This window comes from Phyllobates terribilis, unplaced genomic scaffold, assembly GCF_046119375.1.
Source record: "Phyllobates terribilis strain yellow unplaced genomic scaffold, ASM4611937v1 Scaffold_12__6_contigs__length_324123572, whole genome shotgun sequence".
Lineage (NCBI taxonomy): Eukaryota > Metazoa > Chordata > Amphibia > Anura > Dendrobatidae > Phyllobates > Phyllobates terribilis.
The window spans coordinates 11,302,610-11,363,557 of NW_027362772.1; the positions used below are offsets into that span (position 1 = coordinate 11,302,610).

The 60,948-nt window shown below is 43.6% G+C and overlaps 1 pseudogene; it reads left to right on the forward strand.

Annotated features, from left to right (window-relative positions):
- The first annotated feature begins 31,511 nt into the window (after positions 1-31,511).
- LOC141172908 (uncharacterized) lies at positions 31,512-60,743 on the forward strand (annotated as a pseudogene).
- Positions 60,744-60,948: the final 205 nt, after the last annotated feature.

Genomic DNA, 60,948 nt, shown 5'->3' on the forward strand with positions numbered 1-60,948 from the left:
CTGCAGAACAAAAAGTGGAAGAACATTAAGCATAAGACTAAAAATCAGAGCAAAAGATAATATCTAAATTATAAGCAGAAGACAACTAAGCAGTGTATGGGGGTGAGTCCGTTCCTCCTCGTGGTGCCCCTGGAAAAGACCTGCTGCTGCAGGCCAAACTGAACGCAGACAAATCCTGTTGTAAATCTTTTGTGACGGGCAGAACGAAAGGTGTAATGTCCAACCTTTTATAGATAACAACTACAGGAATGCCTGTCACAAATAAGAATATGATGAAGAAGAAGAAGATGAAGAAGATGAAGAAGTAGAATATGAAGAATGTAAAAAAAAAGAATAATACGAAGAAGGTGAAGAAGAAGAAGATGAAGAAGGTGAAGAAGAAGTGGATGAAAAAGATGCTGAGGATTATGAAGGAGAAAGTGTGGGAGAAGTAAAAAAGAAGGTGAAGAGCATGGAAGTAGTGAAACATAAATATCTGACAAAATATAAAAAAACTTAACATAGTCAATATTTCCGTAACTCAGAACGTCTTAAAAAAAATATTAATTCCTGCTATTCCATTTGATTGGGCTAAACCTCTATGCCTTTATTGTCTCCCCCACCTCCCCCAATACATTCTACATTATTCTTAGTTGTTTTCCTTCATGTAGAATTAACCTACAAGGAAAGAAAGGGTTTATTTTCATTCCGATATTTCTGTCCCATTGACTTGCATTGGTTTCCGGTATCGGAATCGGTGATATCCGATACTTTTTCGGTATCGGTCCGATCCAATCCGATCTGATATTTCCCGATATCGGAAGGTATCGCTCAACACTAGTCGTGTTTGATCATGTGCATTGCAGGATATCCTATAAGACGCTTCCCAATTCACAATTGTATATGCACAGAATATAGGCAGCAGTCTGAATGTTTGCTTGGAACAGCCGGTTACCGGACTTGTGACCTTTTAGATATTTTTTCACTGAAGAGTGTTTTTATGAAGATTGAATTTGACAGGGCTCATAGATCTTTGGGTCCCAAGTCTGCTGATACAAAGAGGCCTAGAGATGTCATATGCCGGATACACAGATATAAAGTGAAAGAGAACATTTTGCTAAAGCCCGTACATTGGAGCCTATTATCTTTAATGAACATGTTATTCAGATTATGCATGACCTGTCCTGGTGCACACTTCAGAAGAGACGTGCCTGGAAACGCTTGCTCGACATGCCGAGACAACATAAAATCCTGTGTTCCTGAGGCTTTCCTTTTAGACTTCAAGTGAGACAATCTGGAACTATATGTGTTTTGCGAAGTCTGGAAGACTTATCAACCTTCACTAATGGACTGGGAATTCCTTTGGTCCAGGTGCTCCCATCATTGTGGCCAGGCCTCCTTGGAATAAGTGACGCACCTCGCCCCCAGAGAAGAAAGGCTCACAACCCTGGCATGAAAAATGGAGGAAAGAGGAGCGTCACCTCCAGACTGAATGGCTTCACTACTTTCACTCATTGTTCTCTTTGCTACTGATTGATGTAAAGGCTTTCCTGATTGCTAAACAAGTTGATATATGCACACATGCATAGATATTGTTACATGCAGTTTGGGCATTCAAGTTTGGGTAAATAGCATAAGCTTCTCATAAAAGTAAATGTTTTAAAGCATTAGGGTCTGCAGACCAATCCTAGGGGGGAGCTAACCTCCATAGAAAGCACGTTTCCATTAAGGGCATCTGCATCCCGCTGGACGGGTGTGGAATTTTCTTCTTTTTTCTCTAATAGTCCTCCTCATTGAGGACCCTTCTTGTGGTTGAGGAAGGTTCCCAATTGATTTCTCCTTCTTCTTTCTTGTGTTTTCTCTTTCTTTTCCTATCTTTTCCTGAAAGAAAGGAACTACTATCACTTAGACAGAGTAACTGCCTTTCTTTTACGTTTTATTCCTTTTTTATTAATCCTATCTTAGTCCTATCCCTTGGTCCTCAAAATGAGCACAGTCAAATTGTGTTCACTAAATGCTAGAGGTCTTAATGTCCCTCAGAAACGTTCTCAGATTCTGTACTCCATGCACCAACAGAGGGTTCATATCCTCACGCTACAAGAGACCCATCTCAAATCTGATCAAGTTCCTAAGATGAAACAACTGGTTTCATAGTACAAACCCTGAAACAAAATCTAAAGGGGTTTCCATTGCAGTCCACAAGTCATTAGCATAAACTTTACTTGACACACTTATTGACACGCAACGCAGATACCTACTGTATTTCTCAAGATAAAAATTGTAGATTTAATATACACAATTATTAATTGGTATTTGCCTAACAAGGGTCAGATTATTGCAGGCCGCGCATTTTTAACCGCATTGTCTAATTTCTCAGAAAGTACAGTGATTGCAGGGGGAAGACTTCAACTTTACCATGAACCCAAAAGTAGATACCTCTTCGGGTAAGGGAACAGTCTCGGTGAGACAGCTTCGATCTCTCAAAAGGGCCCTTCACGCTCTCCGACTGACCGATGTATGACGGATAATGAACCCTCAGGGTAAGGATTATACATATTTTTCGCATATACATAACTCACATAGTCGCATAGTCCTCTTTCTTTTGAGCCATCATGCTTTGTCTTGGCAACCCGAGACCACAATCGGAGATATTTTGTGGTCCGACTATCCTCCGGTTTTTCTGACAATATCTCTTCCATCCCTAGCCCAACGCTCCTGGATTTGGAGATTAAATGATAACCTTATTAAAGATATTCTGTGTGAATCAGAGTTAAGGGAGTCTATCGACTCTTTCATTCAGATTCACGCTTCTGATCAAACCTCAATCTCTTTACAGTGGGAGACTTTGAAGTGTGTCATGAGAGGGATCCTGGTAAAGCATGGCTCAAGGCTAAAGGAAGAGAGGGCTCGGAAAATAGGAGAATCATTAAATCAAATTCACTCCCTTGAAATTTTCCATAAACAAAACCTCTCTGTCTCCACTCTTGTTGATTTGACAAAGAAAAGAGACGAATGAAAAAAAAATTCTAGATAAAAAATATTTGCAATCCATGGAAAAATCAAAACGTTTCTTCTACGATTTTTCAGATAAATGCGGGAGACCATTGGCCAAAATGCTCCACCCTACATTTATCCCAAATGTTAAGGGGAAAGAGAGCAGGGATGAACATAATCCCCCAAAAATTGTAGATCTTTTTCGGTCTTACTATGATAACTTCTATAATATTAAGAATCAATTTGCAGACATGTCCCTCTTAGACCGATCCAATAAGATTAAATAATATATCCAGGAAACACCTCTACCCAAGTTGAGCAATTCAATGGTGGAAGCTTTGGAAGAGGTGATATCCATAGATGAAATTGACTCTGCGATACGGGCCTCCCCATCAGGTAAATGTCCGGGCCCAGATGGCTTTACGTCGGCATTTTACAAACAGTTTAGAGACAACTCTCTCCAATAATGGCTAAAACATTTAATATAATTGATGGAAACATTGGATTTGTCCCCCAATCTGTAGAGGCACACATCAGTGTACTTCCCAAACCAGGAAAAGACCCTTCAATAATTGCTAATTTTAGACCAATCTCTTTATTAAATATAGAGATTAAACTATTTTCAAAAATACTGCTGACAGGTTAGCCCCTTCACTCCCCTCTATAGTCAACAATGATCAGGTAGGCTTCATCAAAGGACGAGAGGCTAGGGACAATACCATTAAGACGCTACTCATTATCTCCAAAGCAAGAAGTGGCTCCACTCCATTAGGTCTTCTATCTATAGATGCAGAGAAAGCTTTCGATAGAGTCTACTGGAGATTTATGGAAGAAGCCTTGAAATAGATAGGCTTTGGCTCTTGTTACCTACCGAAAATAATGGCCTTGCATAAAAGAGTAAGAGTAAACCATTCTCTTTCTGCCCCATTTGCAATTAACAATGGAACCAGACAAGGGAGCCCCCTGTCTCCATTGCTATATGTGGTGGTAATGAAGCATCTGGCCAATGCCCTCAGAAGCAATAGTAATATTCATGGATACAAAGTGGGAGCTACATCTTATAAAGCAGCCCTGTATGCAGACGATTTGCTTCTTTACATATCCCAACCTCAAATATCATTTCCTAAAAGAATTTGATAGGTTTGGAGCAGTTAGCAATTTTAAAGTCAATTACTCTAAAACCGAGGCCTTGAATATATCTCTTCCACAGACTGAAATCTCACAAGTTATGACTAAATTTCTATTTAAATGGCTGAAAAAATCATTGAAATATTTAGGGGTTCATATTCCTTCGGGCCCTAATAAATTATTTGAGCTCAATCATCAAGCTTTATTGCACAGAACAAATGGAGATCTATTGAAATATGGCAAAATTAAGATATCTTGGTTTGGAAGAATGAATGTTATCTAAATGGATATATTACCTCGTTTTTTATATATTTTTCAAACAGTTCCGATCTCTCCACCTCTGAGCTTCTTTCAGAAACTAAGATCAGCTTTAATCATATTCATTTGGGGTAAGATCAAACCCCGTATAAACACACGGGTTCTCTCTCGTCACAAATCATTAGGTGGAGCGGGCCTTCCGAATTTCTATAGGTACTTTCAGGCTTCTGCCATGATGAGGATTTTAGATTGCCATTTCTATGCAGTCTCTGAACAATGGGTCAGTTCCTTCAGGAAAGTGGTCTGACTCATGCTATCTCTGTTATATATGAGGGATTGGGCAGGGAAAGGAGAAACTGGCATTTCAGTGAGCATAGGAGAGGGATTTGGGGGTTCGTTTATCCCCTCGTGAGTGGGCAAAAGGTTTCCTCTTCACACATAAGCTTTCTAATGCAGGGACTGCACAAGAAAAGAACTATAAAACACTCACACGATGGTATCACTACCCATCTAAACTACATGCAATGTTCCTTACAGTTTCGGAAACATGTTGGAGATGTGAAAGTGAAGTGGGTTCTATGATTCATATATGATGGAAGTGTTCTAAAATTAAACCATTTTGGGAGAAGGTATTTGACAATTACCAACGTATCACAGGAAGCAGAGTATTGGGGTCTCCTCAAATAGCCCTTCTGTCAATCCCCCGGAATCAGGAATGTATTAAGTACTATAGAAACTGCTGAGAAATAATCATCTCAAATTCTGTGTTTCCAGGATTATTCTTGTGGGAATTGGCTGCGATATCCCCTGTGCAAAATATATCTAGTATTAATGGGGAATCTCTACATACCTCCACCTGCAGAGCCGCCAACATATACAAGTGCTTCTCACTAAATTAAAATATCACTAAAAAGTTAATTTATTTCAGTTCTTCAATACAAAAAGTGAAACTCCTATACTATATAGAGTCATTACACACAGAGTGATCTATTTCACATGTTTATTTCTGTTAATGTTGATGATAATGGCTTACAGCCAATGAAAACACAAAAGTCATTATCTCAGTAAATTAGAATACTTAACAAAAACACCTGCAAAGGCTTCCGATGCATTTAAAAAGGTCCCTTAGTCTGTTTCAGTAGGCTCCACAATCATGGGGAATACTGCTGACTTGATAGATGTCCAGAAGGCAGTCACTGACACACTCCACAAGGAGGGTAAGCCACAAAAGGTCATTGCTAACGAAGCTGGCTGTTCACAGAGTTCTGTATCCAAGCATCTTAATGGAAAGTTGAGTGGAAGGAAAAAGTGTGGTAGAAAAAGGTGCACAAGCAACCGGGATAACCACAGCCTTGAAAGGATTGTTAAGTGTTGTTAAATTAAGACCATTCAAAAATTTTGGAGAAATTCACAAGGAGTGGACTGCTGCTGGAGTCATTACTTCAAGAGCCACCACACACAGACGTATCCAGGACATGGGCTACAAGTGTCGCATTCCTTGTGTCAAGCCACTCATGACCGATAGACAACGCCAGAAGCGTCTTACCTGGGCCAAGGAGAAGAAGATCTGGACTGTTGCTCAGTGGTCCAAGGTGTTGTTTTCAGAGGAAAGTAAATTTTGCATCTCATTTGGAAATCAAGGTCCCAGAGTCTGGAGGAAGAGTGGAGAGGCCACAATCCAAGCTGCTGGAGGTCTAGTGTGAAGTCTCCACAGTCTGTGATGGTTTGGGGAGCCATGTCATCTGCTGGTGTAGGTCCACTGTGTTCTATCAAGACCAAAGTCAGTGCAGCCGTCTACCAGGACGTTTTACAGCACTTCATGCTTCCCTCTGCCGACAAGCTTTATGGAGATGGAAATGTCATTCTCCAGCAGGACTTGGCCCCTGTCCACACGGCCAAAAGTACCAATACCTGGTTTACACACAACAGTATCACTGTGCTTGATTGGCAGCAAACTCGCCTGACCTTAACCCCATAGAGAATCTATTATAGAGAATCTATTGGGTATTGTCAAGCGGAAGATGAGAGACCCCAGACCCAACAATGCAGACGAGCTGAAGTCGTCTATCAAAGCCACCTGGGCTTCCATAACCCCTCAGCAGGGCCACAGGCTGATCGCCTCCATGCCACATTGCCGCATTGATGCAGTAATTGATGCACAAGGAGCCCGACCAAGTATTGAGGGCATTTACTGAACAGACATTTCAGTAGGCCAACATTTCGGATTGTAAAAACATTTTTCAAGCTGTTGTTATAAAGTATTCTAATTTACTGAGATAATGACTTTTGTGTTTTCATTGGCTGTAAGCCATAATCATCAACATTAACAGAAATAAACACTTAGAATAGATCACTCTGCGTGTAATGACTCTATATAATAGATCACTCTGTGTGTAATGACTCTATATAATAGATCCCTCTGTGTGTAATGACTCTATATAATAGATCACTCTGTATGTAATGACTCTATATAATAGATCACTCTGTGTGTAATGACTCTATATAATAGATCCCTCTGCGTGTAATGACTCTATATAATAGATCCCTCTGCATGTAATGACTCTATATAATAGATCACTCTGTGTGTAATGACTCTATATAATAGATCCCTCTGCATGTAATGACTCTATATAATAGATCACTCTGTATGTAATGACTCTATATAATAGATCACTCTGTGTGTAATGACTCTATATAATAGATCCCTCTGCATGTAATGACTCTATGTAATAGATCACTCTGTGTGTAATGACTCTATATAATAGATCCCTCTGCGTGTAATGACTCCATATAATAGATCACTCTGTATGTAATGACTCTATATAATAGATCACTCTGTGTGTAATGACTCTATATAATAGATCCCTCTGCATGTAATGACTCTATATAATAGATCACTCTGTGTGTAATGACTCTATATAATAGATCCCTCTGCATGTAATGACTCTATATAATAGATCACTCTGTATGTAATGACTCTATATAATAGATCACTCTGTGTGTAATGACTCTATATAATAGATCCCTCTGCATGTAATGACTCTATATAATAGATCACTCTGTGTGTAATGACTCTATATAATAGATCACTCTGTGTGTAATGACTCTATATAATAGATCCCTCTGCATGTAATGACTCTATATAATAGATCCCTCTGCATGTAATGACTCTATATAATAGATCACTCTGTATGTAATGACTCTATATAATAGATCACTCTGTGTGTAATGACTCTATATAATAGATCCCTCTGCATGTAATGACTCTATATAATAGATCACTCTGTGTGTAATGACTCTATATAATAGATCCCTCTGTGTGTAATGACTCTATATAATAGATCACTCTGTATGTAATGACTCTATATAATAGATCACTCTGTGTGTAATGACTCTATATAATAGATCCCTCTGCGTGTAATGACTCTATATAATAGATCCCTCTGCATGTAATGACTCTATATAATAGATCACTCTGTGTGTAATGACTCTATATAATAGATCCCTCTGCATGTAATGACTCTATATAATAGATCACTCTGTATGTAATGACTCTATATAATAGATCACTCTGTATGTAATGACTCTATATAATAGATCACTCTGTGTGTAATGACTCTATATAATAGATCCCTCTGCGTGTAATGACTCTATATAATAGATCCCTCTGCATGTAATGACTCTATATAATAGATCACTCTGTGTGTAATGACTCTATATAATAGATCCCTCTGCATGTAATGACTCTATATAATAGATCACTCTGTATGTAATGACTCTATATAATAGATCACTCTGTGTGTAATGACTCTATATAATAGATCCCTCTGCATGTAATGACTCTATATAATAGATCACTCTGTGTGTAATGACTCTATATAATAGATCCCTCTGCATGTAATGACTCTATATAATAGATCCCTCTGCATGTAATGACTCTATATAATAGATCACTCTGTATGTAATGACTCTATATAATAGATCACTCTGTGTGTAATGACTCTATATAATAGATCCCTCTGCATGTAATGACTCTATATAATAGATCACTCTGTGTGTAATGACTCTATATAATAGATCCCTCTGCATGTAATGACTCTATATAATAGATCCCTCTGCATGTAATGACTCTATATAATAGATCACTCTGTATGTAATGACTCTATATAATAGATCACTCTGTGTGTAATGACTCTATATAATAGATCCCTCTGCATGTAATGACTCTATATAATAGATCACTCTGTGTGTAATGACTCTATATAATAGATCCCTCTGTGTCTAATGACTCTATATAATAGATCACTCTGTATGTAATGACTCTATATAATAGATCACTCTATGTGTAATGACTCTATATAATAGATCCCTCTGCGTGTAATGACTCTATATAATAGATCCCTCTGCATGTAATGACTCTATATAATAGATCACTCTGTGTGTAATGACTCTATATAATAGATCCCTCTGCATGTAATGACTCTATATAATAGATCACTCTGTATGTAATGACTCTATATAATAGATCCCTCTGCATGTAATGACTCTATATAATAGATCACTCTGTGTGTAATGACTCTATATAATAGATCCCTCTGCATGTAATGACTCTATATAATAGATCACTCTGTATGTAATGACTCTATATAATAGATCACTCTGTGTGTAATGACTCTATATAATAGATCCCTCTGCGTGTAATGACTCTATATAATAGATCCCTCTGCATGTAATGACTCTATATAATAGATCACTCTGTGTGTAATGACTCTATATAATAGATCCCTCTGCATGTAATGACTCTATATAATAGATCACTCTGTATGTAATGACTCTATATAATAGATCACTCTGTGTGTAATGACTCTATATAATAGATCCCTCTGCATGTAATGACTCTATATAATAGATCACTCTGTGTGTAATGACTCTATATAATAGATCCCTCTGCATGTAATGACTCTATATAATAGATCACTCTGTATGTAATGACTCTATATAATAGATCACTCTGTGTGTAATGATTCTATATAATAGATCCCTCTGCATGTAATGACTCTATATAATAGATCACTCTGTGTGTAATGACTCTATATAATAGATCCCTCTGCATGTAATGACTCTATATAATAGATCACTCTGTGTGTAATGACTCTATATAATAGATCCCTCTGCATGTAATGACTCTATATAATAGATCACTCTGTATGTAATGACTCTATATAATAGATCACTCTGCGTGTAATGACTCTATATAATAGATCCCTCTGCATGTAATGACTCTATATAATAGATCACTCTGTGTGTAATGACTCTATATAATAGATCCCTCTGCATGTAATGACTCTATATAATAGATCCCTCTGCGTGTAATGACTCTATATAATAGATCCCTCTGCATGTAATGACTCTATATAATAGATCACTCTGTGTGTAATGACTCTATTTAATAGATCACTCTGTGTGTAATGTCTCTATATAATAGATCCCTCTGTGTGTAATGACTCTATATAATAGATCCCTCTGTGTGTAATGACTCTATATAATAGATCCCTCTGTGTGTAATGACTCTATATAATAGATCCCTCTGTATGTAATGACTCTATATAATAGATCCCTCTGCATGTAATGACTCTATATAATAGATCGCTTTGCGTGTAATGACTCTATATAATAGATCCCTCTGCGTGTAATGACTCTATATAATAGATCCCTCTGCATGTAATGACTCTATATAATAGATTCCTCTGTGTGTAATGACTCTATATAATAGATCCCTCTGTGTGTAATGACTCTGTATAATAGATCTCTCTGTGTGTAATGACTCTATATAATAGATCCCTCTGTATGTAATGACTCTATATAATAGATCCCTCTGTATGTAATGACTCTATATAATAGATCCCTCTGTATGTAATGACTCTATATAATAGATCCCTCTGTATGTAATGACTCTATATATGAGTTTCACTTTTTGTATTGAAGAACTGACAAAGTAACTTTTTGATGATATTCTAATTTAGTGAGATGCACCTGTATATGGCTGTTGTGAGCGCACAGGACTTGTGATGAGGTCACAGGAGAGGAGGAGTCAGGGGTCACATGATCAGGGCCTCAGTGGATGCAGGATTCTGCTGTGCTGGTATGTGGTGGCGGCTCTGCAGGTGGAGGTATGTGGAGACCCCATTACTGGGTGCAGGGGGCATTAACCCCTTCAGCACGGAGACTTTTGGGGTCTTGTGTTGCCCCTTTATAAGAATCATAAGGTTTCTGTTCTGTTTCCTGTAATAGATACATACGACCCAACTATGGAGACAGGAAGGGAGGAGACGTCTTGTTCTCATTAGTGATGAGGGCGCGTGGATTGTTAACCCTTCGGTGAACGCGCTCTGGTGCTCGGCATCTATGTTGGTGCCGCCGCGGCTCATGTGTCATGGCGGTTGGGCTGCTGTGACACATGCAGGGATTGCCTAACAAACAGGCTGTTCATCAGACATGGTGCCATTAACAGACGCCTTCACCAAGGGTATTGAATAAAGGGCTCTAATGGGGTGAATAATAGGACCCACAAACCCAAACCTATTTAACAGCGAGAAGACGAACGACCAATTGACTGGGTCAAACGCTTTCTCAGCATCAATTAAGTGACATTTTATTGAATGAAATAAGTATTTGATCACCGATCAACCTGCAAGAATTCTGTCTCTCACAGACCTGTTAGTCTTTCTTTATGAAGCCTCCCTACTCTGCACTCATTACCTGTATTAATTGCACCTTGTTAGATGTATAAAAGACACCTGTCCACACACTCAATCAATCACATTCTAACCTCTCCACCATGGGCAAGTCCAAAGAGCTGTGTAAGGACACCAGGGACAAAATTGTAAACCTGCACAAGGCTGGGATGGTGTCACGGGTGTGTCAGATGTGACAGACCTCTGCCGGGGGAGCGGTCTGGAGATGAACCAGTCCTGGGGGAGGTAGCCGAACCCATGCAGTTAGGGGGTGCCTTTACATCATACATTTCCCCGGAGATTCGCAAGAAAAAAGGCGTATTTTTTTTTCTGGGAAAAAGGACCATTTTATTAGGACCTGTCCTTCAATTCCTAAACAAAAGGACAACTCACAGCAGAGAGGATCCTCTTATAACATAACCTTCACTTATACTTATAAAACTTTATATCCTATATATCTATTACTGAATCAACATAACCCCTATTAACCTCAGGACACAAAAAGACTCATTACAGATATTTACAGGATACGGTCCCCGGATGAATATATCCAGTCCTGACTGTTAAATAACATTAATCATAATCTAAAGTGCTATTGTGCAATATAGAAAGAAAATGTGTGGCTCTCACCCATTTTATATCTAGGCACCATCCGGGATTTTCTGTCTGTTGATCTTTTTCTGAGGACTTATGCTACCCTGTCATGCCCCTGGGTTTAGCTCCCGCCCCGACATGGGCAGTACCCAAGTGTACCTTCTAACATATCCCAAGAAAATTCAATGAGGCTCACAATAGTGAGTGTTCATTACAGTTGTGCAGAGTGCTACCACCACTATTTTTCCAAAAAATGTATGGGGAGATAATCCCACACACTCACTTCCTGTATGTAAATAGGTTTACTTTCCCTCCTTTCCAGGGAGTCCTATGTCACTTCCCAGGCGGGGCTTATATCTGTCTTATATTTTTGTTGCTATAATTCCAGGGTTTATCTCTATCAAACCCATTCCTTTTTCAAATACATTATCCCATAATAGTGCTCTCATCAGACTCATTCCATTTTGACCACCTTATATGTATTCCCACTCTTTCAAAACATGTCATTTCCTGCAGCGCGGAGTCTCACAATCACATGACACGGCTGGGTCTCACCTGATCGCATCATTTCCACCGCCCGACAAGCCGTGACCATGTGACACCGCCGACCGCATCATTTCCCGACGCCCGGCAGGTCACAGTCACGTGACATACCCAATCACATAATTTCTGCTGCCCGGCATGCCGCGATCACGCAATGCAGCCCCATTTTTACAGCCGCCTACACTCAGCCATATGTTACAACATGTGGCCGTGGACAACACAACGCTTCCAGTCACGTGGCACCCGAAACGCCTCAGTCACACGGCCGACCACATATGGTCACATGTCCCCATATATACCGTATTATTTCTGATGATTACCACTGCCATAGTGACCATCAATCCAAATCGCACATGATGCTCCTTCCTACTTGGGGTATGCTGGCAGCTTTAAATACAAACTTCATCAGACATAATTTAAATATACATATTTCATTCTGAAGGCACTCTTTAAGCAACCTGTTGCCCACAATGTCATATATTATATATCTATCCATAAATTTCCCTTCTTCCTAAGGGTATATAATCCTTAAAGATATAAATATCACCTTCTTTTGAAGGCACTCAAGATTTTAAAGGCTCAAAAATCTGATTTTGACAGGCTTATGTAATTGGACGCTTCACGTAAGCATGATCAAACGGGGGGGAAGGGAGGGGGAGGATTTTGTAAGGTGGGGATCAGGAGATACTCCTTTCAGATAAAACAACTATAGCTAAGTTGCTCATTGAGCCACTTAGGGGTCATGGTGTTCAACCGGAAAATCCATCTTGCTTATTTTTGCTGTAGGATTCTGTCCTTGCCCCCCCCCCTACTATTCATTTTCATGCAACCAATTCCCGTAAATGATATTACTTTCGAATCCCCCCGTGCACAAAATTTACATGTTTAGCAATGGGCGTGTCATTATTGTCTGCAATATCATTTAGATGCTCTCCTATTCTTCTTCTCATTTCTCGTATGGTCTTCCCTATTTACTCCTTTTTGCAAACACATGTTGCTTTATATATCACAAATTTTGTTCTGCAATTAATAAAACTTCTAATATCAAAGGACAGTCCTGTAACGTTACTCATAAAGGTTTTTGTAGTCTTAACATTCGGACAGGCCACACATCCGCTGCAATTGTAGCAGCCATTCGGTGTCCCTGGTAACCAAGACTTGTCCTTTTTAGATTGCACAAAATGACTTTTGACAACCCTGTCTCCAATCGTTTTGTTTCTGTGAAACGTGATTTGTGGTTTTGTACCAACAACTTTTTTCAAATCCTCGTCCATGGCTAGAATTCCGGAATATTTTTCTATGATGGCCCTTGCTTGTGGGGCACCATTATTGTATGTCGCAATCAACCTAATAAGTTCTTTTCCTTTTTCATTATCGTCTTTTGTTCTTGGAGAGAGCAGATTTTCTCTATTTTGTTTTAAAGCAAACTGGTACGCCCTTCTCAAAACCCAATCAGGGTATCCCCTTCGTTTAGACCTCTCTCTCATTTCCTTAGCCTGCTGTATAAATTCACCATCAGTCGAACAATTCCTTCTCAGCCTGATGTATTGGCCTTTTGGTATTCCCTTCTTCAGAGGGGGGAGGATGGTGGCTCTCCCACCGAAGAAGGGAATTTGTAGCTGTTTGGTTTCCGAAAAATTGTGGTATGTATATCCCCCTCCTCTTGTTTTGCAATCTGGTACTCTTCTTCCACTACCTATCACTAGTAGGCCATGGGCACACTCGTCCATGGATTTTATTACTGACCTCCCGGTTTCTGCAGATAAAACAGTGGTCTTGGATGTTGTAGATAGGTTCAGTAAAATGGTTCACTTCCTCTCATTACCTGCACTTCCAAATGCTAAGACAGTTGGTCGGGTGTTTATAAATGAGATCGTGAAGCTTCATGGGGTTCCCTCCGATGTGGTATCAGATCGGGGGACCCAGTTTGTTTCCAAGTTCTGGAAAGCATTCTGTTCTCGACTGGGGGTGCAGCTCTTTTTTTCCTCTGCCTTCCACCCTAAGACCGAGCGCGTCAATCAGAGTTTGGAGACCTACCTCTGGTGTTTCGTCTCCAAAAATCAGGAGGATTGGGCATCCTACTTATTGCTGTCAGAATTTGCAATTAATAATCATCTTCAAGTACCCTCTGGCAGGTCACTGTTCTTTGGTGCATGCGGTTACCATCCACAGTTTTGTACCTTTAGTGGGGGAGGAGCTTCGGGAGCTCCTGAGGAGGAACGTTTTGCTTGGTCGCTCTCCTTTGTGTGGCGGGGGGTGCTGAGTAGTTTAAAGATCATGGGAGACCGGTATAAACTCATGGCTGACAGAAAACGCTTGCCAGGTCCGAACCTGAATGTGAATGACTTTGTGTGGTTGTCTACCAGGAATATTAAGTTGAAAGTCCCTTTCTGGAAGCCGGGAACTACAGTGGTGGCCAAAAGTATTGGCACCCCTGCAATTCTGTCAGATAATACTCAGTTTCTTCCTGAAAATGATTGCAATCACAAATTCTCTGGTATTATTATCTTCATTTAATTTGCTTGCAAGGAAAAAACACAAAAATAATTGTCCTAAAGCCAAATTGGATATAATTCCACACCAAACCTAAAAAAGGGGGTGAACAAAAGTATTGGCACTGTTTGAAAAATCATGTGATGCTTCTCTAATTCGTGTAATTAACAGCACCTGTAACTTACCTGTGGGACCTAACAGGTGTTAGCAGTAACTAAATCACACTTGCAGCCAGTTAACATGGATTAAAGTTGACTCAACCTCTGTCCTGTGTCCTTGGGTGTACCACATTGAGCATGGAGAAAAGAAAGAAGACCAAAGAACTGTCTAAGGACTTGAGAAACCAAATTGTGAGGAAGCATGAGCAATCTCAAGGCTACAAGTCCATCTCCAAAGACCTGAATGTTCCTGTGTCTTCCGTGCGCAGTGTCATCAAGAAGTTTAAAGCCCATGGCACTGTGGCTAACCTCCCTAAATGTGGACGGAAAATAAAAATTGACGAGATATTTCAACGCAAGATTGTGCGGATGGTGGATAAAGAACCTCGACTAACATCCAAACAAGTTCAAGCTGCCCTGCAGTCCGAGGGTACAACAGTGTCAACCCGTACTATCCGTCGGCTTCTGAATGAAAAGGGACTGTATGGTAGGATACCCAGAAAGACCCCACTTCTTACCCCGAGACATAAAAAAGCCAGGCTGGAGTTTGCCAAAACTTACCTGAGAAAGCCTAAAACGTTTTGGAAGATTGTTCTCTGGTCAGATGAGACAAAAGTAGAGCTTTTTGGGAAAAAGCATCAACATAGAGTGTACAGAATAAAAAAAGAGGCATTCAAAGAAAAGAACACGGTCCCTACAGTCAAGCATGGCGGAGGTTCCCTGATGTTTTGGGGTTGCTTTGCTGCCTCTGGCACTGGACTGCTTGACCGTGTGCATGGCATTATGAAGTCTGAAGACTACAAACAAATTTTGCAGCATAATGTATGGCCCAGTGTGAGAAAGCTGGGTCTCCCTCAGAGGTCATGGGTCTTCCAGCAGGACAATGACTCAAAACACACTTCCAAAAGCACTATAAAATGGTTTGAGAGAAAGCACTGGAGACTTCTAAGGTGGCCAGCAATGAGTCCAGACCTGAATCCCATAGAACACCTGTGGAGAGATCTCAAAATGGCAGTTTGGAGAAGGCACCCTTCAAATATCAGGGACCTGGTCTCGAGGGGTGCCATGCATACCAGGATGGGGTCTCAAGGGGTGCCATACATACCAGCATTGGTGATCAAGGGGTGCCATGCATACCAGGACGGGGGCTCAAATGGTGCCATACATACCAGGATAGGGTCTCAAGGGATGCCATGCATACCAGAATGGGGAATCAAGGGGTGCCATACATACCAGGATGGGTTATCAAGGGATGCCATACATACCAGGATGGGGGATCGTGGGGTGCCAAGCATACCAGGATGGGGGATCAAGGGGTGCTATGAATTCCAGGATGGGGGATCAAGGGGTGCCATGAATACCAGGATGGGGGATAAAGGGGTACCATGCATACCAGGATGGGGGATCAAGGGGTGCTATGAATTCCAGGATGGGGGATCAAGGGGTGCCATGAATACCAGGATGGGGGATCAAGGGGTACCATGCATACCAGGATGGGGGATCAAGGGGTGCCATGAATACTAGGAGGGGATTCAAGGGGTGCCATGCATACCAGGATGGTAGATCAAAGGGGTGCCATGAATACCAGGATGGTAGATCAAAGGTGTGCCATGAATACCAGGATGGGGGATCAAGGGGTGCCATGAATACCAGGATGGTAGATCAAAGGGGTGCCATAAATACCAGAATGGGGGACCAAGGGGTACGTATGCCAGGATGGGATGGGGGCCACGTATACCAGGAAAGAGTGGCCATACATACCAGGATGGAGGATATTAACTAGTGTTGAGCGAGTATGTTCTATTAACCCTTTCGCCGAGTATGCTCGGGCCGAGCTCTGAGTATTTATAGCTGCTGGGTGATATGGTTGAATAGCTCCCGTGTGCATGATTTGCAGCTGTTTGACAGTTTTATTACATGTGAGGAATGTAATGTAATATTTCTTACACATTCCTCACATGTAATAAAACTGTCAAGCAGTTGCAAATCATGCACACGGGAGCGATTCAACCATATCACCGAGCAGCTATAAATACTTGGAGCTCGACCCGAGCATACTCGGACAGAACATACTCTCTCAACACTAATATTAACCCCTTTAAAGCCCATGATGTACTAATACGCGTCTGTGCCCTGGGACTTAAGAGCCTGACCCGTATTAGTACGTCATCGCGATCGCGCGCGCACACAGGCTGTGCGGGCGCGATCGCCGCCGGGTGTCAGCTGATTGTCACAGCTGACACCCGGTACTATGTGCAGGGAGCGGTCCCGCACCGCTCCCGGCACATTAACCCCCGCATTGCTGCGATCGAAGTCGATCACAACATTGCGCTGTCTGCCGCAGCTTCCCAGGTGTTGCCATGATGACCCAATGTCGTCATGACAACATCCGGGTAACCAGACAGCAGGAAAATTGTTTGGTCATGCACAGTGCATGACCGAACAATCTTCTCACTGTGCTGCGCTGACTGCCTGCATGGCACAGGGATGGTGCTCCATCCCTATGCTATGCAGGCGATCAGAATAAAAAAAGTGAAAGTCCCATAGTGGGACAAAGTAAAAAAGTGTAAAAACTCGCAGAAAGTAAAAAAATAAAAATAAAAAAAAGTTGTAAAAATATTAAAAAAAATAAATAAAAAAAATAATCCACCAAAAATAAAAATATAATGTACCCATCAATAAATATTATTATGAAAAAACAAACAAACAATTAAAGTACACATATTTGGTATCGCCACGTCCGGACCGACCTGATCTCTAAAACTGTCCCACTAGTTAACCCTTTCAGTGAACACGGTAAAAAAAAAAAAAAAAGAAGAAGCAAAAAACAATGCTTTATAATCATACCACCAAACAAAAAAATGGAATAACACGCCATCAAAAAGACGAATATAAATAAAAATGGTACCGCTGAAAACGTCATCTTGACCCGCAAAAAACCAACCGCCATACAGCTCTATCATCCGAAATATCCAAAAGTTATAGCTCTCAGAATAAAGCGATGCAAAAAAATAATTTTTTCTATAAAATAGCTTTTATTGTGTAAAAGCGCCAAAACATAGAAAAACTATATAAATGTGGTACCGCTGTAAACGAACTGACCCGAAGAATAAAGCTGCCTTATCAATTTTACCACACGCAGAGCAGAATAAAAAAAACAAAAAAAAAACAATTCCTGAATTGTTGGTTTTTGTTTATTCTGCCTCCCAAAAGCTGGAATAGAAAGCGATCAAAATATGTCACGTGCCTGAAAATGGCACCAATAAAAATGTCAACTTGTCCCGCAAAAAATAAGCAATCACATGACTCTGTAGGCCAAAATATGGAAAAATTATAGCTCTCAAAATATGGCGATGCAAAAACTAGATTTTACAAAATATGTGTCTTTTAGTGTGTGACAGCTGTCAATCATAAAAACCCGATATGATTCTGGTATCTCTGTAGTCGCACCAACCCGAAGATTAAGGTCGTCTAATCACTTATACCGCACTAGTAACGGAGTAAAAAATAAACGCTGGGGTTGGGGTTAGGGTTGGTGTCAGGGTTGTTTTTTTTTTCAAAAGTAAAAAAAAAAAAAAAAAAAGATGACGATATGGCAACTAGTGTTGAACGCAAGTGCTCGCTACTTTAGTTTGCATCGGGTGCTCGGGTATGCATTGAGTATCGCGGGTGCTCGAGTCTCCGCGCCATATGCTTCGAGGCCAAAAAAACCTCGCTGGGATTGCCTGCCATGCACGAGCGATCCCCGCATGTTTTTTTGGGGGTGTCTAATAACCGTGAAACATGCGGGCGGGGACTCGAGCATTTCACTTGAGCACCCGTGATACATGGTGCATACCTGAGTACCCGATGCAAACTAAAGTAGCGAGCACTTGCGCTCAAGACTAGTGACAACTTATTCAATATGATGACCTAATGTCATCAAATTCTGTGTCGTACCTCTGGGTTCAAAATGTTCACTATACCCCTTGATAAAATCCTTGAGGGGTGTAGTTTCCAAAATGGGGTCACTTGAGGGGGGTTTCAACTATTTAGGCACATCAGGGGCTCTTCAAACGCGACATGGCGTCCGCTCTCGATTCCAGACAATTTTGCGTTCAAAAAGTCACACAGTGCTCCTTCCCTTCTGAATTATGCTGTGCGCCCAAACACTGTATTTTCCCCACATATGGGGTATTGGAGTACTCAGGAAAAATTGCACAAAAGTTTTTGGGGTCCATTTTCTCCTCTTACCCTTGTGAAAATAAAAAAATTGGGGCTAAAACATCATTGTTGTGGAAAAAGTTTGATTTTTTTATTTTCACGGCTCCATGTTATAAACTTCTGTAAAGGACTTGGGGGTTCAAGGTGCTCACCACACATCTAGATAAGTTCCCTGAGGGGTCTAGTTTCCAAAATGGTGTCACTTGTGGGGGTTTCCACTGTTTAGGCACATCAGGGGCACATCCATTAATTATTCAAGCAAATTTTACAATCAAAAAGTCAAATGGCGCTCCTTCCCTTCCGAACCCTGCCGCGCGCCCAAGCAGTGGTTTTCCCCCACATATGGGGTATCTGCTAACTCAGGAGAAATTGCACAACAAACTGCATAGTGCAGTTTCTTCTGTTACCCTTATGAAAATGCAAAATTGGGGGCTGAAAAACATTTTTGTGGGAAAAATGTGAAAATTTTATTTTTACGGCTCAATGTTATAAACTTCTGTGAAGCACCTGGGGGTTCAAGATGCTCACCACACATCTAGATAAGTTCCCTGAGGGGTCTAGTTTCCAAAATGGTGTCACTTGTGGGGGGTTTCCACTGTTTAGGCACATCAGGGGCTCCCCAAATGCAATATGGCGTCTGCTAATTATTCAAGCAAATTTTACATTTAAAAAGTCAAATGGCGCTCCTTCCCTTCCGAGCCCTGCCGTGCGCCCAAACAGTGATTTTCCCCCACATATGGGGTAGCTGCTTACTCAGGAGAAATTGCACAACAAATTTTGGGGTCCATTTTTTCCTGTTACCCCTGCGAAAATAAAAAAAATTGGGTCTAAAGTAACATTTTTGGGAAAAAAGTTAAATGTTACTTTTTTTCTTCCACATTCCAAAAATTCCTGTGAAGCACCTGAAGGGTTAATAAAGTTCTTGAATGTGGTTTTGAGCACCTTGAGGGGTGCAGTTTTTAGAATGGTGTCACTTTTGGGTATTTTCTGTCATAAAAACCCCTCAAAGTGACTTTAAATATGATGTGATCCCTAAAAAAATGGTTTTGTAAATTTTGTTGGAAAAATGAGAAATCGCTGGTCAACTTTTAACCCTTATAGCTCCCCAATAAAAAAAAAAATTTGATTCCAAAATTGTGCTGATGTAAAGTAGACATGTGAGAAATGTTATTTATTAACTCTTTTGTGTTAATATCTCTCTGATTTAAGGGCATAAAAATTAAAATTTTGAAAATTGCAAAATTTTCGCCAAATTTCCTTTTTTTTCACAAATAAACGCAAGTGATATTGAAGAAATTTTACCACTATCATGAAGTACAATATGTCATGAAAAAACAATCTCAGAATCAGGGGATCCGTTGAAGCGTTCCAGAGTAATTACCTCATAAAGTGACAGTGGTCAGAATTGTAAAAATTGGTATGGTCATTAACGTGCAAACCACCTTGGGTTGTAAAGGGGTTAACGGAATTGTGAGACATTACCCCAATACCAGTGTCAGCAGCAGACCCCGTCCCCCATAACAGGGCATCATGACCACATTTTTTGCTTACATTTTTTTCCTATTTTCCTGTATTATTTCATGAAATAATTAAAAAAAAAGGTCTTCCCTATATTGTTGTGTCCGGCCAGGTACAAATAGGCAGCTGGTGGTTGGGGGCAGCCCGTTCCTGCCTGCTGTACTTGGCTGGGCACAAATATAGTGCGAAGCCCCACGTCAATTTTTTTTAAATTATTTCATGAAATAAAAAATAAGGCCTTCCCTATATTGTTGTGTCCGGCCAGGTACAAATAGGCAGCTGGTGGTTGGGGGCAGCCCGTTCCTGCCTGCTTTACCTGGCTGGACACAAAAATATGGCGAAGCCCCACAGCAATTTTTTTTAAATTATTTCATGAAATTCATGAAATAATAAAAAAAAGGGCTTCCCTGTATTTTTGTTTCCAGCCAGGTACAAATAGGCATCTGGGGGTTGGGGGCAGCCCGTTCCTGCCTGCTGTACCTGGCTGGACACAAAAATATGGCGAAGGCCACGTCAAATTTTTGGTGAAAAATTCAATAAATTTAAAAAAAAAAAAAACACATTTAGGGACTGCATCTTTATTAACCCCTCCATGTGAGGGGTTAATAAAGATGCAGTCCCTAAATTATTATTTTTTAATTAATTTTTCCCAAAAATTTTGACGTGGGCTTCGCCATATTTTTGTATGCCAGCCAGGTACAGCATCCAGGAACGGGCTGCCCCCAACCACCAGATGCCTATTTGTACCTGGCCGGACACAACAATATAGGTAACCCTTTTTTTTAAAAATTGTTTCATGAATTTCATGAAATAATTAAAAAAAAAATACGTTGGGCTTCGCCCTATTTTTGTGTCCAGCCAGGTACAACTAGGCAGCTGGGGGCTGGAATCCGCAGCGCAGGGAGGCCCAAGCTTTCTGGCCCCCCCCCCGATGCAAATTGCAGTCCGCAGCCACCCCGGAAAATGGCGCGTTCACAGCCAGACACTGAGGAGCACAAGCATGCCTGCGCTTCTCAGTGTCTGCAGGATGACAGGCTGGATGGCAGCTTTCTGCTGCGATCCAGCCTGTCATCTCGATGTAGCAGAGCTGAAGCTGTCGTGGGAACCATGGAAAGGTAAGGATGAGGTTGGTTTTTTATTATTTTTCTTTTATTGCAGGAGATCATTGGCTTCAGCTGGAATGGGCGTGATGGTAAGTATGGTTTAATTTAGAACAATAAAGAATTGTTTGTTTATTTCAATTAAAGGACTTTATTCTGGGTGTTGTGTTTTTTTTAAATACTTTACTAGAAATTCATGGCGGTCATGTCTAATATTGGCGTGACCCCATGAATTTCGGACTTAGGGCCAGCGGATAATACAAAGCTGGCCGTAACCCCTTTATTACCCAGTGAGCCACCGCACCAGGGCCCTGAATGAGCTGGATACAGCGCCAGAAGATGGCGCTTCTATGAACGCAACATTTTCTGGGGTGGCTGCGGACTGCAGTTCGCAGCAGGGGGAGGGGGCAGAAAGCTTGGGCCACTCTGCGCTGTGGATTCCAGCCCCCAGCTGCTTAGTTGTACCTGGCTGGACACAAAAATAGGGCGATGCCCCACGTTTATTTTTTTTTTTAACTTATTTCATGAAATTCATGAAATAATAATAAAAAGAAGGGCTTCCCTATAGTGTTGTGTCCGGCCAGGTACAAATAGGCAACTGGAAGTTGGGGGCAGCCCGTTCCTGGATGCTGTACCTGGCTGGCATACAAAAATATGGCAAAGCCCACGTCAAAATTTTTGGGAAAAATTAATTAAAAAATAAATAATAATTTAGGGACTGCATCTTTATTAACCCCTCAAGTGTCATTTAGTGTTAAAATAAAGGATTTATTAAAAAAAAAATTGGCGTGGGATCCCCCATAATTTTAGGCTCTAGCGGAGGTTAAGCAGATGGCTGGGGCAGATGTTTGAAGCCTATGAAGGGGGTAATACCCACGGAGCTTCCAAGGCTACTAATATCAGCCCCCAGCTGAATACCTAGCCTTTACTAGCTATTAAAATGGGAGACCCCCCCAAAAAAATGACGTGGGGTCCCCCTATTTTAATAGCTAGCAAAGGCTAGGCAGACAGCTGGGGGCTGATATTAATAGCCCAGGAAGGGTGCCATGAATATTGGCCCCCTCCCAGGCTAGAAACACCAGCCGTCAGCCGCCCCAGAAATGACGCATCTGGCACTTAGCCTCGCTTTTCCCACTGCCCTGTAGCGGTGGCAGTGGGGTAATAGGGCTGGGGTTGATGTCCGCTTATAATGCCAGCTGACATCAAGCCCAGGTTAGTAATGGAGAGATGTCTATAAGACACCCCCATTACTAACCTACAAAGTGTTTAAAAGAAAAAACACACACTACACCCAGAAAAAAATAATTTATTTGAAATAAAACACACCATTTTATTTAATTCTTAGTTTACTAAAAAAAAATAGTTACCTGTCCACGTTCCTGCGCTGATCTCCCATGCACAGCTGTCACATCTGGAGATGGTGACAGCTGTGCACAGCTGCTGTAAGCTCATACTGCCAGGAACACGTCCGCTCCCGGCAGCGTGAGCCACTGACTGAGGTCACCGGAGTGCATTCAGTCAGCGCAGCGCCGGAGACCTCCTTTACGGCACTGCTGTACCGTGGGGATTTCTCACGGTACAGCAGGGCCGTAAAGGAGCTAACCGGAGTAGCGCTGCTTGAACTCCAGCAAACCCGCTTATGCAATGACGGGGCTGCTTTACGGCCCCGTCATTCTAGCGGTGGCAGCGGTTCAGAGCGGTCACATTCTATGTGGCTGCTCTAAACTGGAGATCATCGTGGGACACTCGTGGACTACTACGGAGGGGTAAGTATAAGGTTGTGGTTTATTATTTTATATTTTATTACAGGAGATCGATGGCTTTGGGGAATTAGGTGTCTAGGTGAGTATAGGTGTAGTTTTTTTATTTTTTACTTTATTTTAGGTGGCGATCGGCGGGGACAGGTAATGTATAAACTAATTTATTTTAGGTAACCACTGGCCACCAATGAAATGTATTTAAAATTTATTGGGGACCAACAACTCAAAAAAAACAATATGGGGGCCTAAATAAAACATGTATAGGGGCAAAAATAGAAAACTATGGGGGACAAAATAACATATGGGCCAGTTTAAAGGGCAATTTAAATAGCAGGATCAGGCTGATGGGAACTACTGCTCCCATCAAGCTAATCCTGCTGGCACGAGTGGACGGGGGACAGACATAGGCCGATGGGAGTAGTAGTGTCACATCGGCCTATGTCTGCCTGCACGCACACATCGCGCACACAACCCGCACACATCGCGCACACATCCCGCACACATCGCGCACACATCCCGCACACATCGCACACACACCCGCAGACATCGCACACACACCAATCATGACCGGTCTGATGGTCTGGGAGGTGAGGCTGACCTGTGCGGCCGTGGGAAAGCTCATGTGAGTTCATGGAGTCAAGCATGAACTCACATGAACCCTCTGAGGGCACCGCGGCTACTTCAAATGAACAGCTGATCGGCATCACCTGATACCTCAGCTGTTCATTTGAAATAACAGGCGGGAGAGCGCAGCACAGAACGGGAAAGCTGGCTGTGAAGTCTTTTAACTGCCGGCTTCCCCGCCCGGGTCCTTCGCTCCCCGCTCCTTGGTGCTGCGCTCCCCGCCCGGTCCTAACTTACGATCGGGATGGGAGGTGGCGAGGGGAGCGGAGGATCGGGGTGGTAGGCTGCGGGGAAGCAGTATGGGGCTGTGTGATTGTTTAAAAGCCGGCGGCTTTTTACCGCCCGGTAGGCTGCGGGGAAGCAGTATGGGGCTGTGTGATTGTTTAAAAGCCGGCGGCTTTTTACCGCCCGCCGGCTTTTAAACAATCAGGAGAATTCTGGGATGGCATTCTGATGACAGGCTGGATCGCAGCTGAGCGCTGCCATCCAGCTTGTCATCCTTCAGAGACATTGCAGAGCGCAGGCATTATGGGAACTTCCGATTCCGGTATTCGATATTGTAAAAATATCGGAACTCAGTATCGGAACTCCGATACCGCGAATATCGGCCGATACCCGATATTACAGTATCGGAATGCTCAACACTAGTCACGTGTAATGAATATCTCCTGCCGTATTGCTAATGCCGATTCCAGTGTTGGTAAAAGAGACGAGAATTAGCGTCATGGAAGATGAGTCTATGAGAAATGTATTCAGCTGCAGACTCCGAGGAAGAAAGAGGAAAACTATACACTGTAAAATAATAAATCTCCTCATATGTTTCCCCTTATTATCTCCAGTAATTGTATTATTACACAGGATTTTTATGATGTTACACCGGCTCATCTTCTTCTCATTCAGATCCCTACAATATCAGATCATCTCAGTGAAGATCTATATAAGAAAATTTTCCTTATTGATCCATAAAAGATGGATCTGGACAGAGACAAGATGGCAGAGAGGATATTACACCTCACCCTAGAGATCCTCTTCCGGCTTACTGAAGAGGTGAGAGATTCTGATGACGTCACATTACATCATTCTTATCTATGGGAATAACAGATGGACAGAACTGGAGAGGTGAGGACTCTGGAAATGTCTGGAGTGAGATTTATTAATGTGTCTCTCCATAACCAGGATTACACAGTAGTGAAGAAGACCTCTAGTGAGCGCTGTCAGGACCCTGTGTCTGAGGGATGGGGAAGACCCCTGAGCCCAATCACAGGACCTCAGTCTCACTTCCTGATACATGAGGACATCAATGACCAGAAGATCCTAGAACTCACCTACAAGATGATTGAGCTGCTGACTGGAGAGGTGACACTGCTGGGAATGCTGGGACATTATACAGTAACGCTATGGAGGGATCGGGGGGATGACTGTATCATTGTATGTGTCAGGTGCCTATAAGGTGTCAGGATGTCGCCGTCTATTTCTCCATGGAGGAGTGGGAGTATTTAGAAGGACACAAAGATCTGTACAAGGGCATCATGTTTGAGGTTCCCCAGCACCTCACATCACCAGGTAATAGGACTAAATACACACTGTCTATAATTATCTGTATGTAAAGAATGAATTCAGCCCCTGTATGTGTTTCCTCCAGATCTATCCAGTAAGAGGACAACACCAGAGAGATGTCCCCGTCCTCTTCTTCCACAGGACTGTAAACGAGAAGATCCCAATGTTCCTCAGGATCATCAGGTAGATGGAGAGAAGGTGTCCTGAGATCTCCCCTATGATGTGTAGACGGCTGTGAAGGTCTTGTGTTCAGTCTTGTTTTATCCACCAGTATTATATGTTTTCTACTTGTGTAATGAGAACGGTGGAGATGGCAGGATTAGAGCTGATCATAGATGTGACTTCTCCTTCTGTCTGTGACTTTTACAATATTTGTTTCAGGGTGAAGATCTGACCCATATTAATACTACAGAGACATATGTGAGGGGTGATGAGCGGTGTAAAGAGGAGATTCCTACATATGACTACCCAGGTGAGTAGTGACCACTAAATGCAGAGAAGTCACAGATTCTTCTCAGTCACCGGCTGTGGCTGCTTTATCGGTCTTGTAGTCCGGCCATATCACAATCGTGTGATCACCATTTTGCCTCTAGATCACAAAACTCTTCTCCACCCAAAACTGTGCAAATGAATTTGGGCATTGAAAACCCTTTTCTATAGAACTTACAACCTGGGGATCCACCTACCCCCTGGGATTAGTAGACTCTGACCGTTACCTGCCCAGATCTGGAAATTACAAAGCCAAATGACAGCGTACGTAGAAAGTGCTGACAAGTGAGAAAATCACTTGAAGAAAAATATTCTTATGGGCCTGTAAGAGAAAGCGGAGGGTAATGATGCTGTTGGCTTCCTAGATCCCTGATGTCTTATTGGATGAATCTACCTTCTCTCCCCTCTGTGCGGCTGAATGTTCTCATATGGTTCCTACAAGACCAGGTCCAGTCTTTCTGGCCAAGCTTCACTTTTATGATTGACAATATTAAATGTGCAGTGAGGGCCAAGTGTGAATTACTGTACAATAACAACAGAGTTTCCCTTTATTCTGACTTTTTAATTTCTTTTAAAACTGACTAACTTCAAGCAGGATTGCGATAAAACTATGCAAAAAACATTACACCTGTGCCATGATATCTCTCTAAGCTGTGCGTGGCTGATGGCTGTAATATACATCTATTCACGCCTGCAGGAGATGTGGTGGCATGGCTCGAGCCCTGGTTTCATGGATTCACTCCACGTCATAAATTACATTATATTTTCAATCCTAAATAATTCAGATTCCTGCACAATCTCTCCTGAAATGGGGGCACTAATACTTTCTCTACTCTTCTGCTCAGAACTCATAGTAGCTCCAATGGTCCACCATAAAAAAGTGCAACTCCGGTTTAGTGTTGGATTTCTCCATTCATACATACATTGGTGTTGGGGATGTAACATATATTTTTATTGTTGTATTATTTTTTACATGTTCATTCTGTATGATAGTTTATTTGGGGTTGGATCGGCCTGCCTCACCTATGTGAGTCTTTAACTACCTAGTAGTTACAGTTACAGACTGAAGGGTTTCTTTACTGAAGAAGACTGTTCAGCTTGATCGATTCAGTCGGTGTTATTATCTGTAGTCACAGTTTTGCCCATTACCCTTTGATCCTTCCTTATGGATCTGGACTTACACAGATACTCCTAGGCTTGGGCCATAGTGTTACTTGCTGTTCTGTGGAGTGAGATGGGAAGAAGAATAGTCAGGTAGCCAGAACCAGGAAGGCAGAGAAAGTACAAAATCAGAATACGCAAAAATAGTCAGTAAACGGGCCGAGGTCACAATGGAAAACAAATACACAAGCCGGGAGCTGAGCACAGAGGACTGAACCAGAGGAGAACAAGGCTGTATCTGGAAGCTTCCGGCAATATGCTTCCAGCTTTAGTAGGGTGCGGTGCTTTCCAATTGTCAGAAGTAGGGAGCAGATTACTCCAGCTGGACAGCACACACACCCATACTGCCAGACTGGATGGTACTACTGGTTCCATGCAATCTAATCTAAGTGGCTGGACAGAGCCTGTGCCGCCCAGAACTTTTGGTCCCGACGTCTTCTCAGTCACCAGCGCCACCTGCAGAATAAATAGGACAGCACCTGGTGACAGAAGCAGACGTCGCAGGAGCAGGTCCCAGAGGATATGGGACACACCACACCATACAAAATGTCAGAAAATCAGAGCAGTAGAAATTCCCATATATTGACTACATTTTGAAAATTATGACCCTCAATTAATTAATCTTTAGAAGTTGTCACTACTTTGACTCCACAGTCACTTTCCGAAAATTAGCACACGGTAGATGTTTCAAAGTGAAAATTATAAATATGCCATTTTATTGCCCAACACATAGTGCCCAGATTGTGCTCCAGGAGACACACACTGTAAATTAAGTGGGTTCTTCTCACTATAGTAATGCCAAATACATGGATGATAAATGTGGTTTGGACGCACTGCAAGGCTCAGAAGAGAGGAGGAGATTTGACTGTGGGAGAGCGGATATTGCTGGATTGGTTTATAGAAACAAAGTTGCTTTTCAAGAGCCTTTGAGCCACTAATAATGTGAAAATCTCTGTTTTTCCACTGACAAATGATGGACCTGAGTGGGGACTTGTTTTTTGTGAGATGAGTAGAAGTTTTTATTGGTATTATTTTTGCCTATGTAACACCCCTTTAGGGCTACCACGGTACACTGGGTGTTATGGGGGGTCTCGCCTCTCTAGGGCGCAGTGCCTCCACCCGAATCTTGATTGGAGCTCTCTCTCTGGGACTGCCGAAGGACTGTTATCTTCTGCCAGGGGCTTATTCGGGAATAACATACAATACAAGTAACAGTGCTCTATAAAAGTCATATACACATCACAATCTACTTCTACTCCGACCCTGCAAATATAATGTAGCAGGCTTTCCCTTTTTGTTTTAACTCAGTCCAAACGTTGAGGCCCAGTTGCCGCGGATGTTGGCGTGCAAATGAGAACCGTTGGTGCACTTAGATGAATATTAATGTCAATAGTCTGGGTTGTAGTGTACTCACTGTAAATAGCGCTGGTAGAACCATAAGTCTCAGAAGGGCACTCACTGTGTGTCTCAAACGGTCCGATGGTTCTCTGGACACCAGCTGGGGGCGACAGGATTCAGGCCTTTATATGGTGGGAGTGCTGGTAGAACTCTCCGAGTCCTTGATGTAACTTGCTTCAGAGGGTGACAAGACCACGCTCTCTCCAGCAGCGCGGGTATCTCAGAGGGGGCCGCCACATTCGGCAGCATAGAGGAATGCAGATCCACACCGCTCCGTCCCTCACAGCAAGCTGCCATTCTCTTTTTTCTCTGAACTTTCACTTTCACTTCCTGCCCTTCCTGACATTAATATTCATCTAAGTGCACCAACGGTTCTCATTTGCGCACCAACATCCGCGACAACTGGGCCCCAACGTTTGGACTGAGTTAAAACAAAAAGGGAAAACCTGCTACGTTATATTTGCAGGGTTGGAGTAGAAGTAGATTGTGATTTGTATATGATTATTATAGAGCACTGTTACTTGTATTGTATGTTATTCCTTTAAACCCACCTCAATTCTGCTGCATAGCAATAAACCTGTTAAACGGTTTTACTCCTGTTCCCTGTGAGTGTGTAGTGAGCCTTGGCAGGGGCTTCCCGAATCAGCCCCTGGCAGAAGATAACAGTCCTTCTGCAGTCCCAGAGAGAGAGCTCAAATCAAGATTCGGGTGGAGGCACTGCGCCCTAGAGAGGTGAGACCCCCCCATAACACCCAGTGTACCGTGGTAGCCCTAAAGGGGTGTTACAATAGAGGCACTGTTGAGATCCAGAACTAACACAGGAGTATTTACTATGGAGACTTTAACAGAGCAAGAAGTGTATTTGTGGTGTGAGGAGATGGATGTTACAGCTAAACAAAGCTTTGCAGTGAGTGGTGAGCTCTGTAATGAGTCTGATGAAGAGATACTGAAAATAGTTAACCGACTCACTGAACTTGCCCACCCTAAAGTGGTCGACCGCAGGAAGGAAAAGGGGGGACAGTTACCCACAGCCCTGATCTCAACCGGGCAGATCTTGAGAAAAGAATACTTCCCATCCATGGTAGCCGTGTCCCCAGAGTATGGTTGACAATGGAAGATCACTTGGCCTACTGAGTCCGAAGTTGAGACCCGGCAACAGGAATCAACCACTCAGCCTAGAAAGACTAGTATATGTCCGCCCTCTACTCCCTGCTGATGTGCTTATGACAGGTATGGAAAAGTTAGTCAGTCAGTTTGCAAAGATGCAGCCAGAAGGGAACTACCGTCGTCTAAAAACTTTCTCGGGTGCCCTCCCTACCCCTGCTGGAGAAGAAGGATATGATATGTAGAGGGATGTCACTTTACTGTGCTTAGAAGAGTGGTAGTGCACTGATGCCGTAAAGAAGCAGAGAATAGTAGAAAGTTTGAAGGGTATTGCTATGGAAGTGGTGCAGGCTGCTTGGCAGAGCAAGCCACTAGCAACTTATCAAGATTATATGAGTGCTTTAGAAGATGCTTTTGGATCCCCTGAAGATGCTACTGATCTACTCTATAAACTCCGTACCACCTACCAACAGCCAGATGAGAAGATGTCCGACTATCTATACCGCCTAGATAAGCTGGTTCATAGAATAGTATCTAAAGGTGGAGTCAGCCCTAAAGAAGTTGATCAGTGTCGTCTGGAACAAGTACGCAGAGGAGCTCTCACTCATGATCCAATTGCCCAGCGGATGAGGTCTTGTGATAGACAGAAGATTCCTGGTTCTTTTCATGAGTTGCTTATGGAAGTTCGCAAGGAGGAGGTTATTTTGGCCGCAAGAGAGAAGACATCGCCTCGGGTGACTACTGTTGCCCTGAAGCCAGCAGCCGACTGCCGAGAGATGGAACTGTTGAAAGTCATCGAGAAACAGGGGGAGCAGATTACACAATTGTTAAGTGCCCAGGCCAAGACAATACAGCGGCTACAAAGTGCTGCGGAGGTAGCCGAGAAGCAAACCCTGGCTTCAGGAAGTGAGAATGATGACCTCTGTAGAGTAGAGAGTAGGAAACCAGAAGGGTGCGTTGTCTGTGGGAGTCCAGGCCATATAGCTCGTCAGTGTCCGAAGAGGTGGAGCTCAAAGAACTCTTCACATTTTCCCCATCACACTCAGAGGCAGTCGGGAAACGGGAAAGGGGGGCCAGTAGAACCCCATACTGAGCCCCCATCACCAACTAAGACCTACTCTACCGCCCCATCCAATAGTGCCTCATCGAAAACACTGCCTGAAGGTTTAGTGGGACTTGCCCCACATGTCCCCGCATATATCAATGGTCAACCTTGTACAGTATTGCTGGATAGCGGGTCTCAAGTGTCCATCATCTTCGAAGGATGGTATAAGAGATATTTATCCAACGTACCTCTGAAACCGTTGTCTGGACTCGTGGTGTGGGGACTGAGTGAGCACAGCTACCCCTACAGAGAGTACGTGTCTGTGACACTGCGATTCCGAAAGACTTGTTGGAGTGGATAAAGAGATACCCATCATAGCGCTAATCTGCCCGGAGGCAGAGGCAGATGAGAGACCATCATCTGTCATAGTGGGAACAAATGCCAACATCTTCCGTACGTTAGCTCAGTGGTGTCGGGAAGTTGGGGGAGAAAATTACTCGCAGACAGTCTGTCTGGAAGCCTAAAAGAGAACGGAGGAGGAGAAGAGGGAACTACAGCCTGAAAGCTTTGACCCTTGTTTTGAAGGAAGTGAGCTGAAAGGAGAAGAGAGGGGGCTGGTCATCGACTGCATGATGATGCGGGGGGCAGCTTTCTCTTTAGGCGAATGGGACATGGGCCTCGCCCAAGGAGTAGAGCATCGCATTTGGTTGAAGGATCAAAAGCCTTTCCGAGAGAGATCCCGAAGATTGGCCCCAGCGGATATCGAGGATGTCAGGCAGCATCTATGCGGTATGTTAGACACAGGAGTCATCATAGAGTCTAGTAGCCCCTATGCTTCCCCCATCGTGATAGCTCGAAAAAAAAATGGAGCTATTCGGATGTGTGTGGATTATCGTACCTTGAACAAACGTACGGTCCCTGACCAGTACACTGTTCCCCGAATCGATGAAGCTTTGGATTGCCTGCAAGGGAGCCAATGGTTTTCTGTGTTAGATCTCCGGAGTGGCTACTATCAGATACCCATGTCAAAAGAAGATCAAGAGAAGACCGCTTTTATCTGGCCCATTGGGTTCTTTGAGTTTCAGAGACTGCCTCAAGGACTGACAGGTGCTCTGGCCACTTTTCAGAGATGTATGGACAAAGTAGTGGGGCACATGCACTTACGTGAGGTCCTGGTTTATCTAGATGTGCTTATTGTTTTTGAGAAGACTCTGGAAGAACACAACCAGCGGTTGTTCAAGGTGCTGGATCGGTTGAAGGAGGCTGGGTTGAAGTTGTCCCTTGACAAGTGCTGGATTTGCTAGACGACTGTGACATATGTGGGTCACATAGTCAGCAGAGAAGGAATTTCCACCGACCCCGCCAAAGTGGAGGCTGTTGTAAACTGGCCTAAGCCCACCAAACTGAGGGAGCTTATGTCATTTTTAGGATTTTGTGGATATTACCAAAGATTTGTACCCCAGTACTCTCGGATTGTGAAGCCGTTAGCTGCCCTTACCCAGGGATATCCCCCTTTCGGGAGGACAGCCCACTCCTCAAGGTCAGGAAAGAGAGTCAACTTCCGAGTTAATGAACTTTTTTGGAAAAGATGGACACCTGTATGCGATGAGGCATTCGAGAAACTGAAGTCATGTTTGACCCAAATTCCAGTGTTGGCCTATGCAGACCCTAGTAAACCATATGTGTTACATGTAGATTCTTCTCTCGATGGACTAGGAGGGATTCTCTATCAGGACCATGATGGCTGTCTGTGTCCCGTTTACTACATTAGTCGAGGATTGACTCCCAGTGAACGCAACTACCCAGCTCACAAACTGGAGTTTCTGGCTTTGAAATGGGCTGTCGTGGACACGCTGCATGACTACCTCTATGGGGTACACTTCGTGGTTCATACCGACAACAATCCATTAACCTACATGAGAACCACAGCAAAACTGGATGCCACGGGGTAACGGTGGCTTGCCGCACTCTGTTTGTACGATTTCAGCTTAAAATATCGACCAGGGATCAGTAACATTGATGCAGACACACTCTCGTCTGCCTAGGGAACCCTTAAATGAGGAAGAAGAAGGAGGGATGGATAGAGGTCCCTGCCCCTGAGGTGAAGACTCTGTGCCATAGACCTCAAACTAATGCCCTCCCTATGCAGTGCTGTGCTAAATTCTTAGGAGTATCCAGTGAAGCACTCCCGTTGTTGTACTGCCGAGTGACAAATGTAACCCCAGACTCTCTCCCTCAACTGACTCGTAATCAAGTCAGAAAGGCGCAGCAGGAGGATCGTTCGGTGGGGGTAGTCCGATGGTGGGTTAAGAGGGGCTGGAGGCCCGAAAAGAATGCATTAAGTACAGAGGAGTCTGTCCTGCTGACTCGGCAGCTAGAGTTTCTAGTAGTAAGAAATGGACGACTATACCGGGAGGCAAAGCGCCAGAAGGGAGGAGTCCGCAGACAGCTGGTGTTACACCTATATAACATTGTTTGGCTTTTTATTCCATATTTGGGAGACTGAATGAACAAACAGTTGAACATCACGCTCTACTTGGTCTTGCTATGAAGTTTTCTATTACACTGTGAACTGTAATTTTCTTGGTGAATAATTCATTATTTTTTACATGAGTTGCTATTTTACAGTTTAAGTAGAAATGTTAAAAAATATATAATTCAAGAATATTTTATTCAAAAATAATTATTGGTTTTATTCTTGGCAGATGACTGTACTAGGAGATCAGACGGACAGCTGACATCTTCAATTTTTAAATCAGACGATCTTGAGATCCCAGAGGATACAATTGAAGTGAATGCCATTACTCCAGATCTACCATCATCCCTTCACAGGAAAGATCTTTCACCTGATCCTTTGAAACAGGTCCTGTCTTCTGATTCATTACCGACTACTAAGGAAAATCAAAGTCACAAAATAAGCATTAAAAAACAAATTGCTCCTAATTCAAAGAAGCCATTTTCACATTCCGAATGTGGAAAATGTTTTAACCAGAAATCAGCTTTGCTTAAGCACCAGAGAACTCACACAGGGGAGAAGCCTTTTTCCTGTTCAGAATGTGGGAAATGTTTTAACCGTAAAGCAATTCTTGATAGCCACCAGAGAACCCACACAGGGGAGAAGCCTTTTTCCTGTTTAGAATGTGGAAAATGTTTTAACCAGAAATCAGGTTTGGTTATGCACCAGAGAACTCACACAGGGAAGAAGCCCTTTTCCTGTTTAGAATGTGGAAAATGTTTTAGCCAAAAATCAGCTTTGCTTAAGCACCAGAGAACTCACACAGGGGAGAAGCCTTTTTCCTGTTCAGAATGTGGGAAATGTTTTAACCGTAAAGCAATTCTTGATAGCCACCAGAGAACCCACACAGGGGAGAAGCCTTTTTCCTGTTTAGAATGTGGAGAATGCTTTAACCAGAAATCAGGCTTGGTTAAGCACCAGAGAACTCACACAGGGGAGAAACCCTTTTCCTGTTCAGAATGTGGGAAATGTTTTAACCGTAAAGAGATTCTTGATAGCCACCAGAGAACTCACACAGGGGAGAAACCTTTTTCCTGTTATGAATGTGGGAAATGTTTTAACCGTAAAGCGATTCTTGATAGCCACCAGAGAACTCACACAGGGGAGAAGCCTTTTTCTTGTTCAGAGTGTGGGAAATGTTTTAACCAGAAAGCAGATTTGGTCTATCACCAGAGAACTCACACAGGGGAGAGGCCTTTTTCATGTTCAGAATGTGGAAAATGTTTTAAACAGAAATCAGATTTGGGTAAGCACCAGAGAACTCACACAGGGGAGAAACCTTTTTCCTGTTCAGAATGTGGAAAATGTTTTAATCAGAAATCAAATCTGGTTAATCACCAGAGAATTCACACAGGGGAGAAGCCTTTTTCCTGTTCAGAATGTGGGAAATGTTTTAACCAGAAATCAGATGTTGTTATACACCAGAGAACCCACACAGGGGAGAAGCCTTTTTCCTGTTCAGAATGTGGAAAATATTTTGTGAAGAAATCCTCACTTCTTAGTCACGAAAGTACTCACACGGGTGAGAAGCCATTTTCATGTTCTTAATGTGGGAAAGGTTTTATACAGAAATCAACTCTTAATAAACTTCAGAGAAGTCACACAGGGGAGAAGCCTATTTAAATTCTAACTGAAAATTGTATCTTCTTAAAGGGGTTTTCCACTTCTATTGGTACAACTCCTTCTCATTCCTCATGTTTGGCCTTGTTAAAATAAAAACACTCATACGCACCTCCCATTGTGGCGCCGTTCCATTGGTGTCACCACTTGCGTTTCTGGGGCTCACATAAGGTTATTACATCACACAATCCTGCTCCCAATCAACGCCGCCTTTGGACATATTGAAAATCAACAGGAAATGCATGGCCTGGACATAGAAATGAGAGCACTCTCTTCAGACCGTGTTCCTGGGGGAATTATAAGCAATTTCCAGCCTTAAACATGACGTCCGATATGGGAAAGAAAGACGAGATCGGAGGGTAATCTGAGGTCCCCCACCTCCGTCAGCATATCTGATATGCAGTGTTTCTTATCGAAAGTCTTATCATCCTGCTCTGGAGCCATTACTGCCTCATCTCAGCTTGGAAAAAGAAGCAGTATTAACCCTCATGATGCCAGACAGCTCAAGCCTGTAAGTCCTGCACCAACTTCTCTCTTAATGTAGGCCTCACAAGAAAACATCTCCACAAATCTCCCTGTATTCTCACCAAAGCCCACATACTGAGCAGTGCTTGCTGCACAGGAAAATATACTCCCCCAGCCACAGGGGATTTTAATATGGGGAAAGCCATAATTGATTTGTATTTCATATTGCGTCTATCCCTACTAAACAAGAGAAAGAGCAAAATATACAAAGGCTGAAGACCACGTACAAAACTGAAATACGTCCCCTCACTTCTAGCCTATCACAGCTTACTGACAAGGTACAGAGATAAGAGGCTGATGTCGTACAAGTTGTGGCCATCAAAATGCTCAGAAACAAACACTGGATCTTCACAGCCAGCAAATAAACAGTCTCTTTCATATCATTGATGACCAAGAAAATCACAATAATATCCTGAAATCATCAATGCACAAGCGATTATGCCAACACTGTGGACATTGTTCAATTATATTCTTGGTGACCCTATTGATAAGGAGCTGGAGATCGACAGGGCGCACCGTACATTAGGCAATCATGACCCAGATTCTAAGCGTCCAAGGGACATTATTGGTCACATACATTTTTTCAATGTAAAAGAGGCCGTTCTGAGGAAAGCAGGGGATTTGGGTCCTGGTGATTTCAATGGAAAACGCATACAATTGCTCCCAGATCTATCCTGAATGGCACTTGCTCAAAGAAGGGCATTGAAACCACTACTTGATGCTCTCTGGGAAAATGGTCTGATGTGCTCCTGTGGTGCCCTTTCCAGCTGCAAGTCCGAAAAAAATGGAACATTGTATACTTTGAAAGATCAAAGCGACATGAGACCATTCTGTGATGTCCTGGACATTCCCAGAATCCATATATCTGACTGGCCACCTGCTCCACCATTGCCACAGAGAATTCCAGCACATCACAGAAGACTTTCAATGGATCAGGAATTTAATGGTGATGCACCCAGACGGGAAAGGAACCTGCCAATCATATGAGCTCCTGAAATGAATCTTCTTTTCCCTGATGAGAGAGACAGTTTGCAGATGCGTACTTATTTCTTTCAGAATATAATAAGATATATCTAAATAGAGTTTTAGGTGCCACTCGTCCACTATACTGAATGTCTCAGTTCATATCTTAGAACGCCATTTAATTTGAGTTCACATTATATTACTGTAATATCAGGCCGTATTACTTTGCTCGCTATATATTCTATGGTTCCCCCTAATAGGAACCCTAGAACTAAAGGTTTGACTTACGCCTGTAAAGACAACCCCCAGTTAGGGACTCGCATTGGGATCTGCTTGTTTCGTAATTTCCTAGTGTTCGATATATTCATAATCTATACCTCTTAGCCACTGAGAGGTAGACGTTACTATCTACCATCTATACCTCCTCTTTACTCTTAATCTTTCTCTTCTCACCTCCTCCTTTTTTTCATATAATATGACACAACGCAGAACTCGTTCATTGAATGTCAGAGGACTTAATGTTCGAGAGAAAGGAGCTCAAGTGTTTTATCATATGAATAAACAACACGTTCATTTTCTCTTCTTCACGAGACCCACTTTAGAAGCGATCATATACTGTACCTCAGATTACTAACAGATATTATTCATCTTGGCGTCACAGTACAAATGCTGTTTTGAAGTCTAAGGTGCGGAGTATAGGCCGACACAGATCACTGCCGCATACCATTGTAGAAACACTGTCTGACACGAAGGGGAGGTATATGTTTATTAAGATCTCGATCTATTCCAAAATTTTGACTTTGGCAAACTTCTGTCTCCCTAATTGTGACTTAATTAAGACATGATATCAATACTTGAACAAACGAAAACATTTTGCAGAGGACCTTATCATCGGAGGTGACTTTAATTTTGTCTTGGATCCTTCTTTAGACGCATCCTTGGGTCGGAGTCACCAATCTAAATCACAATCACCAGTGTCTCCAACTGGTCGATGTATGCAGCATACTACATCCAGACGTAAAGGATTATATGTATTATTCTCCTTTACACAATACTTATAACCGTAGAAACTTTTCCTTAATTAGTCATCACTGGCTTACATGGCAATCTACATCTCTGATAGGGACTGCTGTATGGTCAGATCATGCTCCTGTATCTTGTAATCTGACTATACCTGACTCCACCAAGGCTTCAGCTGTTGGAACTTAAATGATAATCTGCTGAAAGACTCACTCTGTGTCTCAGACCTTCTTGAGACTATAGACTCCGTCAAATATATGAGCATGAAGAAACTGCCTTACCATTTCAATGAGAAATACTCAAATGCGTACTCAGAGGGATACTAATAAAACATGGATGCAGGCTAAAAAAGAGAAAGCAGCTAAAGTCTCCCATTTGCTTGAGCGGATTGATCTCCTTGACAAACAACATAAATGATCTGCTTCCCTCCAGCTATATGCAGACCTGCTTTATACAGTAGAAAGGAGTTAAGGTAGTTTCATGGATGGGTTACTCACAAATATTGTGGAATTTCAGGGCACCTACTTATGGAAGTAACCAAGCGGAAGCTTCCATTCTCGGTACTAGATATGGGGCCTCCTCAAGAAAATGACCTAAAATGTCTTAAGCTAAAGTTAATATATAAGGTGTGGGATAGGGGTAAAAATATTCTGGGGATTGGAAAGTACACACGCTACTTGTCCAGAAGAGGTGGTCGATGATGAGACACAATTGCCAGAAAGTCAGGAGGAGGACCAGGGTTCAGAAGTGGAAGACGAGGTGGTGGATGATATAGTAACTGACCCAACCTGACAGGAGGACATGCAGAGCGAGGACAACAGCACACAAGGAGAGGGAGGCAAAGCACCCCAACAGGCAGGAAGAAGCAGTGTGGTGGCCGCAGACAGAAGGCGGGCAACCGTTCCCCGTAACACCAACACGACGGAAGTTGCCAGTACCACTGTTAGGTCTTCCCGAGTCTGGTTGTTTTTTAAAGACTGTGTCGATAACCTCAAAAAGGCCATTTGCACCACCTGCCAGGCCATCATCAGCAGGAGTAGCAAAACTACATGCTGGTGGTGGTCAGGCTTGATCAGGCACATGGCAGCAAAGCACCCAACTTTGAGAGCCAAACCCCAGGGTCCGGGAACAATGTCTGCGGGTGGCTCCACTACTTCTTCCGCTGCTTCCGTGCAAGCCAATCCCCTGTCCATAGTGCATGCGAAGATGTCTCCTGCCCTGCACCTGTCATTGCACACTCTAAACTAGCACCATCAGCACGCACGTCCTTGTGCCAGAGCAGCGTTCAGTTGTCCATACCCCAGTCCTTAGAACGCAAATACAAATACACAGCCAACGCCCCACAGGCCACATTACTAAATTCTTACACTTCGCGATTGCTTGCGCTCGAAATGTTGCCTTTTAGGCACGAGGAGACGGAAGCTTTCCACAACCTAATGGCGGCAGCCATCCCTCGGTACTCGATCCCCAGCCGCCATTATTTCTCCCGGTGTGCCATCCCCGCATTACACTAGCATGTGTCCCATATTAGCCATACCCTCAACAATGCAGTTACTGGGAAAGTCCACCTAACCACGGACACATGGACAAGTGCTTGTGGGCAGGGACAGTACATCTTGCTGACGGCACACTGGGCTAACATAGTGGACCCAGTCAAGACTTGGGACGGAACACATCCTTCTGATGCCGAGGATTGTGGGCCCTAGGTCAATCAAGGTTGCCCCCACAGTCTACAGCTCCTGCACCCCATCCTCCTCCTCTTCAGCCTCCATCTCCGAAATGACCACATCAGTCACAAGCTGGAAGCACTGCAGCACTGCCTCAGCCAAGCGGCAACAGGCTGTGCTGAAGCTAATATGCTTAGGTGACAAATCGCAAAATGTTGAAGAGTTGTGGACAGCTCTGAAAGAGCAGGCAGATCTGTGGCTGACACCGCTGAACCTACAGCCAGGCATGGTCGTGTGTGACAATGGCCTAAACCTGGTTGCGGTTCTGAGGAGAGTGCTTAACCTTGTAGTTCAGCGGTTTCTCAAAACCTACCCGGAGCTGCTGGATCTGCTTGTCAAAGTACGCCACCTGTGTGCCCATTTTAGAAAGTCAGCTACAGCTTCCGCCGCCGTTGCCGTGCTTTAGCAGCTTTTGCAGCTTCCGGCTCACCGACTTCTGTGTGATGTCCCCATGTGTTGGAACTCTACACTACAGATGTTGGGAAGGATTTGTGAGCAGAAGAGGGCAGTTGTTGACTATCAGCATCAACAAGTCTATCGGTATTCAGTTCAGACTCCACAATAAGACCTCAGGAGTGGACATGGATGTCAGACCTCTGTACCATTCTCCAAAACTTTGAGGACTCCACCTAGATGGTGAATGGCGATGACGCCATAATTGGCGTCATCATCCCGCTTCTCTGTCTTCTGAAACGCTCTCTGCTCACAATCAAAGAGGATACATTGCAGGCGGATTCCGATGAGATGGAGCAATACAGGGTGATTACACACAGCCCAGCCTCATCTCATCCCAACGTGGATTGGGTGACAATGAGGAAGAGGAGGAAGAACAGGACCTAGTTTCATGCGCTATAGACGGTACTACCTGCACAACTGTTCAGCGTGGATGGCCTGAGGACAGGGAGGAGGAGGAGGAGAGCATGGTCAGTCATCCTCTTGGTGAGGACACGGAAGTCTTGCCTGTTAGTAGTCTGGCATGTATGGCTGAGTTTAAGTTACGCTGCCTTTCCCGTGACCCTCGCATTATCAAAATTTTGGGTGACAGTCATTACTGGTTGGTGACACTTCTAGACCCACGCTACAAGGAGAACTTTCTATCTTTTATTCCTGAGGCGGACAGGTCTACAAAAATGGGGCTGTACCAGAAGGCCCTTGTTGCGGAACTATTAAAAAAATTCCCATCTGAAAATGTTGGCGGCAGAGGTCACAGTTCGTTGGACAACCAAGGACTACAGGCAAGAGAGACACAACTCCAATCCAGCAGAGGCAGGGGAACACTGTCAAAGTTCTGGGAGAGTTATCTCAGCCCCTCCCATCCCACAGGCCCTGAGGCGCGGGGTACTCTCACAAGGAGTGCAAAGTTTGGGAAGATGCTGAGGGAGTACCTTGCTGACCGTACCAACGTCCTCCGTGATTCCTCTGTGTCTTATAATTATTGGGTATCCAAGCTGGATACGTGGAATGAACTGGCTCTCTACGCCTTGGAGGTCTTGGCCTGCCCTGACGCTAGCATTTTATCAGCGGGTTTTTAGTGCCACTGGTGGAATTATAACTGATAAGTGCATCCGCCTGTCAACTGAAAATGCTGACAGGCTGACTCTTATAAAAATGAACAAGGGCTTGATTGGACCAGACTTCTCAACACCACCAAATGATAGCAGCTTAACATATACTCAAATCCAGTGTCTTTTTTTGGGAGGTGTATTCCCATGCACCTTTTCACACCCACACATGGGTATACGCTTCCTGATTTTGGCTATTTGCTCTTGTCCTCCTCCTTCTCCTCATCCTCCACCACCATATCACCAGGTTGACTGTGGTCTGTGATGCAACACCCACATAATTTTTTTAAAGGGTGTTTATGATGCCCGTAAAAAAAAAAATATATATACAGTATGTTCATGTATACCCCCCAGGGATAAATGTTTGTCAGCCCATACACTTAGTGCATGGGCATTACAAGTATAGGAGACCCGCTCCTTTCTAATGGGAACATTTTTTTATGAGGCCCTCCTCCATGTCTTTTCAAGGAGCATTGGAGTGCCTCCCAATTTTTGGCAGCCCTTGCATTCACTGCATAGGCCAACACTATGGGAGACCCACTTCCTAATAGTGGGAACATTTTTTCATGAGGCCCTCTACGTCTCTTCCAAGGGGCATTGGAGTGCCTCCTAATGTTTGGCAGCCCTTGCATTCACTGCATAGGCAAATAGTATGGGAGACCCACTTCCTAATAATGGGAACATTGTTTTCAGGAGGCCCTCCTCTAAGTCTCTTCAAAGGGGTATTGGGGTGCATCCAAATTTTCAAAGGGATATTGGGGTGCGTCCAAATTTTGGGCAGCCCTGCCACTCACTGCATATGCAATAACAGTATAGGAGACCCAATCTTTAGTAATGGGAACAATAAAACATAGCCGGCTGATGGCTCTCTAAGAATAGTGAGGGCCGACTGCTGGCCCTTTAAGTATAGTAAAGGCCGCCTGATGGCCCTATAAAAATAGGCTTTGTGACTTTCAGAGTCCCTCCTTCATAAATGAAACAGGATGTGTCTGATGATGTGTCACACAGCACATGGCCAGATAAGGTTGTAAAATGTTAAAATTACATTTCCCAGTGAATGCATTTGTCACAGTTGAAAGCAATGCAAAAGTGCAAAAACGCTACATGTGAACATAGCCCAAGGTGTGGAGGAGCATTTTTGTTTTTGGTTATTTATTTTGCCTGATATACAAGTCATTACCCTGGAAAGGATGTTCCTTAACATATTTCCCAGGAAAATCCATTTTGTTTTTGTATGTTTTATTGTGAGTCCGTAAAAGTGGCGTAATACCTTTGACAACTTTGTTAACAGCAGTGACCTGGGAGTCAGAGATGCTTCCAGGGGTCTTCCAAATGCTGTTCCCATGTCATTTGAGCACTGTTCCCATCGATTTGGGCAATTTTTAGGCCCTCTGCAGACTGCTGGGGGGAGCCACCTGAAAAAATGCTTGAGTTTCCCATAGACTTACATTGGGCTCGATGCTCGGGTCGAGCTCCCGAGTATTCCAATGTGCTCGACCTGAGCATCGAGCACCTGAGCATTTTAGTGCCTGCCCATCACTAAAAATTACTATTCCAAAACATTGTACTATAGAGCGATATTGGGATTTATATACCGTATTTTTTGGACTATAAGACGCACCTGACCATAAGACGCACCTAGGTTTTAGAGGAGGAAAATAAAAAAATAAAAATTTAAGCAAAAAATGTGGTCATGATGCACTTTTAAGGGGGAGGGGGTCTTCTGCTGACACTGGTATAGGGGTAATGTCCACCAATTCTGACAATATCCCCCATCCTGGTATATATGCCGCCCCCTTTCTTTTATATGTGGTCCCCATCCCCATCCTGGTATGCCTGGCATCCCTCTATCCTGGTATGCATGGCACCCCTCATCCTTATCCTGGTATGCATGGCACCTCTCATACCTATCTTGGTATGCATGGCACCCATCATCCCTGTCCTGGTATGCATGGCACCCCTCATCCCTGTCCTGGTATACATGGCACCCCTCATCCCTGTCCTGGTATGCATGGCACCCCTAATCCCTGTCCTGGTATGCATGGCACCCCTCATCCCTGTCCTGGTATGCATGGCACCCCTCATCCCTGTCCTGGTATGCAGGCACCCCTCATCCTTATCCTAGTATGCATGGCACCCATCATCCCGATCCTGGTATGCATGGCACCCCTCATCCCTGTCCTTGTATGCATGGCACCCCTCATCCCTGTCCTGGAATGCAGGCACCCCTCATCCCAGTCCTGGTATGCATGGCACCCATCATCCCTATCCTGTTATGCATGGCACCCCTAATCCCTGTCCTGGTATGCATGGCACCCATCATCCCTGTCCTGGTATGCATGGCACCCCTAATCCCTGTCCTGGTATGCATGGCACCCATCATCCCTATCCTGGTATGAATGGCACCCCTCATCCCTGTCCTGGTATGCATTGCACCCCTCATCCCTGTCCTGGTATGCTTGGCACCCCTAATCCCTGTCCTGGTATGCTTGGCACCCCTAATCCCTGTCCTGGTATGCATGGCACCCCTAATCCCTGTCCTAGTATGCATGGTCCCCCTAATCCCCATCAGGCTGCACATTAAAAAAAATAAACACTCATACTCACCTCTCTTCTCTCCTCCAGCGCTGCGTCCGGTCTGCCTGCACTGATCTCTATATGTGAGCCGCGCATGACGTCACTGCCATGCGCGGCTCACATGGAGAGATCAGCTGCCGGAAGTCACTGCTCCCCACGCCGGGTCTGTGTGCGCGGGGAGCAGTGACTTCACTCTCCTTCATAGCCTGCACACAGCGGAGCCGCGCTGCGGCTGGCTATCTCCTGTGCCCGCTCATTAAAGGGCATGAATATTCACCCTCTCCCCACGCCCATGGGTGTGGAGAGAGGTTGAATATTCATGACCTTTAACAGCGGGCACAGGAGATAGCTGGCAGCAGCCGCAGCGCGGCTACACTGTATACCGCTATTAAGGAGCATGAATATTCAGTACTCCCCACGCCCATGGGCGTGGGGAGCAGTGAATATTCATTTTCTTTAGCAGCGGGGACAGTGTAGGCTGCAGTAGGCGGCTGCTGCCTCCTGTGCCCCACTCCTCCACCGATACCGCTCCCCCCACACCACACACAAATATACACCCCCCCTAACATTCGGACCATAAGACGCACCCCCCACTTTCCTCCAAAATTTTGGAGGAAAAAAGTGCGTCTTATGGTCCGAAAAATACGGTAATTAAAGTAAAGTAAAGAGTTAAATAAACACATAGGCATAAAGCAAACACTTTATTTGAAATACAACAGGCACATTCTTTAATCATTTAAATTAACCAATATACTCACCCCAGTTCTGACGGTAATCCAAGGGTTTAAGCAATGTCCCACCACATAACTTTATTTAGCTCCAAAAAACGCATAAAAAACAAGGCAAAACCGCACGTTTTATACGCAGCGTTTTTCCTGCCAAGGAGATGCAAAAACGCTCAGGAAATTTCTGCTTCAAATCCTGATCGTGCGCACATAGCCTCAATCTCAAAGGCAAAGAAAGATCTCCTTAGGCACTTTCTAATAGTCCTGGGAATCTGACGTAGTCTACAAATAGATACCTTAAAAACATAAAAAGAGAGTTAAAAAATTGTTCACCAATTTATTAGAAAATATGGATCCCCCGCAGGTCCGACATAGTTCAGCGCTTCCCATGACGTTCCCTGAATCCGTTGATAAAAGTGTATGGAGAGTCTCCATAGGCTTTTAGCAGCCGCTACTCCCGGTTCCTGCTGCACTCTGAGACCCGGCGGCTCTGCACAGCAGTGACTTCAGTAACTATACTTCTCATCAGAGTCGCCGGGTCACACTGTCCTCTGTTAGACCTGGCGACTCTGATGAGCAGTATAGTTACCAACGTCACCGCTGTTCAGAGCTGCCAAGTCTCGCAGGGCGTAGAGGGACCCAGGAGTGACTGCTGCTAAAAACCTATGGAGACTCAGAACAAATCTCCATAGGCTTTTATCGACAGATTCGGGGAACATTGTGGGAAGCACTGGATTACATTGGACCTGTTATTTTCTAATAAATTGTTGAATGAGAGACAGTGTCTTGTTTCTGTTTCTCTCTTTTTATGTTTTTTGGGTATCCATTTGTGGACTACGTTGGATTCAGTGGACTACGTCAGACCTGCATGTTTTTTTTGTGTTTTTTAATAAATTAGTGAACCAGGAAAAGTGTTGGGAAATGTTTATTCAAATGAAGTATTTTTTGTGTGTTTTTATTTTTGATTGCTGGGTCAGTAATGGAGTTGTCTTATAGACACCTCTTCATTACTAATGTGGCACCCCAGAGGGTCTGGTTGCCACAGTGGTAGTAATACCATGTCTGGGAGCAAAACGGGGGTTTCCTGGTCAGGGAACACACTACAGGCAACACCTCCTGCTCCAGACCAGAGAGGGGAGGATCCTGCCCTTTATAACTGGATCTGGAGGCGGGGTTAGCTCAGACAGGGCCAGTAGTCGAGTTGAGGACACAGGAGTCAGAAGCCAGGCACTGGAGCTGCAGATAGCTCATCCTGGATTGTTCATACAGAGAACAGGACACCGGAGTCCGAGGCTGTGGGGATTGTACACCCAGCAGCAGATACCGCAAAGAAGGAGATTTCAGGTCTCCTGGCCCATCAGAAGCCCGGAGGCTCAGCCACACGAAAGGACCAGTACCGCCACAGAGGAGCGAGGAATACATAGGATCCGAGTCGCCAGCCATACGGGTGAGCACCGCATGTTACACTCAGGGACGTGGGCTACAACACGACTATAAGCGGGGTAGCTAAAGAGTACAGGCAGAACGGCAGGCCTACAACTCTACCTGGCCAGGAGGATTCTAGGATTGCTCCCAGATTGACCGGGCCCTCATCCCTAGCAAGTACTCCCGTTGGGGCCTATATAAGTGCCATTAGTAAAGACCCTGGGACTGCACTGAAAAGACTCCGTGTTATTATTACCGATACCCTGCACTACTACCACCATCATCCATACACGCTGCCCTGAAGCTCCACTCTTCCTGTGGGGAGTCACATCACCTTGCTGCACACACCATCAGCTTCAGTGGACTGCTCCGCAGCGGCGGTTCCCAATAACCGCACTCCACAGGTGGCGTAGTCGGACTATACATAACAGAAATACATAAACTACCCTTAGATTGACCACCTGGGTCACGGACCGGGTCACCGCCACGGTGACTACAACCCCCAGCATCTACAAGGCCCAGGTCCGGGTACCCCACAGCCCAGGCGGCGCGTCACTAACATGACAAATCACAGCTGACATCAACCCCAAGACACTTTACACTGATTGTCAATGCATCAGGGCAATTGGGAAGAGCAAAGGCAAAATGCCATAAATGGTGCATCTCATGTGATGTGCCACTTCTAGTATATTTAAGCTGGGAAGAGCCCAATAACCAGGGACCTTCCCAATCTGATATCAGCTCTCTGCTGTATGCTTTACCTTTGCTGGTTACAAAAATAGGGAGGGGTGGGCACATCATTATTTTTAATTATTAATTTATTAGGTTAAACAAGGCTAAACGCCCATTAATGCCATTGGAAAGGCTGTAAAGAGTGAAAATTTATATATGTAGGAGGATTGAGAAATTATATGTAGGAAATCTATTATCTATCATCTCTCTAACTTCTTTCTATCATCTATCGATATCTGTACATAACATTGTTTTCTTAGTTTTGTAATCAGCTTTAGGTTACATAGAGGATTATAGTAAGTAAAAGACGATGTTAATGACGCATTGTAAACGGATGCAGGCGAGAAAAAGGTCACTCGCATGACAATCGTCCAACTTTTCGGGATGAACATCGGAGCGATTTATAATCTACTGATGTGAACGGACCCTTATCCGGACTCTGAATATAGTCTATCAAGGCCGCCCTCCCTGGAAGGGGTTAAACATAGGAGATTTCGGCATTTTGCTCCTGGTATGAAGTGGATAGCACAATCATATGCCGCCATGTAGTAGACGTCCGGTAACCGGTGATTATCACCTCATGTGTCTGACGCGCCCCCTGGGCCATATTCTTTAGGGGGAATATCCGGAGCCGGATCAGATGGGGGTTGTAGTCTTCCGAGTGGCTGTGACCCGGTCCGTGCCCAGGGTGTCAAACTCAGTTGTATGTGGCAGTCCTACAGATGTTATCAAGTTCTTAATGTCGACTACGCCACCCGTTGTGTTGCGGTCACTGTGGCCGCCGCTGCAGCAGGGTCCGCTGAGGCTGGTGGTGTTGGTGCAGCTTGATAGGATAACCCCCAACGGGAGGGGTATAGCCTCAGGGGGATCAGGTGCAGAGGATGGGAGTTGTGGTGATGCAGTGTAGACGGCAATCAGAGACAGAGTCGGATTATGCAGTTTAGGATGTTTACTCACTGCTGATGTTCTGGTCACTCCAGCTTCGAGTGACCTCCCGAGCCGTGCTGCGTCCACCAGGTTCTGGATCCAGCCAACCCCCAAATAAGTCCGGAGCGTGACCCTGAGCTCTCCTTCTGTCCTTTCTCTGGCCGTCCCCACTATTGATCCACCCAGGTCCAGCTCCCTCGGGCCTTCTGTTGGGAGACCCTTGGCCTCGGGTTCCCTGACCCTCCACGTGGTATGCCTTCGTGGTGGATGTGGTGGGTGACCGTGGCAAACGCTGCCCACGGTCTCCGGTCTCTGGCTGGGGTGTGTTTTTGCCCCCCACCAGCTTGGGTTCCGGTACCCTGTGCCGACTCTTCACCCGGGGATTTAATTTGGGTTCTTGGAGTCCTTTTCTTCTGTTTCCCCCTCTGGGTCTCTCTCTCTCCTCTCTCACTCTGGGTCTCTCTTCTCCTCCGCTCGCTGACTTTCTCTCTGCAACTGACCCTGTTCTTAGTTGGTGCCCACCTTATATACACCCTCTATGTGTGAGCTCAGGTGACCAGCACCCAATGAGCTCCTATCTTTACCCAGGCTGCTCCCCCTATCTGCCCCTACACTACTTGGGATGTACCACCCCCCTCCCACTCCAGCCAGGAACAGACTCGGTCGTACCTGCACATTTCTAAGTGGGAGTACCGTCGGCCTGTTCCCCGGAAATGGGATGTGTGTAGTGCATGCAGCCTACCGAGCTCAGTTCCACACTCCTTCCTTACCCGGGAGTGGAATATCACACCTCTGGGTTGAGGTGCAATACCCCTGTAGCAGCCGAATCCTCAGGGTGCTACATGTCGTCCCACGTTACATCCTCACATAAAACTGTAGAAAAGGCGGCACGGGGTAATTGTGCCAGAAGTGAGGGGCAAATAATGGCGGAAATATCCCTGACTGCGGAGACGTCGCCATGTAGAGTCTTCACCCCGGATATCAGGACAGGAGCCGCGCAGTTCACACTGTGCATCCACTGAGGCCCCTGATCATGTGACCCCTGACTCCTCCCCTCCTGTGACCTCATCACAGGTCCTGTGCGCACACAACAGCCATATATGTGGTGGCGGCTCTGCAGGTGGAGGTATGTGGAGACCCTCATTACTGGGCGCAGGGGGCATTAACCCCTTCAGCACGGAGGCTCTTTGGGGGTCTCTGTGTGGTGTGAACAGTGAGGTAACAGCTGTGGGCAGAATGCGACTTCGCTGGTTCCCGTCCACATTAGATCCCTTCAGACGACTGCAGGATGAAGGACAGAAACCCAGAGACGTCCTCACACAATGGCTGCTGCTTCTCTCCTAGTTCCAGCACAGTGATGTAGATACTGGTGATAATCGCCCCCATATTCTCTTTATTCCTCCGGTGCGATGGATTTACCCTCAGGTTCAGCAATGCTCCTCCGCCATCTCTCCTCCACCTCAGCTATTTACCCTTTCAGTGCCGCAAAACTGAACGTTCTTCCAGTCCCCATTGTGTTCTCTTAGGAAATGTGTGGAATCGTTGGAGGGGTTAATGGCCGCTGATTAATGGGGTCTCCTATGTGCTCATTAATTCTCTGCCTTATTTACTGGAGGAGCAGCCGACATATCTGACATTACATCCCAGACACTGAACACCATATGCTACAAATTCACCGCTGCAGGCGATCGATTGTGTAATGAAATGTTTTTATTTAATGTGATTATATCTATTTCTTGTGTTCGGCATATTTACATGGTGGACATTCATCAATGCCGCATTGGTGAAAACCCAGAGGTGTAAGGCAGGTTCTCGTTATCGGCTTCTCTTGGGATTAAACCAGGAGACAGGAGTTGTGAAAGGGTCGGGGCCGAGAACAAACAACCATCTCGTAAAACCATCAGACAACCATCTCGTGAGAAACGTATTCAGCTGCCGACTCCGAGGAAGGAACTGCTTGTTGTCTGTGGCCTAAAATATATAGGTTTTATTACTAGATGTAAAGAAAAAAACTAAATACTGTAAAATAATAAATCTCCTCATATGTTTCCCCTTATTATCTGCAGTAATTGTATTATTACACAGGATTTTTATGATGCTACATCTGCTCATCATCTTCTCATTCTGATCCCTACAATATCGGATCCTGTCAATGAACATCTATATAAGAGAATTTTCCTTATGGACTCATCAAATATGGATATGGACAGAGACAAGATGGCGGAGCGGATATTACACCTCACCCTAGAGATCCTCTTCCGGCTTACTGGAGAGGTGAGAGATTCTGATGACGTCACATTACATCATTCTTATCTATGGGAACAACAGATGGACCAAACTGGAGAGGTGAGGACTCTGGAAATGTCTGTAGTGAGATTTATTAATGCGTCTCTCCATAACCAGGATTACACAGTAGTGAAGAAGACCTCTAGTGAACGCCGTCAGGCCCCTCTGTCTGAGGGATGGGAAAGACCCCTGAGCCTAATCACGGCGTCTCCACCTCACACCCAGATACATGAGGACATCAATGACCAGAAAATCCATAACTCACCTACAAGATGATTGAGCTGCTGACTGGAGAGGTGACACTGCTGGGAATGCTGGGACATTATACAGTAACACTATGAAGGAATCAAGGGGATGACGGTATCATTGTATGTGTCAGGTTCCTATAAGGTGTCAGGATGTCTCCATCTATTTCTCCATGGATGAGTGGGAGTATTTAGAAGGACACAAAGATGAATACAAGGACATCATGATAGAGGTTCCCCAGCCCCTCACATCACCAGGTAATAGACAGGACTAAATACACACGGCCTATAATTATCTGTATGTAAAGAATGAATTCAGTCCCTGTATGTGTTTCCTCCAGATCTATCCAGTAAGAGGACAACACCAGAGAGATGTCCCCGTCCTCTTCTACTACAGGACTGTAAACCAGAAGATCCCAATGTTCCTCAGGATCATCAGGTAGATGGAGAGAAGGTGTCATGAGATCTCCCCTATGATGTGTAGACGGCTGTGAAGGTCTTGTGTTCAGTCTTGTTTTATCCACCAGTATTATATGTTTTACACTTGTGTAATGAGGCCGGTGGAGATGGCAGGATTAGAGCTGATCATACATGTGACTTCTCCATCTGTCTGTGACTTTTACAATATTTGTTTCAGGGTGAAGATCTGACCCATATTAATACTACAGAGACATATGTGAGGGGTGATGAGCGGTGTAAGGAGGAGATTCCTACATATGACTACCCAGGTGAGTAGTGACCACTAAATGCAGAGAAGTCACAGATTCTTCTCAGTCACCGGCTGTGGCTGCTTTATCGGTGGTGTAGTCCGGCCGTATCACAATTGTGTGATCTCCATTTTGCCTCTAGACCACAACATTCTCCTCCACCAAAAACTGTTCAAATGACTTTGGGCAATGGAAGCGCTTTCTATGCTGCTGAATGTTCACATATGGTCCCTACAAGACTAGGTCCAGTCTTTCTGACCAAACTTCACTTTTTTAGTTTCCCTTTATACTTTTCAATTTCTTTTAAAATTGACTAACTTCTAACAGGATTGCGATAAACTACACAAAAAACATTACACCTGTGCCATGATATACAGTGGGGGAAATAAGTATTTGATCCCTTGCTGTTTTTGTAAGGTTGCCCACTGACAAAGACATGAACAGTCTATAATTTTAAGGGTAGGTTCATTTTAATATTGAGAGATAGAATATCCCAAAAAAATCAAGAAAATCACATTGTATAAATTAGATTTTTTTTTTTTCATTTTGCAGTGAGAAACAAGTATTTGATCCCTCTGGCAAACAACACTTAATACTTGGTGGCAAAACCCTTGTTGGCAAGCACAGCAGTCAGACGTTTTTTGTAGTTGATGATGAGGGTTGTGCACATGTCAGGAGGAATCTTGGTCCACTCCTCTTTGCAGATCATCTCTAAATCATTCAGATTGTGATGCTGTCGCTTGGCGACTCGGAGCTTCAACTCCCTCCATAAGTTTTCTATGGGATTAAGGTCTGGAGACTGGCTAGACCACTCCATGACGTTAATGTGCTTCTTTTTGAGCCACTCCTTTTGTTGCTTTGGCTGCATGTTTTGGGTCATTGCCTTGGTGGAAGACCCAGCCACAACCCAATTTTAATGTCCTGGCGGAGGGATGGAGGTTGTCACTCAGGATTTTACTGTACATGACTCCATCCATTCTCCCACTGATGCGGTGAAGTAGTTCTGTGTCCTTAGCAGAGAAACATTCCCAAAACATAATGTTTCCACCTCCATGCTTGACTGTGGGGACGGTGTTCATTGGGTCATAGGCAGCATTTCTCTTCCTCCAAACACAGCGAGTTGAGTTAATGCTCAATTTTAGTCTCCTCTGACCACAGCACCTTCTCCCAATAACTCAGAATCATCCAGGTGTTCAATGGCAAACTTCAGACGGGCCTGCACATGTGCCTTCTTGAGCAGGGGGGACCTTGCGGGGACTGCAGGATTTTAAACCTTTAAGGCATAATGTGTTACCAATGGTTTTCTTAGTGACTGTGGTCCCAGCTGCCTTGAGATCATGAACAAGATCCCCCCGTGTAGTTTAGGCTGATCTCTTACCTTCCTCATGATCAAGGATACCCTGCGAGGTGAGATTTTGCATGGTGCCCTAGATCGATGTCGGTTGACAGTCATTTTGTATTTCTTCCATTTTCTTACTATTGCACCAACAGTTGTCTTCTTCTCACCCAGCGTCTTCATTTTTTTTTTTATTACTTATGGTTTTGTAGTCCATTCCATCTTTGTGCAGGTCTATGATCTTGTCCCTGACATCCTTAGAAAGCTCTTTGGTCTTGCCCATGTTGTAGAGGTTAGAGTCTGACTGATTAATTGAGTCTGTGGACAGGAGTCCATCATACAGGTGACTATGTAAGAAAGCTGTCTTTAATGCAGGTAACGAGTTGATTAGGAGAGTCTAACTGGTCTGTAGGAGCCAGAACTTATAATGGTTTGTAGGGATTCAAATACTTATTTCTCACTGCAAAATGCAAAAAAAAATATTTAATTTATACAATGTGATTTTTTTTGGATATTCTATCTCTCAATGTTAAAATTAACCTACCCTTAAAATTATAGACTGTTCATGTCTTTGTTAGTGGGCAAACTTACAAAAACAGCAAGGGATCAAATACTTATTTCCCCACTGCATCTCTAAGCTGTGCGTGGCTGATGGCTGTAATATACATCTATTCACGCCTGCAGGAGATGTGGTGGCATGGCTCGAGCCCTGGTTTCATGGATTCACTCCACGTCATAAATTCCATTATGTTTTCAATCCTAAAGAATTCAGATTCCTGCACAATCTCTCCTGAAATGGGGGCACTAATACTTTCTCTACTCTTCTGGTCAGGACTCATCATACCTCCAATGGTCCACCATAAATGAGTGCAATTTCATTTAGTGTTGGAGGTCTCCCCTCATACATACGTTCTTGTTGAGGATGTAACATGTTTTTTTCTTCTATGTCTTTTTTTTTTACAGGTTCATTCTGTATGATAGTCTGATTGTGGTGGGATCATCCGGCCTCACTTATGTGAGACTGTATCTCCCTGGTAGTCTATAAAAAAAGATCTCCATTGTCTCTTCCAAATGTCCGATATCTAAATTTAAGACTCCTCAGCTCTGCACTATTATAACTATATTTCTCTTTAAATGTCTAATATTTCTTCTTGAATCACATCTGATAGAAGATATTGTCCTTTACGTTTTTCTCTGATGAAGACTGTTGAGTTTGATCATTTCAGTAGATGTGTTATTGTCTATACTCAGTTTTTGACTACAGCAGTTATTTCCCCCTAATATTCTGATTTAACTACATCCCGCAGCCAGTTTTGTGTTCCTAATCAGGGACCATTTTTCAAATCTGACGTGTGTCACTTTACAGTGGGTATGGAAAGTATTCAGACCCCTTTAAATTTTTCACTCTTTGTTTTATTGCAGCCATTTGGTAAATTTTAAAAAGTTTTTTTTTTCTCATTAAAGTACACTCTGCACCCCATCTTGACTGAAAAAAAAAACTGAAATGTAGACATTTTTGCAAATTTATTAAAAAAGAAAAACTAAAATATCACAGACCAAATGAGAATCATGAGCTCAAAGGAACTGCCCAAGGAGCTCAGAGACAGAATTGTGGCAAGGCACAGATCTGGCCAAGGTTACAAAAGAAGTCTTCCAAGACCTGGCCTTCCAGCCAAACTGAGCAATCGTGGGAGAAGAGCCTTGGTGAGAGACGTAAAGAAGAACCCCAATATCACTTTGCCTGAGCTCTAAAGATGCAGTAGGGAGATGGGAGAAAGTTCCACAAAGTCAACTATCCCTGCAGCCCTCCACCAGTCGGGCCTTTATGGCAGAATGGCCAACGAAAGCCTCTCCTCAGTGCAAGACCTATGAAAGCCCGCATAGAGTTTGCTCAAAAACACACGAAGGACTCCCAGACTATGAGAAATAAGATTCTCTGGTCTGATGAGACGAAGATAGAACTTTTTGGTGATAATTTTAAGTGGTATGTGTGGAGTAAACCAGGCACTGCTCATCACCTGCCCAACACAATCCCAACAGTGAAACATGGTGGTGGCAGCATCATGCTCTGGGGGTGTTTTTCAGGTACAGGGACAGGACGACTGGTTGCAATTGAAGGAAACATGAATGCGGCCAAGTACAGAGATATCCTGGATGAAAACCTCTTCGAGAGTGCTCTGGATCTCAGACTTGGCCGAAGGCTCACCTTCCAACAAGGCAATGACCCTAAGCACACAGCTAAAATAACAAAGGAGTGGCTTCAGAACAACTCTGTGAGCATTCTTGACTGGCCCAGCCAGAGCCCTGACCTAAACCCAATTGAGCATCTCTGGAGAGACCTGAAAATGGCTGTCCACCAACGTTCACCATCCAACCTGATGGAACTGGAGAGGATCTCACTGAAGTTACTGGTTCAAGTGCCCGCTCTTGCTGCAGTGAGTCATTCTTCCCTGCTCTTCAGCATGAGCTGTCGCATCATGCCACCATTCATGCTCAAGAACACATGTTGCACAGATGGATTACAGCGTGGGACACTATGGATTCTTCCCACTTGGGATAGGTGAGGGATATGGTTGTTTTTTTTATTTTTTTGTTTTTTTTTAAAGGGGGCAATGGCTTGGGGGATTAGGTGTTAGGTGAGTATAAATTTGCTTTTTTATTTTTGTTTTTTTGAATGGGACATTGGCTTCAATGGATTAGGTGAGTATAACTGTCTTTTTATCTTTAAATAAAGGTTTTAAACATAGTGTGGGATTTTATTTCTAATTGCTAAAATATACTTATTTTTGTATATTGTAATAGAGAACTTATTAGATTCGATTGTTTAAAGAATATATCACGATATTCTTATAGGAAAATGTAGCGGTTTATTCTTGGATTGTTCATTATAAAGGATTGCAGTAGTTACATAAAATAGGTGAAATAGTTACAAAGTGATTGTCCATTTGTCCATTATTAGCTTATTAGTTTAGATTCACCCATCTTTTCCCTGGATCCTGGATGGTAGGTTGCGTCTGTCTGTGTCCAGCACGTGCTTCAGGATGACACCATGTGTCTGGACCTTGTCAGCTGTGTCTTCAGCATGGGGATCCTACGACTGAGCTGTGTAGTGTAGAATGGAAGGAGAGCCCCTCCCTATGTCTTACAGGGGTTATATAGGCCCCTCATAGCATCTGCTCTTTATATATGGCACTAACTTACACTGAGCTAAGATTAGCACTTTGTGATGTCAGCAAAAGATCCTTGCACGATGGCTGATGCCATCTTATGCAATGAATGGATACAGAATAAAAATGAATATCCATATTTAATATTTAACATTAATAAAAGATTTTTTTCAGGCTGTTTTTTTCAAAACTTACTATGGGGTTACAAATGGAGGCGTCTTATAGGCGCCTCTCCATTACTAACTCCTGGGCTTCATGTCAGCTACCAATACAAGGCTGACATCAACCGCGACCAAGTTACCGCACAAGGGTAAGTGGGAAGAGCGAGGCTTAGCACCAAAATTGGCACATTTTATTGATGCCCCATTTCTGGGGCAGCTGAGAGCTAATCTTATTAGCCTCGGGGGAGGAGGGAGGGGGATGTATCTATGGCTCCTTACCTGGCTAGTAATATCAGCCCACAGCTGTCTGTTTAGCCTTTGCTGGTTAGAATTTCTAGGAGAACCTTACATCATTTTTTTTCTGGGGTTTCTCTGTAATCTAGCCAGTAAACGCTAATCAAACAGCTGTGGGCTGTTATTAATAGCCAGGGAACATTTTTGGCTACTGGACCCTTCCCTGACTAGTAATATCAGCCACCAGTGGTCGGCTTTCCCTCTGCTGGTTATAAAAATGACGCGGGAGCCCACGTCATCTTTTTTTATTTAAAGGGAATCTGTCACCCCCTGGGAGTTATCAGACCTCTAATATGGGCATCCAGGTTATAGAAATGTAAATCTATACTTATCTGTATGTCCCATATCAGAGCTCTGATAGCAGAGAAATATATTTTTATTAAATCATTTTCCTGAGATTGGCGACCAGGGGATGCCAAGAAATGTCCGCTTATCTGCTTAATTTAAATATTACCCCCACCCCTGTACGTCACAGGGCCCTGTAGCGTGCAGTCTAAAGCTGAACATCCCTCTTATGCACAATGTGCATATAGCTGAAGGTGCTTTTTTTTCTCTCCCTGCGCTATTACATTTATCTGCTCTAGTGCGCAAGCGGCGGGAGTCACTGTGACTTCCGCTCCAGTGACCTCCGGCGTGCGCAACAATGAGGTTTGGTTGCCACTTCCTTTCGGCATCCTGCTATCCGAGAGGAAGTGGGGACCAAACCTCATTGTTGCGCATGCGGAGGTCACTGGAGCGGAAGTCACAGTGACTCCCGGCGCCTGTGCACTAGAGCAGGTAAGTATAATAGCGCAGGGAGAAAAAAAAGCACCTTCAGCTATATGCAGATTGCACATGCACGGGATGTTTAGTTCTAGACTGCACGTCACAGGGCCCTGTGACGTACAGGGGCGGGCAGGGGAGCAGGGGAATATTTAAATTAGGCATATGGTTGGGCATTTCTTGGCATCCACGGATGCCATGCTCAGGAAAACGGATTTAATAAAAGGATATTTCTCTGCTATCAGACCTCTGATATGGGACATACAGGTAAGTATAGATTTACATTTCTATAACCTGTATGCCCATATTAGAGGTCTGATAACTCCCAGGGGGTGACAGATTCCCTTTAATTCTTCATTTTACACTGGATGTACTCAGCTGGGGCTGAATACAACTCCCATCATTGACAAGGGACAATGATGAGAGTTGGTTTCAGCAGCCAGCGCTTGGGATCAGTGCTAACTGTATGGCTTTTCCCAGGCGCCGGTACATGTCACACTGACATATGGACTGCACACTGATGTGCTACACGGACATACAGATACACGGATGTCACCCATATGCCACAGAGATGTCACATACGGATGGCACATGGACACAGACCACGGATCTCACCAGTACTAGTTTTTCCTATATGGGAATCACCAGTACATGTGAAGGAGGCCTAAAAAGGTATATTCTTCAGCCAAGGCCTCAGATGCCAATCTACGTATTGTGACAGTGGCTCTGTTAGTGAACCTATGCCCGCCACAATTAGGGTGGCCCATAGGGGTTGTCAAATATTTGTGGAATTTTGGAATAAAATACCAATTGGCTTTTTTTTGGGTACATAATACGTTTTTCATCCTTCTTTTAGAATTTTGCCGAGCTCTACAAAATTACACAATAAAGATTGTAATTTATTTCTAAACTTAAAGTTCATTGCGGAAAAATCCGCAGCACGTCCATTAATTTTGAGGAAACGCAGCGTAATTGCCGCCATTGACTTGCATTGAATCGCATAATATCCGCATGACTACATGTGCACATGCGGATATTAAGCGATTCAATGTGCGGATGGTACCCGGGGACCTTCCATGACGCCATTTAGTCATGTAACGGGTCACGCGACCGCTGACTTCATGGAAGGTCCTTTTACACCACCGCGAGCCGTCGAAGACACTGGAGAAGGAGACCGGAGGCCATCGGAAGGTGAGTATAATGATTTTTTTTTATTTTTCGCCATTTTATTCTTTTTTTACTATTGATGCAGCATCGTAACTTGATCACACTATATAAATCCATGCCGGTTGCATGGATTTATATAGTGTGACCAAGTTGTCAAGCACTTTCCAAGTGATGCTAAAATCGCTTGGAAAAGCGCTTGACAACTCGCATGCGGAAATGCATGCAAAAACACTTGACAAACGTTTCTACCTGGCAGGAAAAACGCAAGTAAAATCTGCATGAGTTTTTCCTGCCATGAGAAGCGGAAAAAATCTGGAGAATTTCAGCATCGTGGGCACTTAGCCTAAAAAACTTTACTTCAGGTTCTCAGATGCTGAGTGTGAATTCTGTTCTGTAGGCAGATAGCAAAGTCGCATCTCTTTGAAGGGAGACAACACTGAATCCTTGATACCCGATCACACCTGGAGTCTCTCCTGGTTTTCTGGATGTAAGTAAAGGTTTCGGCAGTGCTGAATGTTTTAAACAGATGGATTTTTTTTACTGCTTTAAAAAAATCAAATTGAATATTTGCAAAGTCAAATTCATTCATTACATTTTAGTTTAAGCCCTTTAATAACAGTGAAGTGTTGGCCTCATCTATCATGAAGTCAGTCAAGTTACTAATAGTGAGATCTTTTGTATAGTTTCCGTCCAGTGTCTCCAAGCAACTTGCTTCTATTTTGTTCCTGTTTTTCTTGGGTCGTCTCCTCTGATCGATTTCCTAAAAGGATATTTAATGCACCGGGTGTGGAAAATGTTTCAGAGATTTTTTGCGGCGGTTTCTGGACAGACTGCTGGAAACTTTCTGATGTGCTGGAGTCTGAATCTGTAGTCCAATAATCAGTTGATCTTTTTTTCTGATATTTCCACTGTCTGATTTTTTGTTGACCCCAGTGGAAAATCCAACCAGCGTTATATTCTGATTTGTCTCGTAAAAATGTATCTATCTTTCTTTCTCTGTTTTATTTCCGTCTGTATAGGGACCAATTTCTTCTCTAATTTGGAGAAAAACGTTGTAACTGAATTATTTGTGCCTCTAGTGAGAAGTTGAAGTTCTATTTTTACTTTTTCCAACTCTATGGCTACTTCATTATATTCTTTTTCGTTCTGCTGAAGGATTAAATCCATCGGATTTTTTGTGTAGTTTAAGTGTATTTTTTTCCCAAGATAACACAAAGTTCTTATTTTTGGGAAATTGAAACACCTCTTTGAAGACTCAGAGCGCCCTAGGGACTCGTTCACGTTCCTGATTAGATTTAAGGGAATTAATCTTCCAAAATAGGCGGTATCTCCTTTTCCGCTAAATGAGTAATTCTTCTTTCCCGAGACTGGATACTGATGACCTGTAACTCATAGTTTAGGTTGCAGTCCATAAAAAACGCACCTGTGTCTGCACATAGTGCCCAGACTGTGCTCCAGGAGACCCACACCGTAAATTAAGTGGGTTCTTCTCACTATAGTAATGCCAAATACATGGAGGCTAAATGTGTTTTGGGCACACTGCAAGGCTCAGAAGCGAGGGGAGATCTGACTTTGGGAGAGCGGATATTGCTGGATTGGTTTATGGAAGCCATGTTGCTTTTCAAGAGCCTTTGAGCCACTGATAATGTGGAAATCTCTGTTTTTCCACTGACAGATGATGGACCTGAGTGGGGACTTGTTTATTGTGAGATGCGTAGAAGTTTTTATTGGTATTATTTTCACCTACATAACACTGTTTGGTGGCTTTTTATTCCATATTTGGGAGACAGAATGAACAAATAGTTGAACACTACGATTCACTGGTTCATCCTATGAAGTTTTCTATTAGACTGTGAACTGTCATTGTCTTAGTGAATAATTCAATATTTTGTACATAACTTCCCATTTGTACGGACAGTTTAAGTAGAAATGTTAAAAAATATAAATTTCAAGAATATTTTATTCAAAAATAATAATTGGTTTTATTCTTAGCAGATGACTGTACCAGGAGATCAGAGGGACGGCTGACATCTTCAATTTTTAAATCAGATGATCTTGAGATCCCACAGGATACACTTGAAGTGAATGCCATTACTCCAGATTTACCATCATCCCTTCACAGCAAAGATCAATCATCTGATCCTTTGAAACAGGTCCTGTCTTCTGATTCATTACTGACTACCAAGGAAAATCTAAGTCACAAAATAAGCATTAAAAAACAAACTGCTCCTAAAGCAAAGAAGCCATTTTCCTGTTCAGAATGTGGGAAATGTTTTAACCAGAATTGGATCCTTGTTAATCACCAGAGAACTCACACAGAAGAGAAGCCTTTTTCATGCTCAGAATGTGGGAAATGTTTTGTAGAGAAATCACTCCTTAATAGACATCAGCGAATTCACACAGGGGAGAAGCCTTTTTCATGTTCAGAATGTGAGAAATGTTTTAAGTACAAATCAGTGCTTGTTAATCACCAGAGAATTCACACAGGGTAGAAGCCGTTTTCATGTTCAGAATGTGGGAAATGTTTTGTAGAGAAATCACATCTTATCCTACACCAGAGAACTCACACAGAGGAGAAGCCTTTTTCATGTTCAGAATGTGGGAAATGTTTTAACTACAAATCAGTTCTTGTTAATCACCAGAGAACTCACACAGGAGAGAAACCTTTTTCATGTTCAGAATGTGGAAAATGTTTTAACCAGAAATCAGATCTTGTTAGTCACCAGACACTTCACACAGGGGAGAAGCCGTTTTCATGTTCTTAATGTGGAATATATTTTACGAGGAAATCAGCTGTTAATAAACATCAGAAAAGTCACACAGTGAAGGAGCCTTTTTCCTGTTCAGAAAGTGGGAATTGTTTAACCATAAATTGATTTTTGTTATTCACCAAATAACTCACTCAGGGGAAAAGCCTTTTTCATGTTCAGAATGTGGGAAATGTTTTAACCCCTTTCTGATATTTGTGGTAATAGTACGTCATGGTGCCTTGGGCCTATTGGGCCAATGACGTACTATTACTTCATGTGGTGATCACGCCCGCACACAAGCGGTGCGGGCCGATCGCCGCTGAGTGTCAGCTGATTGTCACAGCTGACACCCGGTACTATGTGCAGGGAGCGGTCCCACATCGCTCCCTGCACATTAACCCCCGAAATGCTGAGATCGAGGTCAAGGAAAGGGAAGAGTCGATACTTACCTCCTCTGCCGGTGTCCCACGCTATCTGCGGTGGCTCCCGGATGTTGTTATGACGACCCGATGTCGTCATGACAACATCCGGGTCACCAGACAGCAGGAAGTTACTTTGGTCATGCGCAGTGCATGACCAAAGTAACTTCTCCCTCTGCAGCTGTGACAGCCTGGATAGCACAGAGATGCTGCTGCATTCCTAGGCTATACAGGCGATCTGAATGTGAAAAGTGAAAGTCCCATAGTGGGACAATGTGTAAAAGTACCAAAAGTCTCAGAAAGTGAAAAAAAAAATTGTACAAATATTTAAATAAATAATAAAAAAAAAAAATATATATATATACTGTACCCATAAATAAATATTATTGTGAAAAAAAAAGCAATAAAATTACACATATGTGGTATCGCCGGGTCGAACGACCTGACCTATAAAACTGTCCCACTAGTTAACCCCTTTAGTGAACACGGTAAAAAA